The following is a 72,089-nucleotide window of genomic DNA, read 5'->3' on the forward strand; positions in this document are numbered from 1 at the left end:
TATTCTAATTTATTACTTTTGAAACCATAGAATTTAATTTATTATTATTTTAAAAACTAAGAGTTCATTTTTATACGTTTAAAATTTTATAATTTAATTTGTATCCAAAATTTCCTAAAATATTTTTTGTTTTAACATTAGTTTGATAGAAAATAATAATAAAAAGGGGTCCCATAAAATAACAATAATAATGAGGAGGGGGTCATTTTCTGCTCTTTTGATATTTTACGAGCATCAAGTTTGATTCTTGCGGGACAACAAGCTAGGCCCATTTACGTCGTCTTATTATGCTTCGAGGATAAGACTTGAAAAACAACTTTGAAATCTAAAATGCAGTGTTTTATTTTTTTGGTGAACAAAAGCAGTGTTCATTGTACCACGTGATAACTCCTTTTCAATATTAAAAAACAAAAACGTTTTCCATATTTATATAGGCAATCACGTTACATGCTCGTCGTTTTGCAGATTAAACTTTTATTTTCCCTTATGGGTTTTCTTTTCTTATGATATACTAATAATATTATCGATTGTTATCTCTAATATGAAATCCTAACTCATCCTTGTGGTTAGACATTGCAAAAACCGATGGGTTGGGTTCCGGTCAAGTCAATCGAGTTTGAGTTAAAAATTGGTCATTTTAAATGAACTAGAAACAGATTAGATCATTTGAGTTGCAGATTGTGTCGAATTGACCTATAATTTTCATATGAATTTTTTTAATATTTAAAAATGTATTTTTCATTTGGTAAATCATTTAACAAATTACTTAGTGTAAAATACATTATTTTGAATTTACCACTCATATCAAGAATGAACTCAACTCAACAAATTAATACTTATTCAATAATTATAAAATTATACATTTATCAACATTGCTAACCAAAATAAAATTTCACAAAGGAGTATAATCTACCATTTGAACATCTAATTAAAATAAGAGTCTAAATTTAATAAAAACCTAGTGTAAAAGCCTAATTTTATACCCTCCAATAAAATACTGACACATCAAATTTTTTCAAATAAAAGAATAAGCACTCACAAGTACTGACACTCCCACTAAAAAGTCGTTCACCCAAATATTTAAAATAAAAATATAAAAAAACCGACACCACTATCTGAAAGTTAAAACCCCAACCAAACTTCTTTCTCCTACATGCTGCCGGAAATGCCTCTGGACAGAAAAGTATCGTCAACTAAGTCGAACTCTGAAATAGATGGTCGGAACTGCCATAGACATGCTGAATCTTGAAGCTTTGGTATTAATCTTACAACCTTTCCTCAAAACAAAAGGATTACAACAAACAATAGGAGAAAAATTCTCTCTCCATGAGAAGAAAAGAGAATGACGTCTAACTTTTGCTATTCCTAAGCTTGGGTTGATTGACATTGATTTTTTTTTTTTCCTTTAAAAATCGATAAAATACCAAATCTAGAAGATCCAGCCTAGACCATTATGTGGTTCTGGCGTATTTTCTAGACTCTGACGTCGCCGATGAAGGCTTTTCGGTCTGGCAGCAACTCCAACAGCTTGTGGAGGAAGAAGGTTAGATTGGGACTTTTGGTTTTTTAATTAGATAACAGTGAGAGTGTGATTGTATGAGATAACACCTCATTTTTTATTTAAAAATATATAAAGTGGCATGATATTATTGGATGGATAAAAGTAGGGTTTTACTCCATACCATTATTGAATTTAATATCTTAAAACAAAAAAGCAAGTTCCGTTTATACACAATATCAACATTCCAAAATATAAAATATAATTACAAATGTCCTATTGAAATAGCTAATTTAAAAAAGAATATAAACATATAAGAAATTTTTAATCTTGAAAACTAATTTTATATTCTAATATTAACTGTAGTTGGTACTCTATTTCAATTTAAGAATATACATTCTCTAAAATATATATATATATACACATTAAAATTTGATTGTTTACTTATTTATACATGATATTTTTTAAGAATATTATGTTATTAAAAAACACATATTTTAGGAAATATCATTTTTTTTTTTGAAAAACAGTTTATTTTGGTCATGGATTGTTAAAAATAGGCCTAAACATCCATAATTTAAGCCAAGTTTCGTCGATATACTTTGGCTCACTCTTTTCACACTTATGAATGCTTCTTATACATGTTTATAATTTCAAATATATGTTTATAATTCTATTACAACCAAATTATCTTGTCATATACTTTTTATTTAATATCTAAAAAACTTTACTTATCACATTATTCAAGTAAGAGAATGCCTCAACCATTCATCTTTCAATTCATTTGCATGTAGATTAATAAATGTCTCAATTGTTTTCTTGAGGCCATTGTCATTTAAATGACGTTAAATATATACAATATTTGAACGACATTACTAAAAAATATGTAAACTATTGATATTTTTTTTAAAGCAAATAATAATAATGTGCATTATATTTGTCAATTGAATTTAAGTTGTACACTATAAAGCTTACAATAAATAATTAAACTAATAATGTCTTAATTTTATTATTTTTTACCAATTTTTTTTTAAAAAAATAACAATTTGAGTTGACTTGCAAAAAAGCAGGTTAGGTCATGGGTCAATCCGTTTTTTACTTTGGGTTAAAATATTCAGTATAGGTCAAGTATTTTTCTTTGGGTTTAGGTCGAGTTGGCGAATTTTGACCTGTTTTGCCATGTCTACTTGTGATTGCGGATCTAATGACGTTCCTGTTAAATTATTAACTCTCTCAAAAGATTAAATTATTGAAAAATGATAAATTTAATTATTTAACCACATAATTATAATATTTTTCCCTCGTGCATGGACTTAAACTCTCTTTTAATAAGTAATGCCCAACACGTGAGATTTTACATGGCATTAGATAATTCTAATATTTTCCCTAATTCCAGTGGAAGATTCCAAGTCCTTTTTTTCCCTTTACATGGCATTAGATAATTCTAATATTTTCCCTAATTCCAGTGGAAGATTCCAAGTCGTTTTTTTTTTTCCCTCTCTATTTTAGTTTGAGAAATGATATGTCTACAACATTTTTACAATATTTTTACAACAAATCCTAAGTGGCAAGTTGTTACTAGTTGTTATTGTTGGGGCAAAAAAGTAATCTTAACGTTAGTTTGAAATTTGGACCAATAATAACTAACCACCTGTGATTTATTATAAAAATGTTGTAAACGTAACATCTCTAAGTTAGTTTCTCCAAGGTGCTTACTGTTTTAAATAGTTAATTAAGATCTAATTTAATAGTGTACGGTGATCATACGGCCATGTGATGCTTACAAGATCTGGTGAGATACCGCCACCTAAGGTGCTGAGAATCCCAAAACCTGTGTGGAAGGCCCCTGCAGCTAGTGTTTAAAACAAATTTTGATGGTGCCATTTTTTAGGATTTGCATTGGAGTATTGGTGCGAAACTCGCAAGGAGAAATTATGGCCGCTCTGTTAGAGAAGATCCTTGTTAGAGAAGATCCTTACTCCACCTTTTGTTGTGATTTTGGACTCTCGTTGCTAGACGGGTTGTGCAATTTGTCAAAGGAGATTGGGTTACATTGTTCTAGTTTTGAGGGTGATTCAGAAATGTCCATTAACACTCTTAGACTTGGTGTTATGTTACAATCCTCTTTTGGTCATATTGTGAAAGACGTGCTGTCCTCTACTAACTCTTTAAAAAGTTTTTCTTTTTCTCATACTTATAAGCAAGGTAATGTATTAGCACTGTTGGAAATATATTTTGAAAATTGCTCAAATTAATTAACAAAAGTGTAAAACAAATACAATGATATCAATGCTATGAAATAAGAATGTAGAGAACAAAAACTTATCAATAGCCGAGCCACAAAATTAAATCCACTGTTCTTAAGAAGCGATTTCGCCCCCACTGTTAAGATATTTGGTGCAAATGGTTCGGGCGGTCACTCTCCAAGATACAACGGCAACCTTGTTAGTCTGCACTCACAAACAAAGCTTCAAACTTGTCATGGATGCCTAATATGAATTTTCAAGTATATGAGAGAGCGAAAGAATTAGATTTTGTTATCTATTGATCTTTTTGGAACAAGTCTTATATAGAAGAACTGACTTACATATAATAAGAAATTACCCACACTTTAGGCAATTAACTGGCTCCATTTGAATTTGCTTTCCATGGAAAAATCCCCAATTGCAACCGGTAGTTTATGAACGTTGAAGGATGTGATTTTTCCAAGAGTGAATAAGGAAAGAAAAGAATGATAGAGTTAAGGAGATTTTACAAACAAAAGAGGGCTTTAAGGGATTTCATCCCTTGATACCGTTGCTGCCAAAATCAAAGGTTTTAGGAAAGGAAATATAAGATATTAGGGGATTTATTTCTACTAGGTTATCACGTGCAAGTTATCACAAACAAAAGAGGGCTTTATCCAGCAGAGACAAAGTTCTAGAGGTCAAAATGACGAAGCCCTGTGTAAACACACAACAAAATGACTAGTATAATTTAGATTGAATGAAGGTGTTTGAATTGTTTATTTGCTCTGAACTTTAGGAGGTGTTATGCCTGGACAAATCAGCTGGTTTGCCCTATTAAACGCTAGTAATTGAGATTGATTTGTACATACTATAATCTGCAAGGAAGAAAGTCAAGTTTAATAAAATTATATCTTGTTTCGAGTGTATATGTCATCTTTCTTATTACAGGTGGGTTCCATAGATGCCCCATCCCCTCTCGCCCATGTGTGTGTGTTTGTTTCTCAAGAAAAAAATAAAAATAATAATAATAAGAACCCCACTAGAGAGCACTAGGTGGCAAAAATAAGCATATTGGAAAACCAATTACAAGAGCTCTAATTATTACATATTGGTGTGTATTTGGAGTATGTAAGTCATGTTAGTTGACTTATAACTGAAATTATGTTTTCAAAACACGAATTTCAAAGTTGAGTGCAATTAATTGTTATAACAACTATTAACGCAATTATAAACGTCCTTTCATAGAGGTAGAACGCTTTCTTGATAGATTGTAAGGTTGGAAAGTCAATCCTTTGCCAAACTGATTTCCCTTTTCCTTTGGAAACCCTATAGTCTTTATTATTTTCCAGCCTTTCCAAACCAAAACTTAACCCTAAATCCTCAAAACCCAAGCTGTCCAGACCTAACTCAGATTTGCTAAATCTAATTTTGCTTAGTCCCCCCTTGTCCTATGTCACGCTTGAAACCCTTTTAGATCATTTTACTGACAGAAATGCTTAGAACTTATTCACGGTCTTTCCAAACCACCTTCAAACAATTGAATATAAAAATATTTTGAAACAGAACAGACAGGTAATTCAAAGCTATATTTAAAGGAAACATAGTTTTAGACCAAGAATAGCAGCAAAATCATATAGAAATCAATAAATCAACCGAAAATTTATCTACAGTATTGCACTGAACAGCTTGTGTTGCTCCAAAGCAGATTATATACTAAGTTACTAACAGCATAGTTTGTAGAACGCCATAGGCCCATAAGCTATAAGCAAAACCAATGCTGACAAAAAAATGAACTAAATAAACAAGTTGTGGCGCTCAAATCTCATCCTACCAGCCAATTGGCAAACTATTTGTAGAAGCTGAGGTAGAAAAATAATAATGGTTGAAAGACTAACATAGATGAGGCAAAGAAATTATTAGTGCAATCCTTATTTGATAGAGTAACTGTGTAAACATTGAGCATGTAGTAAGCATTGCACCTTTATCTCGTAATTAGAAGTTCTCAAATTATGAATGTTTGTAGTGATTATTTAAAAGATTGGAGTATCCTGAATGTCATTTGGTTTCGCTTGATTTGCAGGCTTACCTTAACTCATCTTGGTTTCAAAATTGAAAGTCTTCATATAAGTTGGTTTAATGATAGTTTAATTTGGAAATTTTTATTTGCCTAGATTTGCTTAATGATAAGTACTTAACTATTTCCTTTACGTTTTTGCAGTTTGGTTGTGCAAGTTTGAACATATTGGAATTGGAGAATCACGTTTTAAACTGGTAGAAATTATTAAGGATGCACCGTAGGAAGCTATCTCTTACGTTTTGGACGACCTCTGGTACGTGATTTGTAGACAAAGCTCTTATCACTTTAATACTTTGTCAGGCTTATTGACAAAGCTTTATGCAACAGAATGGCAAAGTTCTAGAGTGAAAAATGACAAAGCCCTGTAAGCGATTTGTAAAAACTACAAAGCTAATGGATGAAGCTCGACTCACATATATCGTAGAAACAAAAATATAATACGTCATTGAGTTCAAGAAGAAACATCGTGAAACAATAACTAGAAATTTCTACAAAGGCAAGTGACTTTGGTTTAAGAAAAATTAATGCCATGATAAAGCTGTCACTTGGCTACAATTAATATATTACTAAGGACCTGTTAACAAGTGCTGCAATTGTTAATAAATCATTGTATGAAAGTCTTAACATCATTTTTATATAAAATATAAAAAATTGTCAAAAAAATTAATTGTTTTTTTCCTATAAAAAATTTAACAAAATATATCCTAAACCAATTTTCTTAAAGAGAAGAGTTATATGTCCACAACATTTTCACAACAAATCCTAAGAGGCAGATTTTAACAGGTTTTTAATTTGAATTCACTATTGAAATTATTTTTTTGCCTACCAGTAACAGCCTGTAACAACCTACCACCTAAAATTTGTTATAAAAGTGTTGTGGACGTAATATATATATATATATATATATATATTTTTAATACAAGATAGAATTTCTATTCTAGTTTAATCTAGTGTATATGCATGTGAAACTCCCTCCTAGAGACTTGAACTTCAGCCCTTGCCCACACCCTCCACAAGCATTTATACTTGTAGAGTAACCACAGCACCAAGGGTGCGCGGTGGTGGACGTAGCATTTCTATTCCTTAAAGCATTCATTAACTTTTCTTTATTATTAATAGCATTTACAATTTTTCTTTTGTAGTAGAAATAGCATTTACAGTTGTTATTGACATTATGATATTGTTCCCATGAAAAAAAAAAAGCATATTTGCATACATAAATAAATATATGAATTATACATTTTAAAAATTTTCATTATATTACACAAGCCTGTGATTAGTATAATTCTAATAGAGTAAAGAAAAGTAAAAAAAGCCTTTGGTACTTTTTTTTGTTAATTTTGTTGATATCCATTTTGGCTACATATTTTCTACAAGCCGATTCAACCAAGCTCAACCTCCTTGTGGGTTCAATTAATGTATTATATTTTATTTTATTCTTTAAGCATGACTCAAGTGAGGAAATGTGGTTTGGAAGGTATAGGTCGATTTCTTTCAAACCTTTTGTATGAGCCAGTCCATGCATGCTAACAAGTGGGCAAGGGATACTGGTAGCACCTTAGGCTCATAGAGGAAGTCTTGTACCTGAAATTTCCACCCAAAAAGAGCCTGTATGCTCTTGTTGACTTTGGCCCAACTTTTCTAGCTCTACACTCTTTTTGCCTAAAACACATAGCTGACCCTAATCGGCTAGGTTTGTCTGCTACAGCAACCAAATACAGACTCCAAAGGCCTGTTATGTCTAGGAAACATCAACGCATGAATTTAGGCCACTTCACTTCCTAAATTATGCAAAAAACAAGCCAACCCTCTTACCCAATTAAAACAAATCTGATTATAACCTCTTTGATTGAGACCTTGGGGCTCAAAGCCTCTTTTATCAACAAAAATCCAGTCACTTAGAGCACCCTAAACTCAATACAAAATGCCCCAATCAGATTCAAAATGAGAGAAGGACGTTTCAGCAACAAAGCTAAAACTTCATAGCAAAAGCCCATTCAAACAACAATGATTCTTAGAATTCCAAATCTTGGGGGTGGAAATATGGGTAAAAGAGAACCTTCCCTCTCTTTCTCATAACCTCTCTCAATTTCCTCTTCTCGCTGACTGTGGGTCGAAATTTCGGATCTATTGTATTTCTATGCATTTTTTAGTATTTTTTTATTGGTATTTTGATTTCTCTCTTGTTAAAGCATCATTGGCCTTTGTTTGCTAAACATTGTGAATTTTGGATTTGCCACTCTCCACAAATAATCACTTTTAAAGAACCCAATGAGAGATTTGGGCTGTTCTCTCATTTTTGGCTATTGTCGCAAAAATGTTCCCCAACAAACTTTTTTATTTTTGAGAAAAAACTTTATTTGTTAACTTAAATCTTGAAAAATATTTGGACCACGACAACAAATATTTCTCAACCAAACGGAAGTTATGGCATTTCAAAACTACAAAACTTTTAAAATACTTTAATACGGAGTGGGGTTACATATTTCATGATCACAACTCATTTACTCAAGCTAAAATGGCAAAATACCCTTTTCGTCGAAACTTTTCAGCAAAATGCCCCCTGTCTGAAACTATTTAAGGATATGCCCATGTTTTGAAACTCGATTTAAAAAAAAAATCAAGTTTCAATGAAAAACTCGATTTGGTAAAAATCGAGTTGTTTGAAAAATCTTGCGTGGAACTCGAGTTCCATGCAGGATTTTTTTTTTTTTTTTTAGTTTGATTGTCTATAAATCGATTTTCGCCAAATCGAGTTTTTCATTGAAACTCGATTTTTAGAAAATCGAGTTTAAAACAAGGGTATATCCCTAAATAGTTTCAGACAGGAGACATTTTGCTGAAAAGTTTCGTCGAAAGGGTATATCCCCATTTTGGTCCATTTAATCATATAGCCGCCTTCATAAAACTTCAATAATAATGTCCTTGTAATGAAGCTGGGGCCTCCGTTACCAAAACTATTTATTAAATCGACAATTGAGTTGTAAAGACGAAGAAGAAAAATAAATTAATGAAGAAGAGAGAGAGGAGCACCAATGAGAATCGAAGACTCAATTATTAGACAATTACCGATCCCGTTTCAGCTTAAGCAGCTTGTAAATTTCTTTAATTCCTTGACCGTACCGTAGAGGATAGAATTCTAGTACTTCAAAGAATTGAGAATAAAAACAAAATTCTTTTTCTAAAATGGACAAACTAGTTTGAATAATTGTCATATAAATAATCAGTATATATATCCAGCCAGCCACCTTTCCTATTATCAATAATCAACCTGTAGCTAGAGAGAGCCTATAGCATCTTATCTTCAACTAGAAGTCGGTCCCTCTCATTACCATCCTTGTTCTTTCAGTCTGCTGATTTGGACATTACTTTGTCTTCATTCTTTGGCCCATAGATTCACAATTTCGAATACTTTATTTCCACGATTACATAACCACCGCTATTTAAGATTAACTACTTAATTTATTAATTAGACTAGGACATAATTGCTTGCAAGACGAATAGTCATGCCTACCTTTCTTTCTTTTTTGATGAGATAGTCATGCCTGCTTAATAACCTTAAAACTATAACCTATAGAGTCGCTAAAAAGCCTTACCAATTGTTTTTTTTTTTCTTTTCTTTTCTTCTCACAAACCCAAAAATGGGAGATCTTCATGTTCGAAACCCCCTTACACAGCCAAGTCCCCCACCACCACTACTGCAACCAAAATCGAACATGCCCATGTTATATTATGGTCTTGTGGTTATTGGGACCGCAGCTCTTGTGTTAGCACTATACAACCTTATCATCATTAAGTGGTGCACACAGCGCAATAGCCAGAGACAACAGAGACCAAACCCTTTCTTAGAAATCTCAACAAGTAATCATGAGGGCTATGAAAACAACTTGAACAGGAACTTCTTGTTGTTGTCTAGTTTCAAGTACAAGAAAGAAAGTGGATTGGCACAAGATCAACAAGGTGGTGGTGGTGGTGGTGGTGGTGATGTTGTTGACTATGAATGTGCGGTTTGCTTGTCGGTTTTTGAGGAAGGCGAAGAAGTGAGGAAACTGCCACGGTGCAAGCACTCCTTTCATGCTTTGTGCATAGATATGTGGCTCTACTCTCACTCCGACTGTCCTCTTTGTAGGGCACCCGTGGGTTTAAGGTGTCAACGACATGTCGTGTATACACAGCAAGCCAGTTCTCGAGGTTTGGTGGATTCAAACACCACCGTTTGATTTTGATTTTAATTTATTTCTTCTTATAAATTTCTTTCTCCATGTTTGTTGATTGGGATGGGAAATTTGATAGCCTTGAGTGTATGGTGGGGGGTTGGTGTCTGTGGGCCTATTAGGAAGATAAGAATGTAAGAATATCTAGGAAGCAAATTGCATTAATGGGATATAAGATGTTTTGTATCATTTATGCCTGGATTAAGTTAGATGAACCAACCGTGGAGGTCCACTATGTACATATCACTCATAATTTTTTGTGCAAAGATCTTAGTTCCAATTAGCATTCTAATAGTACATTTGATTTAACTTTTATTTTTTTAGTTTATTTAGCATTTTTTTTTATATACAACTTTTTAAGGTTTCAATTATTTTAGGTTAAGCTAAGCATACTTTTATGTTTTATCCACTTGCAACAAATAAACAGAAAGCTAATCCGAACCTTTACAAGTTTCTAAACTTAAAACACTTTTTATTAGAAGTGTCTGTATCCGTATCATAATTGGGCTAAAACATGGTTTCTTAATTGGCTTAGACTAGGCCTATTCCGCAGCTAAGGAACTAAAAAAAGAAAATAAATATAAGGCTTATGCAAGATCATGTTGTATGCATGAACCTAAACAAGGAAATTGGAGGAGGATCTCCGAGGGGAACGGTGTCACCTAGTAGCATGAACAACTAGAGTTATCTGATCGAATAGAAGTTTCCCACTATAGGGTGCTGGTCCTCCCCATCGGAGAGCTTTATCAAGATTAATATTAAAAGCAGCAGCAATAAGAAGAAAGCACGGCTGCCCAGCAGTTATGGTACATAACCATCCATAAGGCAGAAAGATAAAGCTTGGACAAATATCATTAAATCATGCGATGTTGAATTGGCTGAAGCAATGGCTCTAAGATGGGCAGTAATGTTTGACAATCTAGAGGGAATGGAATAGATAGTAGAGTTCAATGCGGCTATCATGGTTGAAGCAGTCACAAACTCTCAAAAAAGGATGCAACAGTCACAAACTCTCAAAAAGGATGCAACGCCTCAATGGAGCATCTTAGTCTTCTGTTAAGAAAGTTAAAAGATGTGGCCGTGGATGCTCTTTTAATGTAATCTCACTTTTGGATCAATCTAAGTTTATTTTCAAGCAAGGGAGATAGAGCTTAATACACAGGCAAAGCTTAAGTTCAGTGCCTCCAATGCTGCAATGCAATGGATCCATTAGGATCATTACATGTGGTCAAAATTAGACACACGTCACCATCTTGTCATTTGTTTGGTTGGCTAGCTAAACATGGGTTAGTTCATAGATCTTTGGGCTTCTGACTACCAAGGAATAGAGACTTCACAAATAAAGCCAAGAGGATTGGCATTCCATTGCTGTCACTTTATATGCATATGGTTACAATTATTTACATTCCCAATGTGCCTATGAAATAGCACCGGGGCAAAGTGTATCATCTTAGACAAGTCCACTGCATTGGAACACTGAACCCTAGCCAAATCCCCTAATATACAGGGGAAGACATTCTATATGACTTCAAGAGCTTAGCAGTACTTGCAGTTGAAAAATAGTTACTCCACATAAAAAAACCTATTCTGCTAGCTAGTCTTGAAAATTCAAGGTTTTAAACCCTAAAGTCAATACCAATGGTCAATATATAAATTTTTATTCCTCGCTGTATCTTTTTTATGAGCAAAATCGGAAAGCAATAGTTATCCAATATCCCAAGTATCATGCAAATTTAGATATAATTTAAACATTCTGCAGAGGTTTGAACACCAATAGAATCACACCAGTGATCACCTCCGTGCCTGCACAGGCATATTTGGCCAATACTTCTCACATATCATTATTCATTCATTTCCTGATGTATAAAATTTACTAAGTATGATTTTATTCAAAACTCCACTGTGATTCAAACCATGAGTTGATATATTCTGGCACAATTTTCATAAATATCATACAGCCAAATGGACTTTCATTTTATACAGCAGATCTGAAGTTTATATTATACAAAATACTTCACTTACATTCTTCTTAAATTATCTAACCTTGCCTGTAACTCGCTATCTATTCCAGTGTCATCAGTACTAGCTGTTTCCACTTGTGGAACCTTAGTCTTGGTTGGCGGTGCAGCAACGGCAGATGATGGTGCATTAACAAGCTGTGCATCAAATTAAGACAGGTTAAGACATTGTAATTATGATCCAATAGTTTGATTTATACACACAAGGATAACAGCCTTGTTTGCAAAGTCAATCACGAGGACAAAGAAGGGGAAAACTGATAGAATTACCTCTTGATTAACGTCAATCCCAATCTCATCAAGAACTTGACTGACTAGTTCTTCTGTTTCTTCCTCTTCCTCATCCCCTTCCAAAGCATCATCAATAGCATCTCCCATCACTTCTGTTGTTAATTCCATTCTCTCATTCTGCCTCTCAAATTCTTGCATAATTTTCTGCAATGATGGTAAGTTCATCTGTCTATTCATCTGGCCCATTGCCTTTGTCACACCTTTCATTGCCTCCCCCATCGCTTGTGTTGATTTCAATGTCTAGAAGTAAATCCAAAGTTTAGAATTACAATGGGATAAACACAACATTCTGTCAACTCATGAGATCAAACAAGACCCAAACCATCAGGCTCAAAGTAAGACTGAGATACACATTACTATAGATATAGATATTTTAATATGATACATCCCTAGCAAGAAAATGTTGGTTTCATAGCCAACCAGAATTTTTCTTAGATGTTCTTTTTTTCTTTTTTTGATAGGCAAGTATAACTTAAACTCCCATACAGGACATATATCACTTCTTCTTCTTCTTTTTTTAATTATTTTTAAATTAGGTAGTTAGCTGTCCTCACTAGTGGTAACCGGAAAACCTCAAATAGTTATATAGCATAAGGCTAATAGTTCCCCCCTATAGAAAGTAAAAAAAAAACACAATTATCTTCTGCTACCATGTTTACAAAAGAATAAGAATACAACAGGCTCTCAGATATAGTAGACAAAGAAGTATAGACAAATAGAGGAAATACAAGCCATCAATATGAAACAATACAAGCATATCACAGAAAGCATAAAATGAAATACCTGAATTCTGAGGGATACACCCTGTAGTTGCGATTTAAGCTTATAGAATTTTTCAATCTGATGTCGCGTTCTAACAAGATCTTTCGCCATCACCTTCACAGCTCCCTGGAAGAAAATTACATCAAATTAAGGATAATTTTAGTGAGGTGGCCTCCAACCCTGTTTTATCGGCCTCCATTGAATGAAAAAAAAAAAAAAAACGTAAACCAGGTTCAATATCGGCCATAAATTAGGCAATTCTGGGACAGACAGATTTGTGACCAAAATATGTTCTCAATATTTCACAAATGGAAAAGCAATAATAAATTGGACCCACTTCTTTCTCAGAGTTAGATAAAATTAAAGGATAATACCCACAAATACATTAAGGAAAGCAAGTGGAAGATGAAAGTGGTGGTGAACTAGAAACATGAGATCCAATGAGTCCTAACACAAATGGCACTTCCTCCCCCAATAAGAACAGAGTGAAAGGTGAGGTTATGGGTTCAAAACCCAATAGGTGCATATGAAACTTACCAATCCAGGGAGAGAGAGATCATGTTTTAGAAGAAGATATGAACTTCTGCATTTGCTTGAAAGATCCAAAATACTCTTAAAGCTAGAAATTCACCTCCTTTTTTGTATTGAATTTTGTAGAAATTGATGACTAATCAGACAACAAAGCTCATTTTTCACGTCAAACAGACATCGCATTACTCCTGGGTTTTAGGACACTGATATGTCAATAAAAGACTCTTTTATCTTATAACCAGAGGGGGGGTGGGGGAGAGGGAGAATCCAACAATACACACTTAGAAAGAGATTATGAAAATTCATGTGACATACTGTTCACCTAGAGAAGCACCATATGTCATATTAATTTGTTGTTCCTTTTTTTACCCTCTGTCTTAAGTTAAGAATTAAGAGAAACACTTTATGAATATCTAAGACACTATAACAGCACCAGCATGCTTGAACATTCACCTCAACCAAAGGTGGAGCAATTAAAACTCAATATGACATCCATTCCACCATGAAAGCAAACTCAGAAATAACAGAAAATAAGGTAACAAAAGATTTAAAAAATCCTAATAAGCATAGACTTGTCAAGCCAATGTATATAAGATATTAACTCCGTAAAATGGAATTCTTGCACTGAGATTGCCTATGTCACAGTTGAGCAGTATTTGGATTCCTCATCTGCTTCACGGACCAGTATGGTAAAATAAGGAGTAGCTCAACCAGTACATATATGGAGATAAATAAAACTAGAGATGCTATTCGATGAAACAAGGAGTACACACAAGTAGTAGGAAACTATGACATACCATCTGCCCTTGCTTGGCACTTTTCTTTATCTCCATAATTAGTTTCTTCTCCTGTGCTTGTAGACCTTGTCTCTCCCGTTCGATTTCTCTAATAGATTTGTCCAGCATCCTCTTATTCTCCCGCAGAAGTTCTGAAGAGAAAAAAATTTGAAACCATGCATACTTGAGTCTACAAACGATATATCAGTTAAAACTAAAGCTAATCATAACTACAAACACAATGCACTGCTCCCAATTATACCTAGGCACATAAACAATAACCCAAAATGGAGCCATAGACTACACAACACAATTTTTGTGAGCCTGTACATGAATAGGACGCTTGCAATTCACAAAATTCTGAAATCCATTATCGGATAGAATAGGGCTCGTATACAATGATATTGTTATTACTTTGCAAACCATGCTCGTTATTAATAGATTGTGAGGTGTAGCAGTGAAGCAATCTTCTATATACTCGTCAAATAAATTACCTATGAGTTTGTTTAATCTTAATACACAACATAATACTTCAATAATCGATAATCACAATCGAAGAAATTATATTTTCTTTTTTCCAATCAAATTAAACATACCCAAATAAAAGACAATCACAATAAAATAGATAGATATATATATATATATATATATATATAATATATACACTTCAATTACCTTTAAATCTGTTTAATCTTCTCTTCAATCCAATCAAATTAAATAAATATGCTCCAAATAATGATAATCAAAATCAAACAAATTATACATTCAATTAACTATGATTTTGCTCAATTTTTTTTTCTCAATCAAATTAAATCCAGCTTGAACAATAGATTAATTTCACAATCCACCAATTCACTCGTTGAAAAAGCAGTCAAGCTTTTCAAAAACCTAACAACGATCGCAAAGTTGACTCCGAATCAAAATTAAAACATGTATCTAATTCCAAACTATCACAGACACGCAATTCTATATAAGATAACAATGAATTTGTACAATTTATCAAACTTATATTGTTTCTATAAATCATTTCATTAACAAACTAAAAAAAAAAAACCAAAAAAGAACAAGGTTCGAGGAAGAAACCTGCGGGAGTTTTTCGCTTTCCGAAAAGAAAACTCATGACGAGGATCGAAAACTAAACTGTGAATTTGAAGATTTTGGAGTTCGTGTTTTGTTGAATAATGTCTTTGAGAAGCAAATTCGATCTGATCTGATCTGATCTGATCCGATGCTTAGTTATAGAGGAAGAGAGAGAGGCCTTTTGATCGTCCAACGCTTTTACGCGGTTTACAGTCGTTGAGGTCGTTCACACGTGGTGAGCTGAAGTGGTAGGGCCCAATTTCTTCGTTTGCTTAATACAATAGGCTGTGGCGCTGTGCTATTCGTTTTTCACACGTAAAGCTGTGAGGGGATTGCTGTGTGCATGTGTGAAGGGAATGGATAGGCCGGTTGAGTCGGATTAACAGGATTTTTTGACCCAATCTATTATTGTGGGTTAAAAAGAATTCAACCTAACCCAATTTATTACATAAATCCAACCTAATCCAATTCACATGGTTGGATCGGATTGAACCCATGGGTTGGTCAATTTTTTTTATTACTATTATTATTAAATTGAGCAGAAAAAAATATATATCACACTTGCCACCTAAGTTGATAAATATACATTAATATATAAATTAATATTCCAACTCAGTTATAAAAAAAATATGTCTAACTATCCAACTGAGTTGATAAACAAAATATAAATAAACTAGTATCATAATTTACTTATAAACAAAATATACATGAGTTCCTAACTCAATTATAAACAAAATATATCTAAAATTTTAAAATTTTTTTATTAATTATATAATATATATTAAAAGAACTAATATGATTTTATATTATATATGATAGTAGGAACCAAGGAAGTGCTCTGGTTTTTTTATTTTTTTTAAATTATTAAATATATAATATATTTTAAACATATATATATATATATATATATATGAGTGGGTCGAGTCAAGTTTGGCGGGCTTGTAATTTTATGACCCAAACCCAACTTGGCCCGCTATTAAAAAAAAAAATTTGAAACCCAACCCAACCCGCTAAGCCTTAAAAACCGACCCAACCCGGTGGGTTGGGTTGAGTTGGGTCGGGTTTGGACGGTTTGCGGGTTTTCTGCACACCCCTAACTGTGAAGATGGTGGTGAATATAGTTTTGGAAAACAAAACAAAACAAAATAAAACACTTTATAATAGCGTTATTTATTTTAATGGATTTGTCACAATTTGCATACAATAAATACAAATTTGAGTATACAAATTTAAGTAGTGTAATTTTTTTCAAATTATAACAAATAATGTTATACCATATGTGATTTAAACCTAACTCATAAATATGTATATAAACACAAGTGTGTGCACGTATTTTTGAAGGCTAACGCTAAAAATTTAATGAAATATATTTGGTCCCATTTGAATAATGTTTTCCTAATCAAAAAGTTTCAAAACAAAAATGATTGTGTTGTTCTTAACTAACATAATTCTATGATATGCATGTGAAACACCTCCTATAGAATTAATCACTTGATGTATGATAATGCAAAAAATCAATAGTTGAGCTCTTCGTTGTAGCGGATGGACGATGCTGCGAATGGAGTCGTCTCTGTAGATGAGAATCCTGAAAAATAAACTGGGTGGAAGAGTAACACGCCGGTGTGGCGTTAGCCAAACTGCCTCCGATGCTTAAGTCAGTAAGGGAGTAAGATTCTAGAGAGTGATTTTGTAGAGTATTTGTGTGTACCTTTAACTTCTGTTGTCTTCTCTTTTACAGTTATGTGCCACATTAATGGGCAATGATGTTCTGCATTTATGCTCAACGGCTAATGCGTTACAAAATCTTTGTCTAGAAATCACAGCTCATTCTGTGATCGTTACTCTGTCCTTTATGTTTCGTCATCAATGTGCGTAATAAATGCATAACGTCTTCTCTGGGTGAATGACGATCTGCGTATAATGACAACCATAAATTTCAAGTTCATCAGCTGCTCCCTTCGTTCGTTTTCTCGTCTTTTAGATGAGATAAGAACAAATTCGTTTGATGCTTCATATTCTGTGTATTGCGCATTTATGATGACTTGATGTCTAAGTGGTTGGGCACCACGTGTACGGTTATGATGTGCTCAATGTGTGAACATGTCTCGATTTTCCCACGTGAGTTTTGGTTGCTTGTTTTGCATTTTTCCCTCCTTTTTCCTTTCTTCTGTATTTTTCCTTATTTAGTTTTATGTTCTAGGGTTTGTCTCTCCTCCAAGCTTCCTTTCTCTGTTCTACGTTTCCTGGTAAGTCCTTCACGCTTCTTCTTCTTTTCTGATTCTTCCATGGTAGATTATTCTGCTGTTAGAGCAAATTGTCCTTCGATAGCTTTCTTTTTCGCTCATTTAGATAGTTTACTTGAGTTCGTAGAGGGAAGTGTCTTGAGAGGGTCAGTTCCTTCGTAGGGAAGGACTATCCATATACTTTTTTCCTTTCTTCTTTGATTCCTTTAGTCTCCCATTCTGCTGAGGTAGCTAGGTTGCTGAAGATGTCTGAGGTAAGGTTTAGTGACCTAGGGACGGGGTTATCCTCGTCTAATGATCATGTGGTCTTGATGGCCACTTTTGTTTCCATCCCTTATAAAGCTTGGAACATCTCGTGTTCCCTTACGGGAAAAGACGAGTAGTGAATCAAGGATAGGTTCCAGTTCCCTGTCTCTGTAAAAGTTAGGATCCCGAGTGACGAAGAGAGGGCTTGTCACTCTTATGCCAATGATGTTTGTTTTAACGAGTCCGATTTTACTAGTGGCCTTCGTTTCCCTACTTATCCCTTCATTAAGGAACTTTTTTCTTATTTGCATCTCACTCCAGCACAACTAGTGCCTAACTCTTGGTGGATCCTTGTTTCTTCCATGGTGGTGTGGATGTTTGCCAATGATGGTGATGTCATTAGGAGGGACGAGTTTCTCCATTTTTATCGTCTGAGGAAATCTAAGGACTCCGGCTATTATGAGTTTAAACCATGGGATAAGGCTTCTAGGTTAATCCTTGATTACCCATCGTCTCTCCGAAACTGGAAGCCAAATTTCTTTTTTATCTCTAGAAGTGATTGGGAGTTCGTCCCGAGTGAGGACTTAGATGAAGCCCCCAAGTTTTTTCGTAGTTGGGGAGTTCCTGTGTCTGGTGTGTCTTTCTCATCTTTTCAATTGCTTTTCCCCCTTTTTTTTTATGAGTGACGATGATAGATGGCTTACTAGTACTCTTGTTTTGCAATTTCCCAGCATCCTCGTCTGAAGAAGAGCTGTCAGTGTCGCGCTGAGAAAGTAAAGGAGTATCTTGAGCCCGTCAAGGATTTTGACGAACTTGTTTCTCCTCAGTCCTTGTTTTTACACTTTTTAGGTCTGGAACCATCTACTAAGGTTCGGAAGAATTTGGAAGTTATGAGAAAGAGTACGTGTTTCTGCCTTCTTCTTTCTTTCTTTTTTCTTTTTCTTCTTCTTCTTCTTCTTCTCTCTCTCTCTCTCTCTCTTAACTGTTTGCCTCATCCTTTCAGGAATGACAACTAGATTTAGCAAGCAGAAATTAACTGAGGCCCAAGAGAAGAAGGCTAAGGGTGGCACTGTTAGTGATCTCTTGTCCAAGAAGAAGACTGGTGACGTTTCTAAGAAAGACCCAGTGACGACAATTCCTCCTGCTCATTCGCCTGCTAAGCACCCTGCCTCCCCTACTTCGTCACTGAAGATGATTGCCTTTGGTGGAGAGGAGATTAGGAAAAAGAAAAAGGTTGGTGGTAAATCTTTCCTTCCTAACTTCTGGGATGACGCTGACGCAGCAGCTTTGAAGGCCCATGAGGCACTTTCTGTGGATGATCTGAGCCCTTTGATGGCAAAGTCATCCAGTGAGGTGATGTCGTCTCACATCCAAAAGCTTGTGCAGGTATGTGTCTTTGGTTATCTCTACTTCTTCCTTTTCCTTTGCTTTACTTCTGTTGAGAGAAAATTTCTTTGTAGGCTTTGGGGGAGTCCCTATTCGTCTCCGGGAAGCTCTTGGATTTAGAAAATAAGGTGACCATGTCTGAGCCTTTGGTCAAGTCTTTATCTGCTGAGAATGAGACACTTAAGAATAAGGTTGCTATTTTTACTGCCGAAGCTAAGAATGACAAGGAGCGCATGGCAACCTTAGAGAAGAGCCTACAAGTGGAGAAGGACTTCTGCAAGCTGAAGGACAAGCAGATTGGTGACCTAAAGCTAAAGCTGTAAAACATTGGGGCCATTGTTGTCAAATCATGAATTGTATCATGAATCAATTTTTGATTTTTTTGTATCGTGTATCGTAAAATATACAAACACCTAATAAAATTATAAAATAATTATAGATATACATATATAAAAGGTATATTCATTATAATTCAAAATATATTCAACTAATGACCAATTTAACAAAGCTAACTAAATAAATCAAATTAACTTATGTTTATAACATGCACATTCAAATTGATTAAACTCAGAAGTAATGCATGATATATGAACCAAAATAATAATATCGTTTCATCATCTTGGCTAATCAACTCCGTCTAAGTCAATGTTATCATCATGTTCAGCATCTTGCAAAATTATTCTTTCATAGACATTTTCTTTATTATTATCAACATTTACTCTCTTTTTTTTGCTTTTTTTATTCTAATAATTTTTTCTTTATATTTTTTCTTGGCATTCTAGCTTTTTAGACTCACAATAATAATAACAAAATAAAAAAAATAATTATATTTTTATTTAATACATTATTAATAGCATAGAAAATAAATTTGCATATATAAAAGTGAGTGTTATGAGTATAGTCTAAATTTTGTAGGAGAAAGAGAAGGGAGGAAAAAAAACTCATGGACTTGCTATTTCATTAGACTCAATTAAATTTCCCAATAATTTTTTGTTAACAAAGTCTAACAACTTGTTTAAATCAAATAAAATCACAAATTTTAACAAAAAAACTCATTTTAAACCCACATGTCTATATATCGTACGATTCACCAATACGATACGATTCATACAATACACACCTATGTATTGGACAATTCATGAGCACTTATGATATACCCTTACAATACGAAAATTTTTGTACACGATACGTATCGCGTATTGTATGATACTGACAACTATGGTTGGGGCCACGGCAGTACAGGATTTTATAGACTTTGACAAGTACTTTGATGAATTGTGAAGTACCACGTGGAGGGCTTTAATCTTCTCCTGAAGTGGATGGCAAAGCACCACCCTGGCTTGGACCTTTCTAGATTGGTCATGGACAATGTCGAGAAAGAGCTCATGTCCTCTGAGGCTACAGCGGAGAACGTGACGGAGGAAGCCATAGACGTTGCTAAAGGAATGAAAGAGGCCACTGTTATAACCCCTGCAGACCCTGTCCCTAATGAACAGTAATCTTTTATTTTTTTTCTTTTCAATTTTTTTTTTTTTTTCATTTCTTTGCAAGGAAAGAACAATATTTCTCTTTGGGCCCGTTGTTTTGGGCAATTAAACAATTCGTTGTTTTGGGCAACTAAACAATTCCTTTGACGATGATAGATAAGTTTATGGATTTCCTGCTTTTAGCTGTAGTAAACAACTCTTTTGTGCTTGGACAACATTTTATGACAATGTTAGTTGTGTTGAGACCAAGGTTTTGAAATCCGGATTGGACCGGACGGTCCAATCGAAAAAATCGGGAATCGGACTAAAATTCGGTTTTTTAAACACAGAGAATCGAACAAATCGGGGTTCAACCAGAAAAACCGGACGAACCGTATGCTGGTTTAACCGGTCATGGAATAGAGAAAAGTTAAAGAAAAATGCGGCTGCAAGGATTCAAACCTGAGCTCTCACACACCTTGTAACAGGGAAGTTTATACCGTACCGTACCGACCGGTACCACCGGTATTTACCGTACCAACACTTAAACCGGTACCCAAACATGGTTGTTTCTTACCGCTCCAAATACCGGGGCATACTGGATTGTACCGGCCATAACGGGAAATATATCAGATTCCGGCCGAAAAATAAAAATCGGCCAGGATTAAAAAAAAATAAAACCAAAATAAACGATGCCAGTGGATAAGAATAAAAAACCAGATAGCTCAGATCCTCACTGTCGCCATGATGTTCTAGTAGTGACTCTATTTTTCCGTTCATCCTTTCACCAAGTTCTTCTAATCTTCTTCTTCTTCACGTAGAGTCCTAAAAGCCAGACTTCTTCCCTCTTTTCTATTTCTTACTTTATCTTATAGTTTTATGGATGGTGGACTTAAGTAATAGCTTTTTAAATTTTATTTTTTTGAGGACATGTGTAGCTTTTATGGCCTTTAAACTTGAAGTTTGGGCAGTGTGCCTTTGATAGGACACTAACCCACGTTAACTTGATAATTCAAAGTTGTAAAAACTTTTATTTTTTTAATTAAAATCTTTTTAAAACCTTAGAAGTTTCCAGCGGCAGGTAGAAAAAGACATTAATTATTATTATTATTATTATTATCAACTAAATAGTAAATAGTAAATACATCAATGGCCTAATATTACTAATTAGCTCACACTTTAACTAAAGCTTAACATATTAAGTGAATTATTTATTTCTAAATTTAAATTTTTTTTACAAATTATAGGGATTTAACTTAACATATATAAATATATCAAATTAGCGGTAATCTCGAAACGGTACACCAGTATTAATTGGTACCGAAATATTTCGTTTTCATGACCAAAACAAAACACTCTCCAGAACGATATTGACTTCCTTTCCTTGTAAGCAAGACTGAAGCCATGACCTGATGACCAACAGACCAAGTGCTCTTCTTGGGAGCTAATATGCAATATTATTAAATTTATAATAAATTTACATGATTTATAGTTTCTAAACTTCTATGTCATCTTTATCAACATATTAAATATTACTAAATTAACTTTTTATTTAAGAATAATACCTATGCAATTTATGAATTTATTTTAAAAGTCATTTTTAGTTAATTGAAATGATTTCTCTGAAAGGATAATTATAAAATTTCTTTTTATGCTTATTTATGTTGAACTATTTTTTATTAACCTTATAATGTACTATTTTATGTATTTTATTTCAATTTTTAAGATATTTTTAGTAAATTTTGTTAATATTTACAAATTTAATATATTTATTTATATTTAAATAATTATTAAATTAATCATGATGTCATCACGGTTTGATCCCAGTTCAACCTTGGTTCGACCTTAAAAACCTTGAACCTCTCCTTTTTACGGTTCAATGAACGGTCTAAGTTTCAAAACCTTGGTTGAGACAACCTTTATGTTTAGCTTGCATTTGAGCAACTCTATCGTACTTAGCTTGTATATGAACAACTTTTTACCTTCGATTGTGTTGGAATGATTTTTTTTATTGAGTCATATTCGAATGATAGTCTTAGTTGTGTTTGAACAACTTGGTACTTTTTAGCTGTGTTTAAACAGCTTTTTATTGAGTCATGTTTGAATGACAATCTTAGTTGTGTTTGAACAACTTAGTATTTTTTAGCTATGTTTGAATAGCTTTTTCTTGAGTCATGTTTGAATGACGATCTTAGTCGTGTTTGAACAACTTAGTATTTTTTAGCTGTATTTGAACAGCTTTTTTTTTTCCCCCTGTCATGTTTAAATGACAATCTTCGTTGTGTTTGAACACATTAGTATTTTTTAGTTGTGTTTAGCTGTGTTTAAACAGTTTTTTATTGAGTTATGTTTGAATGACGATGTTAGTTGTATTTGAATAGCTTAGTATTTTTTAGCTGTGTTGGAACAGTTTTTTCTCGAGTCATGTTTGAATGACAATCTTAGTTGTATTTGAACAACTTAGTACATTTTAGCTGTGTTTAAATAGCTTCTTATTGAGTCATGTGTTAGCTGTGTTTGAACAACTTAGTATTTTCTAGCTGTGTTTGAACATCTTTTTATTGAGTCATGTTTGAATGACGATGTTGTGTTTTACTCCTGACTTAGAGTCGTGGTATTGGAGTGTCTTTTAGGTTAACTATTTTTTGTTTTGTCTTGAATGACACTTATATTGGTTGTGTTTAAACAACTCTGATTTAGTCGACTTTGGTAGTTGTGTATCAACAACTTTGATGGCTATGATGCCGTTGGCTGTGCATGAATAGCTTTTGATTTGAAATTTCAATGATGGAGGTCCTTGAGACGTCTCTCAAGGACGACTCCTAAACGTTGCACACATTTTGATAGTGATAGATCATGGATAATCATTGATAAATACGTATTGCACATGACAGATCATGGATAATCATTGATGAATACGCATGGATAATGCTTTCATGTATTATTGATCTTATGAATGACGAGAGTGATGGTTGTCACCCATACTGATATGAAGATTAGGCAACTTGAAATGTAAAGCATTTCTTACTGATAGGATTTCTTCAAGTGTTCTATGTTCCATGGTCGAGGCAGTTTCTGGCCGTCTAGGGACTTCGGGTAGTATGAGCCTTATTTGGAATGACAGATTACCTCGTAGGGCCCTTCCCATGCTAGTCCCAGTTTTTCTTGGGATGGGTATTTTGTTGCCTGAGACACCTTCCTAAGGACGAGGTCTCCTGTGTTGAACCCTCTCACCTTAACCTTTCTGTTATAGTATCTGGTCATTGCTTCCTTATGCTTGGCCATTTCCTTCATAGCTTCTTCTCTGACTTCAATTAGGTCCAAATTGTTGTTAAGCTCCTGCTAATTCTTCTAGTCTTCATATGTTTTGACTCGATAGCAAGTCAATCCTACTTCCATTGGTATGACAGCCTCAATGCCAAATGTCAGTCTGAATGGTGTTTCTCCTGTTGGAACTCTTGTGGTCATCCTATATGCCCAAAGGACATTTTGTAGTTCTTCAAGCCATGCCCCCTTTGCCCCCTCAAGCCTAGTTTTGATAATTTTGAGCAAACTTTTGTTTGTCACTTTTGTTTGTCACTTCTGTTTAGCCGTTGGCCTGAGGGTGTCTTGGAGAAAAATAGTGATTCTTGACTCCTAGGTCTTGGCTAAATTTTTGAAACTTAGGGTTGTCAAACTGCTTTCCATAGTCTGATATTATGACATGTGGGACTCCAAACCTGCAAATGATGTTTTTCCACACAAAGCTTGTGACTTTAGCCTATGTTATCATCTTCACTGGCTCTGCTTCTACCCATTTTGTGAAGTAATCAATTGTGACAATTAGAAATCTGAGTTGTTTCTTCCCTAGAGGGAATGGACCCATAATATCAATGCCCCATTGGGTGAAGGGCCATGGTGAGGAAATGGGTGTCATTGTCTCTCCTGGTCTCGTCTGGACATTTGCGAAGCGTTGACACTTATCGCATGCTCTGACGATGTTGTATGCATCTTTCTGTAGGGTTGGCCAGTAATATCCTGCTCTGAGCACCTTTCCTGCTAAGAATCTTGCCCCAACATGGTTTACACAAGTTCCCTCATGTATCTTGCGGAGCACATAATCTGCTTCTTCTGAACTAGCGCATCTTAGTTATGGGAGCAAATATCCTCGTCTGTATAGCTTGTCGTCAATAATGACAAAGCGAGCTGCTCTGATCTACATCTTCCTTGCTTCTATTTTATCTTCTGGGAGCCATCCTTCTTTCAAGTAACAAACGATGGGAGCCATCCACTCGTTTTGTTCTTTTATCGTCAAGACTTGTTCACCTTTTGTGCTTGGCTGGCCCCTTATCTCTACACATAGTTCAGAGGTTGCATTGTAATCGTTTGATGAGGCCAATCTTGCTAGAAAATCAACTTCTTCATTTTTGGCTCGAGGTATTTGCACAAAGTTTAAACTATCAAAGTGATGTGAGAGACATTGGACGATCTTTAAATACTTCTGCATCCTTTCTTCTTTGGCTTCATAATCTCCCTTCACTTGTCCTATTATTAGCTGAGAATCAGCTTGGACAATGAGACTCTTTGCTCCTATCAACAATGCCTCGTACTCTGCCTCGTTGTTTGTTGCTAGGAACTGCAATCTGATTGCATATTTCAATGTTTCTCCTTCTTGAGGTATAAGAACTACTCCTACTCCTCCAACTTTCTTCGTGGCTGACCTATCTGTTTGGACCGTCCATATTTCCATAGGGGATTCTTTTTCCTTACATGGGTAAGTGAATTTTGCAATGAAGTCCGCCAGTACCTGGGCTTTGATTGCTACTCGAGGCCGATATTCGATGTCAAATTGGCCCAATTCAATTGCCCATTGAATAAGTCGTCCCGCTGCATCTATCTTGTTCATCGTCTTTCTTATGGGCTAGTTTGTCATGACGACGATAGGGTGTGCTTGGAATTAAGGACAGAGTTTTCTAGAGGCGACCAATAATGAGAAAGCTATCTTTTCCATCCTTAGGTAACTTGCTTCTGCTCCTTGAAATGCCTGATTGGTATAGTAAACTGGCTTTTGGATGCTCCCTTCTTCTCTAGTCAATGCCGAACTTACTACAGTGTTGGATACTGCTAAGTAGAGGTACAGCTTTTCTCCCATCACCGAGGGGCTTAGTAGAGGTGGCTTCGTCAGGTACTCCTTTAACTTGGCTAGGGCTTCCTTGCATTCATCAATCCACTGAAAAACTCTTTTCAATACCTTAAAGAATGGCATGCACTTGTCTGTTGCCCTAGAGACGAATCTGTTTAGGGCTGCAACCTTTCTTGTCAAGCTTTGCACCTCTTTCACTGTCTTTGGTGATTTGAATTCAATTATTGCTTTTACTTTATTTGGATTTACCTCTATACCTTGTTGGGACACCATGACTCCCAAGAATTTTCTTGAAGCAACAGCAAAAACGCATTTTGCAAGGTTTAACTTCATATTGTACTTTCTTGGTGTGCTGAAGGTCTCTTTTAAATCGTCCAAGTGGTTGGCTTTGTCCTTACTTTTCACCAGCATATCATCCACGTACACCTCCACATTCCTCCTGATTTGGTGAGAAAACATACGGTTCACCAATCTTTGGTAGTTGGCTCCTGCGTTCTTCAGTCCAAAGGGCATAACCTTGTAGCAGTATAACCCTTGGCTGGTGACAAACGAGGTCTTCTTTTGATCATCTTCGTTCATAAGAATTTGGCTGTATCTAGCGAATGCATCCATAAAACTCAAGAGCTTATGTCCAGCAATTGAATCTACCAGTTGGTCAATTCGTGTCAAGGGGAAGTTATCTTTTAGGCAGGCCTTATTTAGGTCTGTGAAATCAACGTACATTCTCCACTTACCATTGCTCTTCTTTACCATGACCACGTTTACTAGCCAATCTGGATAGAAGACTTCCCTGAAGAAATCAGCTTCGAGAATGTACTTTCTTGAGAATCAATATATAAGAACTGATCTCCTCGGATTGTGCTGAGGACAGTTTTCTTTAGAATAAACCAGTCTAGCTTCATTTTCTTGTCATCAAAATCTACTTTACTTGTTGTCTAATTCATTAAAGCCCAGTTTTCCAACCTACTCTCTACAAATTCATTATATTGGGCTTTTTGGGCCTAAGTTCATTTATACTTTGGGCTAGGGACTTAAATCTGGTCCTTACAATAGTCATAAATAATAAAGATCAAACTAAAGATAGACGAACCAACAAATAATTAAACACACAATAAATGATGAGTAGCATGAACTCACTAATGAACAGGAAATTATTGTGTAGTCCAGAACTACAAGGTTAGCTTGCTGACCTTGTAATCCCAGCCAATAAATACATGACACCTCACTAAAAAAATGCTTACATAGACTTTCATGCCACATCAACTCAATAACCCCTACCCATCTTAACATGCATCTGTTAACTCCGTTTGAGTAAATTCAAAATTTAGATTGGGAATTTCATCCAAAAAAAAAAAAAAGATTGGGAATAAGTGGGGCTGTGAAACTTTTCAGTATAGAATTCAAAACTTAAAAATTTTCAATCTTCATTTTCCTAAAATATTCATTCTACATCAAAGATTCAAAATACCTCTATCCAAGACTACAAGAGCCTACTTGTGATTGCCTTCCTTGGAGTGAAATCCAACCCAAATTTTAGCCAATCCCTCCGTAATTATGGCTTCGACCATTGCATCGTCGAAGAGGTCTTCAAGGACAACACCGTTCGAAGCTCTACCTCTAGATCCCTACCGCTTTTTCTCTCCTCAAAATCCTAATTTTCATGTTTATTTACCAGATTCATCTTATATGTGTGTATATATGATTGTTACTTTTTTTGATTGATGGTTTTCTTGTTCTTTTTCCTTGTGAATTACCAAACAAAAAGAACGGCCAAGAAGTCATCTCTTTTAAAGTCCACATCACTAAATCCTAAATGGGAAACAATCGGTGGTACAGTTGGTCAGGGTAGCATTATTCCAAGATTTATGTGGTATTTTGTTCCAAATTGTATGGTGTTATCATTTTTCTTTTTTAACTTTTGAATTCACACAAACGGAGTTAACAGACGTTAAAGATGAGAGAGATTATTGAGTTGATGTGGCATGAAAGCCTATGTAAGCATTTTTTTTAATGAAGTGTCATGTATTTATTGGTTGGGACTACAAGGTCAGCTGCTAACCTTGTAGTACGGGATTACACAATTTTCCCCAATGAATGGCTATAAATACCATCATAAAAATAACAGACGTTCACTCCATAATGGGAAGCCCATCATGTTAGCTCTCTCCCTTGTAGGAGTCTCTCTCTCTCTTCACTGGTAAGAGATTTCTCTCCTCTCCTTTTTCTGGTAGAGCCTTTTCCTCCCCTTTGTGGGGCATCTCAACCCCAGTTTCACCGTTCTACCTCACCATGGAACAAGAAGTTATGAATAGTCTTCAACATCTCAGCCTCACTAAAGAAGAAGAAACGGTAATACCCATCTCAGATCATAGCAGAGCAAATCTCCTAGAGGAATGCTCTCTTAGCCTTTTTGGAAGCCTTCTCACGGACAGAAAGCAAAACACAAGAGCCCTAAAGAGCACACTTAGGGCAGCTTGGAAAATGGGTTCAGATCTAAGAATTATTGAAGTGGGAAACAATACTTTTCAATTCAAGTTTGGCTCTCGTTATCAGATGGAATGGGTGGAAAATTATGGACCTTGGAATTTTGAAAATAATTTGCTACTTCTCTGCAGATGGAAAAAAGGCCTCACATCTGAAAACATAATTTTTACCCACTCCCCATTTTGGGTTCAACTTTGGGGCTTACCTTTTGAGCTCTTGACTGAAGTGGTTGGTCGGGACATAGGAAATAGCATGGGGCGTTTTATTGAGATAGACAAGCGTGCTAACCAATCTAACCAGGCGAGGTTTATGCGTATAAGGGTTGAACTTCCAGTTGACAAACCTCTACGGAGAGGAGGTAACATTGTGGGTTTGGAAGGAGATAAATATTGGGTCAACTTCAAATATGAAAGGCTCCCAACATTCTGCTTCTTCTGTGGTAAGATGGGTCATGATATAAAGCACTGTAATGCTTGCTTGGATGGGCAGAATGTCACGCATCAATATGGAGAATGGTTAAGGGCGAATGGCTCTGCTAAGGGCGGAAACAATGGACCAAAGAGCTTTTCTTTCAACAGTCACAATACCGGTAGTGATAATCAAGGCAATGCAAAAGGCCAAACTCTTGAGAATGAGCTCCAAAATACTCCGGCATCGGATGGTAGAGAAAGCACTAGCCATGGCAGCATGCAAGATTCAAAAAATTTGAAATCTTCTGGCATGTCCGATCAGGTATGGGGAGGTGATGTGTTGGGCAACTCAGAGTGTCAGAGAGCAAAAAGTGGGATCAGATTTGACATTTTAAAGACAGAGGAGCGGGTCCAGAGGCAAGAAGTGGTCTCACTTGATAGAGAGCCTACACCATCCCCTATGGAAGTCTCTGGAATGCGGGAAAGTGAGGGTGAAGTGTTATCCAAAATGGGCCAAAATGCTCAGAAAAGTGTGAGTGACGTGTTATCCAAAATGGGCCAAAATACTCTAAAGACTAATGATCATCCTGAGGTTACAAGCCCACACAAGCCTTTAAAAATGGCCCATGCTTTTGAAGATAATAAAGAGCAACGGTCTGATCAGGGGATTATAAAAGCCCAAGGAGGAAGAGGCAGAATAAAAAAGCTGGCTAGAGAGCTCGGTCCAACTCAAGGTAAGGATTCTGAAGCCAAAAATCTTATAATAGGAACTAAATGCCTAGGGTCCCAAATTTTCTCTGAGTGTGATGAGAAGGTAGCTAGAAAAAAGAAATGTGATGGTGTTGGAAATTCCAGTGATGAATTTGTATCGGCAGTGGTTATTGTGTAGCACCGCCGGGAGCCATGAATTCGTTAGGATGGAACTGTCGGGGGCTTGGGAATCCCCGGTCAGTTCGAGCGTTGCACGATCTTGTGCGACAATGCGCTCCCAAAATAGTTTTCTTATCGGAAACTAAATTAAGAACTAAGCGTATGGAAAGAATTAGAGATAGGATTGGATTTGCAAATGGGTTGTTTGTTCCGAGTCATGGTCGTAGTGGAGGTTTGGCGCTTCTGTGGACAAGGGCGACTGATGTGGAAATCAAGAGTTTTGGTCGTCACCATATTGATGCGATTATAACAGAGGCAAACTCAAATTTCAAATGGAGAATTACTGGATTTTATGGCCATCCCCAGGCTCATTTAAGGCAGTTCTCTTAGGACTTGCTGGCTTTTCTGAAAGACCAGTACCAACTTCCATGGATTTGTTTTGGAGACTTTAATGAAATTTTATCCATGGAGGAAAAATCAGGTGGGTTGTTGCGTCCCCAAAGCCAAATGGAGAAGTTCAGAAATGTAGTTAACTACTGTGGTTTTAAAGACTTAGGCTATGTTGGGCCGGATTTTACATGGTGTAACATGCAAGAAGGGGCTGGTAGAATGTACCTAAGGCTGGACAAAGCGTTTGCCATAAACGATTGGATCAATAAATTCGGGGAAGTCAGAGTCCACCACCTTGCTGATTCTACATCCGATCATTGTGCTCTAGTTTTATCCGACCCAAAAGCTCCCAAACTTCCACGTTCTCGTAGATTTCATTTTGAGACGATGTGGACAAAGAGGGAGGATTGTAAGGAGGTTATTAAAGCAGCTTGGTGTTCTGGAAATGTTTTGAATACACCGAACGGGATTGCCTCTACTTTATCGGCTTGTGCTGCTGACCTTAAAGTTTGGAGTTCAACTGCTTTTGGGCAAATCTCAAAGGTAATTCAGGAAAAAAGGAAAAAGCTTAGTGGCTTGATTCAGCTTGATAAGGATGGGTCTTTGGGTGAAGAGATAAACCAGGTAAGAAAGGAAATCAATGATCTCCTTGATAGTGAGGAAATTTTGGGGGCAACGTGCGAAAGCTCACTGGCTCTGTGAGGGAGATAAAAATACCAAATTTTTCCACGCAAGGGCTTCTGATAGGCGAAAGCAGAATACAATTCTGGGTATTTGGGATAAAAATGGAAGCTGGTGTGGGGATCAGAACAGTATTGCCAGGGCTGCCGTCTCCTATTTTGAAGAGATATACTCCACTTCCCACCCGAGCCAATCAGAAGCCGTTATTGCTCCCATCCCTTCCCTGGTATCTCCTGAGATGAATGCAAAACTTTCTCGAGCCTTTCCCAGAGAAGAAGTGGTTGTTGCTCTAAAGCAGCTTCACCCCTCTAAATCGCCTGGCCCCGATGGTATGTCCGCTCTTTTTTTTCAAAAACATTGGAGTATAGTTGGTGCTAATGTTACAAATATGGTTTTAAATGTTCTTAATTTTGGCATGCCTTTATCTGATATTAATAAAACCAATATTGCTCTAGTGCCAAAAACAAATAATCCCCAAAGAATGACTGACTTTAGGCCAATAAGTCTATGTAATGTGGTATATAAGCTTGTCTTAAAAACTCTAGCTAACCGTCTTAAAACTATTCTTCCTTATATTATTTCAGAAAATCAAAGTGCATTCATAGCTGATAGACTTATCACTGATAATGTATTGGTGGCATATGAGATCATGCATTTTTTGAAGCATAAGAAAGGGGGGAATGATAGTTTTATGGCTGAAAAGATAGACATGAGTAAAGCTTTTGATAAAGTGGAATGGGCATTTATTGAAAAAGTCATGAGGAGGATGGGATTTAATGAGAATTGGATCATGCTAGTGATGAAGTATATTTCTTCTGTGTCTTACTCAATCATTATAAATGGCACAACGTATGGACACATCATCCCTAGTAGGGGACTCAGACAAGGCGACCCGCTATCTCTGTATCTATTCCTATTGTGTGCAGAGGGCTTCTCTGCCCTTATCAATGATGCAGCAAGGAACAACCAACTCAATGGCATATCTATTTGTAGAGGGGCTCCAAAAGTCTCTCATCTCTTCTTCGCAGACGATAGCCTCCTTTTCTGTAAGGCTAATGGCAATGAGTGCAACAAGCTGAAGGAAATCCTTGATTTGTATGAGTCAACTTCAGGGCAGAAAATCAACACTGACAAATCCTCCATATTTTTCAGCCCAAATACCTCCCAGGAACTCAAAGATGAGGTTCTAAGCATTCTTGGGCCAATGCAAGACTCGAGTCATACTAAGTACCTTGGCCTTCCCTCTATCATTGGTAGATCAAAGAAGGTTGTCTTTGCGGAGATTAAGGATAAAGTTTGCAAGAAACTAGCTGGCTGGAAGAGTAAATTGCTCTCTTTGGGAGGAAAGGAAATTCTTATCAAGGCTGTGGCCCAAGCAGTTCCCACTTACACGATGAGTTGCTTCCAACTCCCAAAAAGTCTTTGTGATGACCTTGAAAAAATGATGCAGAGTTTTTGGTGGGGGCAGAAGCATCAAGAGCCCAAAATGGCCTGGGTTGGATGGAAAACAATGTGCAAGCCGAAGTCACAAGGGGGCATGGGATTTAGAAATTTACAGGCCTTTAATCTTGCTTTGCTAGCAAAACAAGCTTGGAGAATCCTCTCAAATCCGAACACCCTTGTTGCCCGCATCATTAAGGCAAAGTATTTCCCATTTTGTGACATCCTCCATGCAAATTTAGGCAGCAGCCCCTCTTACACTTGGCGGAGTATTTTCAATAGCCTAAAGGTCTTACATAATGGAACAAGATGGAGAGTTGGAAATGGGCGCCTTATCCACATTTGGGGAGACAAATGGCTCCCAACCCCCTCAACATACAAGGTCATTTCCCCCCCTCGCCCCATTGAGGACTACCCAATGGTTTCCTCCCTCATTGATCCGATGACTAGATGGTGGAAAGCTGAAACGATCCGAGCCCTTTTCTTTCCTTTTGAGGCTAATGTAATTTTGAAAATTCCTCTATGTCACAATTTACCGGAGGACAAACTCATTTGGATGGGTAACAAAAGGGGTGATTTTACAGTTAAGAGTGCCTACTTTATTGCATCTAAAATCCTAAACACAATGGAAGATGGAGAATGCTCTTCCGGTGACCCAATGGCTCGGATTTGGAAGAAAGTTTGGTCTCTGAAACTCCCAACAAAGATTAAGATCTTCTCTTGGCGTGCTTGTGTTAATGGCCTTCCTGTGCTATCCAAGTTGGCTACAAAAGGTATTCAAATGTCTTGCATCTGCCCAATTTGTGATGAGGAGCCTGAAAGCCTTACCCATGCCTTAATCTCTTATGACTTAGCTCTCTCGATTTGGTCACTCTGGCAAGATTGTCCAATTGAGAAGTTGCTGAATGTGAAAGATTTCAATGATCTTGTGCTCCACTTCTGCTCTCCATTGCTAGACAAGCACCTGGATTTTTTGTTTGCCATTGCCTGGTCAATTTGGCACAACAGGAACAAGATCATCCATAATGAAAGTGGTCTGCCCCCTGGTCTGATCTGGGATTTTGCTAAGAACATCGTCAAGGAGTTTAAAGAAGCTTCCACATGGGATTATACACCTTTGCAGCCTCCTCTTCACAACTGGGCTGCTCCTCCATTGGGCTTTGCTAAAGTTAATGTGGATGGTGCTTGTTCCATTGATGGCAGTGGCATCTCAAGTGTTGGACTGATCATCCGGGATGAATCTGGTTGGGTTATTGCTGCTCTTGGTAAGGCTCTGCCTTTGCATTTCCCAGCTGAGTGGACCGAATTTATTGCTTTGGAACAGGGAATTCTTTTGGCTCAAGAGCTGAACCTTACTCATGTTATATTTGAATCAGATGCTTCCTCAGTCATCTCAACTGTTTCTCAAGGGAAGACTGGTGGCTCAATGGGTCACTTTGTTCAAAGCATCCAGTCTGCAAGTTCTTATTTTTTCTTCTGCTTATTCCAACATGTGTAAAGGGATTACAACAGGGCTGCTCATGAGCTAGCCCAAGTTGCCAAGTGTAATCAAGTTTCTAATCTTTGGAAGGGTGTTATCCCTCCTTTTTTAGTTGATCTATTCTAGTCACGCCTTAGATAATTTCTGTTAGCTGATGACCTCTGTTGTACTCCTTTTCTTTGTGAATGAAATACCAGTTTCCTCTCAAAAAAAAAAAAAAAAAAAGAATTCACACAAACGGAGTTAACAGACGTTAAAGATGAGAGAGATTATTGAGTTGATGTGGCATGAAAGCCTATGTAAGCATTTTTTTTTTTAATGAAGTGTCATGTATTTATTGGTTGGGACTACAAGGTCAGCAAGCTGACCTTGTAGTACGGGATTACACAATTTTCCCCATCGAATGGCTATAAATACCATCATAAAAATAACAGACGTTCACTCCATAAAGACAAAATTCAATGCTCCAACGGGAGGAAAAGAGAAGATAGTATAAGACCAAATCTCCACCTGAAGAGAAAAAGGTATGCGACTCAAGTAGAATAACTATTTTATTGCTTTCTTAGTACAATCTAGTATTTGAACCACCAATTTCTAACTTTGTCATCTAAGAGCCCTTGGCTAGCACCACACCAATGTCTAGATTCCACATTTCTTTCTAATTTAAAACTACAAGTTATTTGAGAGATATTATGATCGTCTATCTACCTAGACAAACAACTAACTAACAATATTTCACGTCATCACTTCTCATTTATACAATTTTTGGACAAATTATAGATCCGATGCATGAGAATGCAAGAGGGTTTTAGGTGAGTTTAGTTATACTTTCGTTAAAAACGAGATTTGTTGAGTTTGATGGAAATGCTCCAACTACATGTATTACGTGTATACAATAAAATTTCATTTACTAGACTCTAATAACTCAAGGTTAAATAGTATTTGATTTGTTTTTGGGGGGGGGGGGGGGTGGACAGATCCAACGTAAGCCCAATATCGAAATCTCTTTCCATATGACTGTCTAAAGCCCACTAACATATTGCACGTCTCATATTGGCGCGGCTAGAAACAATTTAGTCATCTCGTCAGCAACGATTTCAGAGCTCCATGAATTATTTTTCCAAAAACAAAGCCCATATAATGACTCAAAAAACCTAGGTTTTGTTCGTAGTGCAAATTCACAATATGGTCCTTGTTTTGAGCTCAAAAGGACTAGCCCAAGACCGACAAACTAAATTGACATAATCGGCTCAAAATTGATTTTTTTTTTTTTTTTTTTTTGAGTTTAAAGCTTAAGTCCCGTGTCTAGTTAATGATATGTCATTGGACGACAGTGTACAAGGGTATTAGTAACTTCATTTTTACGTTGTATAAATCTAAAATTGAAGGAAAACAAAACCCGGATCTGTAGGATACCGTGAGCTCTGGGTTCTAGCCCCGGTAATTACCTAGCAAAAAAAAAAAAAAAAAAAAAAAAAAAAAATCATTCTTTCTTTTTTGTTTTTGATAAATGAGATTTTTTGTGAGTAGATGTTTTGTTATAAAATTAATCAATGAATGAGATTAATTTTATAACAAAAACCTATTAAAAAAAAAAAAAAAAGAAACCAAGTACAAACATATTAGAAACCATATCAACCTTTGGCTGCAACCAAAACTAAAACACACACATTTGATCAAAACCAGGAAATGTAATTATCTAAAATTGAAGGGTATTGGTAACTTCATTTTTACGTAGTATAAACCTAAAATTGAAGGAAAACAAATCATTCTTTCTTTTTTGTTTTTTTGATAAATGAGATTTTTTTTAATAGATGTTTTTTTATAAAATTAATCAATGAATGAGATTAATTTTGTAACAAAACACCTATTCAAAAAAAAGAAAAAAGAAACCAAGTACAAAAGGAAATGTAAAAATTATCTACAACCCACATAGCACTCTATTCTGCATTTTCCTATATCTGCTTAATCCTTATACTTGCTTATTACATCCTAGTCCTACTTTATTGCATTCAGAAATAGCCTCTTCAAACTTGATCTAAATCCAGTGTCAGCTCAATGGCATAAGCAATTGATGCAATCGCCTAAGTCCCTAAGTAAAAAAAAAGCTCCTAAATTTTAACAGATAGTGTTATTTCTATCATTGTAATAGTATTAATTAAGCTCAAATATTAACCAATAAATAAAATAATATTTTTTTATCAAATGAAATACAAAAAAAAAAGAGAAAAATGTCACGTCCACAATATTTTTCACAACACTTTATTACAAATCCTAAGTAGCAAGTTGTTATTGATGGCAAAAAAATAATTTTAGTAGTGGATTCAAATTAAAACGAGTAACAACTTAATACCTAAGATTTGTTATGAAAAAAATTGTGAATGTAGCACTTCTCAAAAAAAAAAAAAACAATACACAAAAAAAAATCATAATATTTTTCACAATAATTGAGTTGATAAATTTTTACTAATTCTCATCTAGGTCCATCACTGACATCACTGTTTTACCTACTGCTATCAATCCAGAGTAAAAAGTTTTATCAAATTTTTTTATACTTTTAGACTTTTAAAAAAAAAATTATATATGATTCATATTAATTAATAATAATTTTATATTTAAAATAAAATAATCAATTTTAGTCTGAAGTCTCCAAGTAAATCGAGCCACCCCTGTCTAGATCCCATGCCGCATTGCAAGGCATGAATCTAGGTGAATTCCCAAAATTACAGATCCCCTGCCCCTACGCATTTCGTCTCTCTACTTTATCAATAGGACGCTAGCTGATAGCTAAGCACCAACTTCCGGATCTTTCTAGTGAAGGAGTATTAAAAAAAAAAAAAAAAAGTGATATCTATTATTCTCTCTCTCTCTCATGTACTTTTTTTTTTATAATTTTTTTTAGCTAAAAACAGTTTTATCTCATATCAAAAGGAAAGTTAGAAGATAGGTTTTCTTTAAATAATTGTTTTTTTTTCTTTAAGACATTATATTCTCAAACATTAAAAAAAAAAACATAAAATTATTTTCACATAGAGTTTTCAATCAAATCAAAGAGACCAAAAATACGCTATAATTTATATAGCATGATCACTTGTTAACAATAAGGCAAAAGATATATCAATTACTCTTAACATTATTTCATTCATCAAATTTGGTTACTTCTACATATCAAAGATATAATAATGATATTTTTTAGAGAGTTTGAGATTGTTTCAATTTATGGTTTTTGCTTCTAATGTTAGCTCTTTTATTATAAGATGAAAACACTAATAAGTTTTTTGGGTGTATGTTAGCTCTTCTATCATCAGACCAAGACATCAATTAATTTTTTGGTGTAAGTAGAGATTGAACTTCAAATCTCTTATTCAATCATCAAAGACTTTACCGATTGAGTTAATTAAAACTCACAGATATAATAATAATTTTAAACGAACTATTTTTTTTAATTGGATCAGCATTGTTGTGAAAATATATATAAAAATAAATAAATAAAATAAAAAAGGAAAGAAACATGGAGATTTGTTTAATTGAATAAATTCGAATTGGGTGGGGAATAAAGGTAGAATGAGGAAGGTGGTGAAATTTGGTCAGACAAAGACGCATTAGTTAAAAAGATCCCCACAGTGCTCACGCGCGAAACAAAATAAAAAAAAATATTAGAAAAAAGAGGTCCGTCCGGTCTAGTCCAGTCCTGGATTCTGTCTTTCTTTTATTACGGACGGTCCCTTCCTCTCATCTCATCTCATCAGTGTCAATAACTATCAATTTGTGAAAAAGCTGCGGTGATTTTTTTCTGCAAGCCAATTTCACCTCACCTCTCCTCTCCTGATCACTGATCTGACAGCTCAGAACAGGAGCAACACCAGCGCACGTGGGGGCTTTTCCTTTTCGAAAGCTAATATTAGAGTTAGAGACTACCAGTACAGAGACAGCCCCAGGTGGTCACGTGCGCTTCAGCTTCTGCCTCTCTTTCTTCTCACGCTTCAACATTTTCATTTTTTTATTTTAAGGTAAAAAGACACCATATTTATCATAATAGACAATAAAAAACAATGATTTTGTTTTTGTTCACATAATTCACTCCGGAAGATATATGTTATCTTTTTATTAGGGAGCGTTTATTAGTGAGCGAAACATTTTCTTTTAAGTAAGAGCATTCATAATAAGAATGTTAAAATTAAAAAAACGCTATTTTTTAGCAACTTATTTCAAAAACACATGTTACAATAAGAGTATTATTGTTAAAAATTTTGACAACAGATGGATGTTTGGTAAAGATATTTAAAAAACAGTTTTTATTATTTAAATAACACAACATATATTCCCATAATACTTTTTTAATCACACATATTTCCAAAAAAAAAAGGTCCAAAGTTAAAATAAAATTTAAAAAAAAAACGATTTTAATGTGTTGATAATTGTGGTTATTGTTTATTGTGTTGGATATATTCTTTTATTATATTTATATTTTTTATATTATTTTAATGTGTTCAATGCTAAAATAAAACCTTTGGTGTGCGTTTGGATAGCAAACGTGTCTAGTGCTTGCGTCCAAACCTGGGTCCCGTGCACTGTTCATTGGACTCATAAACCTTCTTTTTAAGCAAAATTTTCATTAAAAATGGGTCTCACAATACTATTCACACATTTAAAAATTATTTTGCTACAGTATTTTCAGTTTTTAGTAATAAGCGGTATTCAAACAGACCCTTAATGTTAGATGTATTATAAAGTGAGATGTTAAAATAAATAAAGTAGTGTTTTAAGTTACTAAAAGCTATATATTTTTTAGCAACTTTGTTGTGAATGCTTTAATGTAGTTACTATAAGACTTATGTTGTTAAGACAAGTTATTAAAAGAAAGCAAAGAACTTCAATGAACTAGAACTTTCAAATGAAGTTAAGTGTCGTTTGTACTTAGTAAATTAGATGTTTTTGAAAAATCTTGATAACACATGGTATTAGCCCAAACTTCAGGGATTATATTGTATTTTACCACATATATCTTATAAATAGTGATACAGTCTATTGTGATTGGATGAACATTATTTTTATCAAACTTATTTAAAAAACATCACATATATTATTTTTATTATGCACCAATCACAATATATCACATACATCCCTGTGAAAAATATTTTGTTTTATGACTTATTGTTTAAGTTTAAGGATGACTTTTAAATTAGTATTTCAACTTTCTATACCACTTTTTTTTTTTCAAGTTAAGGATGACTTTTAAATCAATATTTTTAACTTTCAAAATTTATAATTTATACGATCCATTACCAGTTTATCACAATGATATTAATGTGTTTCTTCCATTATAATTCATCACAATTTTGCGGTAAAACCCCTAAAAATAACGTCATTTTTCTTTATCTTTTTTTCCCCTAAAACAATGTTGTTTTGTATGGGTTAGTAACAAGCTTCTAATCAAAATTGACGAAAAGAACAGATTAATATTATTGTCATATTCATTGGTGTAAGTGTAAATGGCAAGTTTTCATGATTAAGAAACCAATTTAGAAACAACATGTTTGATGTAAATACTATTTTTACCTAATTTTTATCATTACTAAATTCTACTATCACCTCAATTGTCAGTTTTAGGAACCAGAGCACGTGCAAAACCCATGCTTTCACCTATATAAGATAATATGATTCAATCAACATCATAACAAATAACAAGTAGCCAATGTGCTAAAACATAATGACTTAGCTGCTTTAATGAAAATGAGACCCTGATCTCCCTTCCATCACCACCGAATTAGACTCTAAAACGTTTCAATTTGAAAAGGGATTCCACCTCGTTTACAAAAATCATTATCATTGTCATTATCTGAAAATTCAAGAATGGGCCCATTTGGTAGTTAGGTTCATAATTTGCATTTGGTATGACAGGTTGCCATTACTTGGTGATGAGACTTGCAGTTTGTAACAACACTGAACAAACATGCATCGTCGTATTCCAACATATACACGGAGAGCGATCGAACGCATTAGCTAGATTACTGGTACGCGGTCCTTAGCTCTGGCCTCAGAGTAATGCGTATATAATTGCACCACATGCACTTGTTTTACAACTTATAAATCTACAATGTATGTGCTTGAAGATTTGTGCATGGTTGGTAAGAAACATGTCCCACCAGTTCTTACTGGCAATAGGTATGGTGGGATCAATACGGGTGTTTTCAATTTCCTATTTTATCATCTATTTGAGGGTATTAGTCTAAAAAAAACTATTAGATTTTGCATTGTGAAGACATTCAAATAGAATAGCAGTCATTTTCTATAAGATTCATCCACTCACCTTCTTCGTTCACTTAGTAAAGAATCATTATCATTTGCTCACCTAGACAGTATCCCTAGAAGGTGTACAAAACGAATCTAATGTCTTAAGTCTTTTCTTTATGCTTTTTTCTATGATACATACATATTGATAACCGTATTTCTTTCTCTCTCAATCTTCGATATTTTGATTGACTAGATAATTGAGGGAAGGTATTCAAGTCAACCATGATGGCCAATGGTGTCCCAAATCATCCCTAGAATATATACTTGGTCACAAACCTTTAATTTTCTCCTTTGGTGGAAAAGTTAGTTTAGATTTTTGCCATCATGTCTGATCCGGCCACATTTTTGACTTCTGAGATTCCTTATGTGAGACCCTACTTGTCGGCCAAATGTCAAATATTGTTCATTTGGATTTTATGGTGATTGTGATACTAAGATAATTGATATGGTGCCATTTTATCATAGCTGAAGTTTGAAGCATAATGTTAAGCAAGTGAATCATTGTTCAGTTATAATTAAAAAGGAAGAAGTTGATATGAAGCTAAGTTTTGTGATTGCTTCTGATATGTATGGTTCAGAATTTGCATTGCTAAATGACAATGGATAAACTTTAGATTGGGAGGAGAGGGGAGGGGAAGTCCTGTCTCTTTGGCCTCTAAACTTGCTTGCAGTGCTCATATTTACCAGATTTCGGAAGAAATTAACTTCATATTCTACAAGAATAAATGTCAAGATTTACCAAACTAGTTTGAACATCAATATGCATTAGTTGTTTCTATGTGTATGGTTTTGTGATGTTTTTCATTTTAGTGACCTTTGGCTTGCAAAAGCCTTGCATTGACGCTCACTGTTTCTTCATCCTTTATTTTCCAATAATACTCATTCAAACAACAAAAAAAGGAAAGGAAAAAGTTGGTACATTGCAATCATTTTTAATTCTATGATTTCAAAGTGGGACTAAATTACTAGTGAAGCTGATGCCATGTGCTGAGCCAGTGAAAAAGTAAGTGCTTTTAGTTTAACTTTCTCCAATCTCATGAGAAAGACATCTGTTAGCTTTTCCTTTTTCACTTTAAAATTCATCTTTGTCTATTGCTTTGACAATTAAGCCTGTGAATTTGACACTCAACTTTTGAATGCCTCCATTACTATTCACATTGCTCTCAGAAACTAGTCAGTTTCTTCCCAAAAATAAAAATAATAATAAATCTTCCAAAACAAAACTTATAAAACTACTAAGGAATTCTAACACACTGTAAAAAAGAACTAATTAACACTTCAAAGTTGATATAATTCCCCAAAACATTAATTTACATTGATGACATGACAATGAATTACAAAATGAATCCATTAGCAATGGCATGATTTGTTACCAAACTAGTAGTTTCATACACAGGAAGCTCCTCTCTATACCTGCCAATCCCAACAAGGTGATCAAGCTCAAATAAATCTGAGCTCGAATAGCTCTCAGCATCTTCATCCTCCTCCTCCTCATCATCATCATCAATAACTCTCTCATTCTCATGAAAACCTCGCAAATGAAATGCACTTGTAGTTGTTGTACCCTCCTTAACCGAGCAAGTATTGGTAATTTTTCTAAGTGTTGAAATTGGCATTAGACTTGGATCCTCTTCATAAATACATTTATGCCCACATGGTTGAGAATCCTCACCAACAATCACACCAACTGGATAAAATCTCACAGACCTTTTGATACCATTGCTCAATTTTGGTCTTGAAGCTGGGTTTTTGCTCAAGCAAGACCTCGAATATGAAGAAGCTGAAGAAGAGCAAGCAGATTTGGATTTATTAGGCTCCAAGTTCACATCTTTCGCAGCTCCGACGTAACACATTTTGGCTTTCTTTACATTATCAGAATTGAAAATCGAATTGAGAAAGCTAGCAATGCGACCCCCTGGTGAAATTGGCTGCTTCACTTTCTTTAACTCGCCGTAGATTTTCAATGCCTTTGATTTCGTCTTTGTAAGACCACCCTCATTACTCTTTGGCTTGGACTGCTTCTCTGAACTCCTATAATCCGTGTTCATTTGCTTCTTTGAGCTCTGCAATTTCGGTTTCGCTTTGTGTTTGTAGGTTGACTCTGTTTCAGAGGATGAGAACACTGCAGTGCCAGAGCTAGACTCTGAGGAACTTGAAGCTGAATTCAACAGCACAGAGCTGTGAATGCTTTGCTTCTCCATCCAATCTTCGATCATGACCGTTCTTCGGAGATTCAACACCTCTTTCTCTTGATCTATCACCCAAGTGGCACGCTTGGAGCTAGAATTGCTCTGTTTTTTGAAAGTGGTTGAGTCGTTGAAATGGGGTTCATTGGGATTGGATTCGTCAATAGAACGGTAAATTGAGTCTAGGAGAGTAGAAGAGAAAGATGGGGTTCTTCTACTTTGGGGGAATGTGTCTTCTCGAAGTGTTTTTTCCCTTCTATACATGGTTTTTGGGTGTGAATTGTGGTAAATCATAGAGGGTAGGTACTAGAATAGAAGGTTACAGAGGAAACAGAGTACTTATAAGGACAAAGGAGAGGACAAGAGTGAGGATTTTAAGTGTTAGTTTAGTTAGTTTAAGGGTGGAGAAGAGCTGTAGTGTTTGCTTTAAGAACGTCAAAAGCTGCAAGAGACATTAATAGAATGCAAGTAGATCATGTGAAAGAACAATGAAAGGGAATGGAAATGTGCTTTTTAGTTATTGAAAACATGTTTTATGCTGTGTTTGTGTTTTTGTGTACGGGTTTGAGTAAGCATAGGTGAGAAAGAGAAATACCAAAGACTGTAGCTGGGGAGAGAGAGAAAGAGAGACAGGCAAATCACACGCTTGGATTTGGACTACGAAAAAGCAGAGAGAGAGAGAGAGTGTGTGTTATGAGTGTTTTTTAAGGAACAAGACGTCCGCGCGTGTGGGTTCTCCTTTCGAAGCACTGCCAAAGGACCAGAAGTGGAAGAAAGTTTAAGGCCAGAATGGTAATGTCCTTGTAATAATGCTATTTGTATTTTTTGAAAATATAAGTAGATAAATAGGTGTATAAAAATACAAATAATATTATTTAAAAATTAAAAATTGTTATTTAAAATGTCATACCAAACGGTTCCTAGATATTTTATAGAATAATAGCATTCACATTGACTTTATAAAGAAACACATTTTTTACACTATTTTACTAACTTATTTAACAATATATTTAACATTTGAGTTCTTATTTTTACCTACAAACTAATAAAATAATATAAACTTCCTAATAAAATAAATATAAAATTATAAAACCTTTAGTTACCAATCTTAAGGCTACCACTCCACTCAATATTATTTTATGTGAATTTTAACAAATCTACTATTAAATTATATTTTCTTCTTATATTCTTCATATTTGTAAAAATTTTAGAAGATCAAATATCAATAGTTATATTATTAATCAAATGTTAAAATTACAAATTTTTGTAGTATAAAAATATGCACTAAAAATAAGTTTATGAATCGAATAGTAAATAATATCTAATTGACACGAAATTTGATATGTGTGTTGTAGGGTCACAATTCGGGATCCAGGCCCAACAGTTATGGGATTCTGGCCCAAGGAGCCCTAGACAATGAATTTGTAGAGAGTGGGTTACAGAACTAGGCCCTAACGATGTGTGTACTAGTTAACTTTGGGCTATACAACAATCGAAAATAAGAAAATCTTCTTCATGTCCATTAGATATACGGTCCAAGGAGAAGTATGGGGTGTATTTATGTCTCTGATCAAAGGCTATAGTTCTTCTCCTCTTCTTCTGTTCTAAGTTCCTCTTTTTTTCGGTCCCTCTTCATGGGGACTCCCCTCTCTTATATAACCCCCTTGAAGTCATCAAAACTTTACAATTGTTGATCATCTGGACCTTCACTTGAGTGCCCGTCCCATCAGACATCTCCCCCATCTTTCTGTGAGTTGTAGTAACTAAGGCAACACTGTTCGTAAGTCCTCTCCACATTAATACAGCCAGAAAACTAGTTGTCATGCATTTAATGTGACAACTGTAGTCTCTCCATTGACATCCTACACTTTCCTCCCTCTTACGGACTTGTAGGACTCATCCCTGCTACTAATACTCGTTGGAGTGAATCTTTATTGCTAGCAGGGTGCATGTTTGAGCTATATTTGGTACGTCCGAGGATACATTCCTCCTTGGACCACCTTTTAAACAAGTTTGGGCCCATAAGAATTAGGCCAGGAGCCCTTTTGGTACCCACACCTTCTCCTCGGACGTGGTCGAATTTTATATGGAGCCCAAGGCCCATTGTATGTTCTGGGGACTTTACCCCTAAATGTGTTAACAACATTATAAAAAAAAAAAAAAAAAAAAAATCAGCGGTTAAATTTTCAAAGTATGTAGTCATGTCAATTTTTTTTATTAGGAGTTGCAATTAATTTTGTAGCCTAAACTATAACTAAGTTTGTAGCCGAATTTTGTTCTCAAAAAAATTATATATATCACATCTACAATATTTTTACAACAAGTGATGTCAATAGTGAGCCTATAATTTAGAAACGAAAATAACTTGAGAATGTCACACAAAAAAAAATTAAACTAGTAATAACCACTTAGAATTTGTTGTGAACATATCATTACTCTATTTTATTTTGAGAAAGTCACACAAAAATATCGACAATTGTTGATGTCGTAGCAGTAAGTAAAAAAAGTAATGTTAGCGATGAGCTTAAATGAAAACCAGTAAAAGCATGTCAACTCAACTGCTATGAAAATATTGTGAAATTTTTCTATGTATGTATGTAACACTATTCTTTTATTTTCCCACAAGTTAATGCCAAACACAATTCAAATTTTTCTTTAAAAAACTATTCAATTTGTCCCCAAATCACAAACTGCATTTAGTATTGTTTGTCCCCAAAACTAATTTGTGGCCAAGTTAATTGTCACAATGCAATCTCACAAAAACTGTATTGTGGTTATTATGTGCACAATGGAGTGCCTTTGTAGTAAATAGTAGATGAATAACAACCAAAGATGGAAAATTAAGCAGAAAAATACTTTGTTGAGCAAGAGAATTTTCAAACAATATTAAGTGTAGTTTGTGTTAAAGGGGTAAATTGCATATTTTTGAAAAAATCGGGTAGTGCCTAGTAGTAGCCCTAACCTCCCAAATCTTCAAGTTGGTTTTTGTATTTTACCTTATTATTTAACATTGTATTTGGAAAACAAAAGGGGAGGCAAACGAAAGAAAAAGGGGGAGAGAAGACAAAAGCAAAGGTAAGAAAAAGGAAAGTGAAAGAAAATGGCTTATTAAAGCATTTACGTCAGTCTGTCCAAAAATTTTCGTCTATTTTAACATATGAACCTACTTTTTCTATTTTACACAGTCACTTTTCAAAAACACTCATATCATATTATCTATTATACACTTTATTTATTTAAATAATATTTATTTATTTATTTATTAATATCTCTCTCTTTCATTCATTTAAGTCACTCTTATCTCAATGCTCATTCTCTCTCTAAACTCCACATCTCAAACGTCTCTCCTACCTAATTCTCTACCTATCTCATACCCCAAACCCAAACACATACACACATGGATCAAGGTGATATCGATAGCAAAGACAATAATAGCAAATCCAATGGTAGATCCAGCGACAAATTTGGTGATAATAGTCGTAAATTCAACAACAGATTCGTCCATTTTTACATTGGGTTTGGTTTTGGCTTAATTTGATTTTGGTTTCAATTGATTTTAAGTTCCTTTTGGGATGGGTTTTCTAATGGATTTGGGTTGATTTTGAGTTGGATTTGGGTTGATTTTGGTTTTCCTGTAGGTGGTGCTGGGTTGTAGTGGTGGCGGTGGTTGGATGGTGCTATGTTTCAGGTGGATTAGGTTGACTTGAGTTGAGTTTGGGATGGATTTGAGTTTATTTTGAGTTGATTTTGGTTTTCCGATGGGTGATGTTGGGTTACAATGGTGGTGGTTGGGTTGATGGTTGTGTTCTTTCAAGAGTTGTGAACATGAGGAAGAGAGAGAATCTAACAACAGTATCTAGTAAAGGTGGCAAAATTTGACACCACTCACGGACTCGACACGACTAACCCATTCATAAACAGGCCATAGGGTGAGGCTAAATGGGTTCGGTTCATATTCAGGTCGACACGGCTATCCCGTTTAATAAATGAGTTATGTTCATGGTCAACATGCAAACCCATTCGACCCATTTACCTTATAAAGTTATTAGCTTTTGTTATTATTACTTAATTTATGGTTGTATTTATATGTTTATTACTATATTTATGGTTGTAATTGTATTTTAAATTTAGATATATGGGAATTGATAACAAGTTATTTAGGTTAGGTATGACTTGTGGGTTCTAGTTAGCTCAACTGTTAAAGTCTCTGATGGTTGAATAAGAGATCTGGGATTCAATCTCACTTACACCAAAAACCGATTGGTGTCTTGATCTGATGATAAAGAACTATCATTAGAAGCAGACGTCATAGGTTGAAATTCTCTATAAAAATAAAAATAAAAAATAAAGGTTAGGTATGACCTATTAATCAAACAGGTTATTAAACAGACCTTTACATGACTTGTTAATTAAAAGGGTTAAACGTGCCTTGTTGAGTTGACTTGTTTAATAAATAGATCATATTAGGATTGAGAATTCTTGACAAGTTTACTAAATAGGTCGGATTTGAATCAACCCATATAGCCGAATACTCATGGCTTGACACGACGCAAACTAACCTGCGAACATGAATTGCCAACCCTAGTGGTGAGAGAGGAAAAAAGAATAAATTAAAGTATACACAATCACAGTAATTGTGTATATATACATGGTTAATGTAGCAAATGTGTAAATTTGCACATTTATGCACCCACTAATATGGGTAGTTTTGGAGCAAATTTGTACAAATTACATAACTTTTTTATATTTTAGAAGCACCAGTGTGAATGCTCTTAACAAGACACGCCCATAAAACTCTTTCTTTTCTCTCCTTTTCCTCACAAATTGGAAAGGAAAGATAATGGTGGGCGAGAGACTAAAATAAATCCCTCAGTTTCCTTTTCTCTACCACTGTCTATCACAACCAAATAATTTTTTTTTTTTTTTTGAGAAAATAGTTGACAAATAAGACATTTATCCCATTGTCATATCAACTCAACCAAATAATTGATTTGCTTTCCTTTGTCTCAAATTCTTCCATTTCCCTTTTTATTAACCTCAAATCATACAGTGTAACATCACAATTTTGATTGATATGATATGACAATGGGATAATAAGTGTCTTATTTGTCAACTAAACTTATAGTGGATTCTCACCCAAAAAAAAAAAAAAAAAAAAAAAAAACTAAACTAAACTAAACTAATAGTGATGGATTACTTAAATTTTTATTAATTACAAAGCTAAAAAGCCTAAAATAATACTAGTAAAAAAAAGTTAAAATAATGAGAAACGATATATTTTTATAGCAAATTAAATTTTAAATAGCAAGTTATTACTTGTTGTTATTAGTTTTGGGGGGGGGGGGGGGAATTCAACAATGCGTTCAAATTACAATTAATAACAACTTATCACCTAGAATAATAACAGACACATTGACACCAATCTCAATAATTACTCTCAGTTACAACTTGCAAAGACATAGATGATATTCTACTCTTATCAATTACAAGAGAGAAAAGATATAAAAAAAATTAGTCATGACTTTATGGACTTTTATGGTTTGAGACTTTTTATTTTTAATATTTTTAATTATTACTAGCTTCATTACACCCGCATAACGTACGGTTTTTTTTTTGGGGGGGGGGGTGTTTAGTGTTATAATTTTCCAATTATTCTAATTTGAGATTTACATATTTGTCCAATAATATTACGCATTTGCAAACTATTAATACAGCCAAAAATTTCATGAGACCTACTACAAAAAATGAACACCAAAATAGAGTTCAAATGATAAGTTGAAGCTCACAAACTACTGGGAAGAGTTTTTGTTTGTGAGAAGTTCAGCAATTGTTTGGCGAAGCTGTGGGCTTTGCATGATGGGCTTATGATGTGCATTAACCGAAACCTTGAGGCAGTTCAAGTTGAATTAGATGCTAGAGCATTTATTGATGTCATATCTAATCTCAGCCTCTCCAACCTTTTTGTTCATTCTTTGGTGGATGCTTGTAAGCTTTTGGCTTCTCAAATTCCTCGAATACATTTTAAACACTGCTATTGTGAAGCCGATAGATGTGTGGATAGGCTTGCTAGAATGGGAGGAATGCAAGGAACCGCTTTAATTTTCTATGATAGTCCTCCTGAGGACTTGTTCAGTTTTATTGATTTTGATTTATCCAGTCTGTACTTAACCAAGCTTTGTCCTGCGAACCTGATTGTGCCTTAGCTTCTTTTAATATTATCTCTTTTTGACCCAAAAAAAAAAAAAAAAAAATTCAGCTATTGAGAGGTTTTTTTTTTTTTTTGGTAGTGGGTGGGGAGTGTTTTATCATTATCAATGTGGGGAGTGTTTTCTGTTTGTAGTGGGTGGGAAGATATTTTAAGTGGTTGAGTGTTTTAGTTAAAAGTACGTAAGGGGCTGTTTGGTTTTTAAAAAACTATTATTAATCACTCTTCACTCAATTTTCATCACTTATCACTGAAAATACCACAACTTCTTAAAGTTGCATGTTTGGCACTTTTTTCCAATTTTGATAACTCAAAAAATTTTACTTTTTGTGGGACTCATGGATTGACTTGGTGAAACTTTTACTTCTTCTTTTTTTCTTTTTCTTTTTTTTCCTTCAACCCCCAATACCCAAACTCACCGAACCCAGTGAAAAGGAATTGAAAAAAAAAAGGAAAAAAAAAAGAGAGAGAGAGAAATAGAGAAACCAAGCCCAGACCTAACGTTATTAAAAAAAAAAAAAAAAAACTCATTAGTTTTTGGGAAGAACATGACTGTTAATAATCAAGACAAACCCAACCGGCCAACATTCATAATCAATCTTAACACAGAAAATTCTAACACATTCAACATAGGAACCTCTAGTAAATCAAACCCATAAATCCAAGAAATAGACCCATAAACCCATAACCAAAGAACTTGAACCTAGATCAAAGAACTCTTTCCCAAAAAATTTCTTTCAAACCAAACACTAAAAAAATTCACATCTAAAATGCCAATGCATCATAAAATTTTCTTTCCACCCAAAACCATATATTTTCTTATAAAACAACACACGCACACAAATCCAGCCAATTCAACTCATAATAATAATAACAAACCCAACCAAACTCATAAATTTTTCTTGAATAATCATCAACATTTTCCCCATAAAATCAAGATTTTCTTTCAAACTAAATACTAAAAAACTCACATTTAACAAACAAACATAAACACAAACCTAGCCAACAAACTTAAACACAAACCCAAAAATTTTCTTTCCACCCAAACCCAAACCTAGAAATTTTCTCTCTACCCAAACACAGAAAAATCTAGCCACCACCTCCACCGATCAAACCCAACCAACAAACATAAACACAAACCTAACCAACAAACTTAAACACAAACCCAGAAATTTTCTTTCCACCCAAACCCAAACCTAGAAAGTTTCTCTTTACCCAAACACAGAAAAATCCAGCCACCACCTCCACTGATCAAACCCAACCAACAAACATAAACACAAACCCAACCAACAAACTTAAACACAAACCCATAAATTTTCTTCCCACCCAAACCCCTCAAGTTATGGCGTTGACTTGAGAACGGTCTTGTCATGGAAAAGCTCAAGGTTGTCATCACCCTTTCCGAGAGAGTGAGATCGAGAGGTAGATATAGAGGTTTGGAGAGATTTGATGGGGACTGGGGAATAGCTTAGAGAGAGGAGAAGAGAAATTTTTTTCTTTTTTTGATAAATGGAGAAGAGAAATTGGTTTATAAAGATTTGTTTGGTTTTAGTTAGGAATTGTAATTGGAAGAAAGAGATGGTCTGAACATGTTTCCAACCAGATTGGGGAAAAAACATGTTTTTTCAAATATTTTGTTTTTCAACTTTGTTCAAGATACTTTTTAGATCATAATTTTCGTGATTTTTAGGTTTTAATTTTGTTTCTAAATTTATACGCTGATGTGGCATTTTTTAATACCAAAATAAAACTTTTTATTATTATTTTAATGTTTTTAAATGATTTTTAATTCTCTCCGTCAGCCACCTCAGTTTTCCCCATTAGTTGGCTAACAATAAGGACTTAAATATTATGCGTTAATTAGTTTAAAGACTAAAAATGGTAAAAATAAAATGTATATACCAAAATGGAAAAAGTGCAAAATGTATGGACTAAAAGTGCATTAACACCACAAAAAAAAAAAAAAAAAAAAAAAAGGCCTAGACCCAGCGTGAAAGGAAAAAAAGAAAAAAAAGACCAGACCGGATTTGACTACTCTCTAACTGTGGATCCCTCAAATATGTGTGTATTTACTAAAATGTCATCATAACTCTGTTTCCATAACTTAAAAACACCTAAAAGTTGTTTTCAGTTTTTATAACTCACCACTCAAAAATCAAAGAATTAAGTGATGGAAACAAAAACTGAAAACAAATCCGAACAAACCAAACAGCTGTGGGATCTACCAGCTTTGAGTTATAGATGATGAAAACAGAGTGATAGATGATGGAAAACACTAAATCCAAATAGCCCCTAAGTAACTTCCGTGTAGTGGTATTTAAACGTGGGGTAGGTTGTGTACATGGGTAGTATGATTTTTTTTTTTTTTTTTAATTTTAGAAATTAGTATGAATTTATTTAGGGGAAAGTTTTTACTTAGTAGGTTTTTTGTTTTTAAAATTTGTAAATTTACTATTTTAAACCCATGGAATAATGATAAATTAATTAATTAGGGGTATTTTTGACCGTGAAAAAGACAGTAACTATCTTTCTGAATTCTCTTAATATATAGAGAAAAGATATATTTTTGAGATCTATGGATTTTTTTAAAAAATATAGATAAATAAAATAAAATTTCACTGGTCTATGTAGAATTAGAAATGCCAAATTAAGCAGTATGATGAGTGGAAATAACAAAAGTATATATCCCTTATAGATAATTCTTTTTTTTTTTAAATACAAGATAGATTTTTTTTTAATATAAAATAGAAATTCTATTTTAACCTAATCTAAGTGTATATGTGTGTGAAGCTCCCTTTCAGAGACTTGAACCCCGATCCTTACCCCTCACGCCTCACAAACATTTATTCTTATGAAGTAACTATTACAACAAAAGTGTGTAGTGGTCCTTATAGATAATTCCAAATGTTAATGTTGTAGATTCTGTATCACTACTTCCTAGTTCCAAGGAAGTTATTGCTTTACAGCTGCTTGGTATCAATACTATCAGAAAATTACTTCCCCGTTACAAAATGATGCAATGGTGGGTAAGTATGGGTTAATGTAGGTCCAATGGTCCAAGCCCATACAGGGTTCAACGTTCATTACAACTCAGGAAAGAGCATGTTCCTTAATTATTAGGATCTAATTGGGCTTATAGTTCGGTCTAACAGGGGCCTTAGGACTCTCTTCCTTTCTGGGCTTGGTCCATGCTCCCCCAATGCCACTTTCTAGCAAAGCGAGGCTGATAATAAAGTCCTCTATCGGTCCATCTGCTCAATTTCTCCCCACACCCACCCCGCACACAACCTTTTTTTTTTTAACACGGTGCTTACTAAATCTTTTAGCAGTCTAAGAAGACTGTAGCAGACTGTACTTAGCTCTGTGAGGTAGTTTGGTAATCATCTCAACCAATCGCAATTTTTTTTTTTTCATTTGTGAGCTAAATAAATCAAGCTTAATCTTACTTTCTACCAAGTTAATTTATTTCCATTTTTAAAAAATAAATAAAAATAAATAATTTACCAAATGCTTTACCAGTGTATTGATTGCCGAACTCAATTCATTTTCAGCCCTATCCAAATGGGTTAAATATGATACAAGCCCATGGCCAAGCTTGCATTTAGGGGATAAAAATGGGGTGTAGAGGACCTTAGATCATGGGTGCCACATCCCCTCTTCAAGACAGAAAAAAGTGGGATGGGAGGAGGGCAGGTTAGGTTTGAGGTGAGTTAGAATTGTTTCATTAATCCTAATGAGATGGTTTAACGTTGACAAAATAAAGATGAAACGTTAAGGGAAAGAAAAACAGTGAGAGTAGTAAAAGATGAGAGCTAATTGTTTGTTTTGGAGACGAAATAATACACACACATATACGTTCAAGGCGGGATAGGGCAAGCAAAAATTGTCTCCATCCCATCACCTCTTTGAGGTAGGAAAAATCCGTGAAAAACAAGGCAGGTCAAGTGGGACAGGGCATTTTTGCCATTGCTTGGGATTGGAATTTTCCTAATCCAAGTGAGGCATCTTATGAAATGAGCATCTTGCTTACGGGTAAGGCATAAAGTATAAACTATGAACTCAACTGCACATGGATGGGGAGCATAGTTGGTTGAGTACTTGGAGTAAAACAACAGGTGCTTAGGGGAAAAGGAAAAAAAAATGCTTTCAAATGAATCCAAATGGAGGGAAAGATTTCAACTTCCCTTTTGGCGACCAAAAGAGATGAGATGAGCATAATAGAATAGACAAATGGACAACAGCATCTTCGCCTTTCAGTGTCCATCCATCATTGTCCTCATTAGCTTCACCAAGATTTGGAAAAAGGAATTGGTGAAAGTGATGAACTAGATTTGAATTTTGACCCAGTCACAACACAAGCAACTCCCAGCTCATGGGAGACGAGGAAGAATTGCAACAAAATTCGGTGCAAATATGGAAACTATTTGTTTACAAGTGTTTTTACCTTTTAGTCATTCGCTTGCTCATAAGGCAAAATATGCGAACTAATAACTAATAAGACCAACTTGGAAAAGGGGCGGAGTGTATTTTTTCATACCACTTGAAACTTGGTGTAAAATCATAACAATAAAATCCAGAAATAATTTACTCAAAAAGAAGTGAACATATTTTTTTCATTGATATTGACTTATCGATTATAAATTTTACCACCCACATCCCATGAGAATATTTGACGCAATCAAGGGGAAAAAGAAAAGAAAGAAAGAAAAAATCATAAGCGTGACTCACTTACAAATGTTGTGTGCAGCCCCCAAAACATCAAGTGGTGCTAGAAGCACCTGTTTGCATACCTAATTATCTATAGACGAGACTTTTTACTAGTGTGGCAAAATAAATGAAAAAACACTCTAATAAGCAACACCTCCACACCCTGGAAAGCACCAAGCAGGCGCCCTGTTTGCTCAATCACAAGTATTGTTCATGTATCCTCGCACGGTTCTCTTCCCACCACAATCTAGCATGCATCTCCCCAAATTTTTCCCGGCTGCATGATGCAAATTTGACAAGAATATTCAAGAGCATTCAAGTCAATACAGTTTCATATCATAATGACAAATAAAATAGGGAAAAAAGAACTACTTTTGTAGCCTCAGTTTTTTGTAAAGACTAAATTACAATAGGAAACGAAAAATATTAGTGGAGGCAGCATAATTGAGAGCAATGATAATGATGTTATAGTGCTTTGATAGCTGATAATTGTGTTCATGATGTTTGAAATTCAAGTTATAATTGGCAATTTGTGGAACTTAAATTAAAGCCTTGATAAGTTAATATCATGCTTGGAGATTATGTCCAAGTCTAATAAAATCCATAGAAGACCCAGTTCTAGGGCATTACAATGGATGTAAACTTTAGGAACTTCGCTTTGATGGGCCACAATGCCCAAAGCAGATCATTTGTGGTCTGGCAACCCCAAGTTTATGAGAGGTACAAGTTATGAGTATGGAAGGCAAGTATACATGGCTAGATTTTGACCCCTTTTGGGGCATCGGTTATGACCCACCAATTTTTGTATTTGCACTTTTGGCTTGGAACATTGTAAGCATATGACCTACAGATTGCTAAGGGATGGAAATACCAGATGCACATTTAACTACTCTGCACTCTATCAGATAGTTGCAAGAATATCAAGACTTTAAACTGGGCCACATCGTATGTTCCTAGGGGACTTTCAATCTGTCCTAAGAGTTTTCAAGAAGCTCACCTGAATCTGACTCGTCTGAGCTCCCTTTTTCCACCTGGCAATGCTCTAATTGTGATATAAACCCCTGGTTCATCTTGTTCAACCCACTCAGTCTCAAGATCACTAGCATTGCTTATGGACAGCTCCCCTGAGCGATCTGCCTCTCTAGAAGAGCTACTTCTTATTGAAGCATCCATTGATGAAGTCTCTGTCTTGGCACCACTGATGCTGGAAAGTTTAGGGGTTGAGGCGAGACCACCTGAATCATAATAATGTCGGGATTGCATCGAATGTTGTTCAAGTGAATCTGAGGATGAGTACCCCATTCCCAACCCTGTCGGACGATACAAGTTACGTGGTAAGCGTTCTCTTGTCAGTGGGGGTGTTACAGGGCTATCTTCTGCAGATTCCATCTTTAAGCTTTGCTATAGGAGACAAGAATTACATCATTAGTGCAAAACAAAATTGACCTAAAGAAAAAAAAAAAAAAAAAAAAATTAGAGTAGGCTAAAATTCATAAATTCATCTTTTCTGGGCCAGGGCCATGTATGAGAAAATTTGATTCTATGAAAAAGGTTTATTGCTCTAGTATATCTATGTTTGTGGTCAAATGGAAAAACGTTTCAACCAATTGATGCAAATTAGATAATGATATCCAATGTCAATACGCTTAAATTTTAGCAGTATAATGTGCATCCATAATGTTCTTGATTATCCTTGATGATATATCTAGCACTTAATTAGGTTCATAGCTGACCTCATCTTCAGATCTTGGCGGGGTAGGAAGTGGGAAAGCTTGGCGGTTGAATCTCTGGACATTGTACAGTTCCATAACCCGGTCATAGTTCTCCGCCCACCACCTTTGTGCTTGCCATTTGTTAAACATGTCTCGACTAATCATAGAAAATAACCACAATTCAAAATTCTAGAATTATGAAAAAAACTGTACAAGAATTGAGCAACAGTGGCCATGGCACATGGAAAGTGTCATTCATTTTTATACAGTACGGATCAGTTTTGTTGATTTATAGAGAAAGTAATGCAAGTTTGTTTTTTATTTCCACTTTCACGTAATAATACTCTCACATCTTACAAACATGTAATCAAGTTTCTTACCTACTATAATTAGTCCGCATGCCTAATGCTTAAAAAAGCCTTGAACCAAGTCCATAATATTAAATAATTGTTGGTTATAGTCTTAAAGGAACTGTTGTCAATAATGTTAGGCCACTAAACTGGTTCACACTTAAATTTTTTTGACAAAAGGAACTCAAGAATAATTAAAAGCAAAGACTGAAAAATTGATGCAAGTAATAAAGTAGTTCTTTATGGTGAGAGACATTGACCTTACGTTAGGGGGTGTCATACTATTAAAAAAAAAAAAAAAAAAAAACAGGTGGGGTCCACAGTCAATCAATTCTTACTACATTGCAAAACCAACCAAAGCATATAACATCATTAAGATGGCTTAATTGGTATCAAATTCATGTTAAAGTCAATCCATGGAGTATTAATGATAAAGAAACTATTAACCCAAAGTAAATACGCCATCCACTGAGTCTGAGGGTGCACTGATGAGTCAAATATCTCATGAAGGAAGGACAAACAATTCAAACCCCCACTCCATTTTTTGTCTCCTAGATGAAAAGAGAGCAAAGGGACCATGACTTAAAAGCTTATGTAACACTGCCATTGTTAGTAGCCAACATATTCTTATTAGAACCTCATGTTTTTGTCTTCTACTATGTAGGAGTAGTTTTGGCCTTTTGGGAGTGGTGGATGAAGAAGTGGGTAATTCCAAGGTCTTAATAAGTTGTAATAACACCACATCAACAACAACATGAAATGACAAAAGAATGGTCAGGATAAAGACAAAGCCACGGAGAATCAGGAAGGCGTGAAGGAATTTGAAAAAGAAAGGGAAGTGGCTTCTCCCGACATCACGACAATACTCAGTGAAAAAGGTAGCCAACACAATCAAATTTGCCCCACCACCACTAAAACTAGTCACAATGACTTCTACTTTTGGACTTTCTCCCTGATTGCTTTTCTTAAGGGCGTGAAAATTACTGTCAAAGTGTTTCCCGGGCCCCCACCTAAATTCTTCGTATGAACAGAGCCTTCTAAGGTGGTGTTTGGATCCTCCAAAATTTGTGTGTGTTCACATTTTGAAGAAGACAAAAAACAAAAGGGAACAAATCAGGCTGTCAATCCCCATAGTAGGACAAACATTCGAGCTTTCATGCCACATTGCCAGTTTGCCCACAACTTAAATCTTATAAATCCAAAAAATGTATTTTTTGTTTTTTGACAATTCGATACTTAAGGAAGGACAATCTAAATTCTTTTGAAAACATAAAAAAAAAAATTTCAACTAATTAAACTTAAAAAACTCTTGACAGGAAAAAAAAAAAAAAAAAAATCTTTAGCAATTATATTATCTAAAAAATATTAAAATAACTCATCTTATCGAGCTTATGGAAACCACATAACCTCTAATTGCATTTTAAATAGCAATAAGCTCCAATTCAACTCACAATTCCTCCTCTCACAACATTATGCGGATGAAATTGTGGACTCAAAACCAATTATAACATAACTGTAACTTGCCAAAAAAAAGAAAAACCCCAAAATGCCTAGATGATAAAAATAAAACCCTTCCGCTTTTATTTCTTTATTAAAAGTTTGGTAATTAAGATGTACTTAAAAAAAAAAAAAAAAAAAGAGGGAAGATTGAACAAAAATAGTCTATAAAAACAAGAAAAAAAAAAAAAAAACTATTAAGAGATTAAAGAATGGCTTGCTCTTTGGCACTACATAACCAAAGTTTAAACCAAAGATTTTATTAATAGTTGCTCTAAGAGCATTTGTTAGTGAATTAATTTAAGAAAGTTTTTATAGAAAAAAAACAATTAATTTTTTAATAACTTTTTATATTTTTCATAAAATTTCTATTTTTCGTAAGACTGGTATAAAAATTTTCTTAAAATTATTTATTAACAAATATTCTAAACATGCTTTTTAACGAAACCCTTAAACAAAATATTCTACAAAAAGAATTCATTTCCATAAAGCCAACCAAAAAAAAAAAAAAAGCATCCAAACATCTCCTACTTTTAACTAAACAGAATGATTGAGTTACTAAATATTAAAATTTTAAAAAAATATATCTACTAAAACACCCCAAGTCTGACGTGTACACCCACCAAGAGGACCACTTATATTTCTCTATTTGTTATTATCAATCACTAGTCACACTACAGAGTTGGCAAATACCATGATGATGGCACAACAGTAAATTACACGCTAAAATAAGGATCGCTGTCCGATCAGAATCAATCAACAAAATACCAAATGACATTGATTAAATTAAAAAAATCATGACCGTTCAAACTTTTAGAAAACAATGTTGGTGTTAGTGGGACCTACCTGAAGCGAATCCTCTTGAGATCGTTCCCGCCACGCGGGAGCGAGACGAAGGTGATGAGCACGCCGGGCTCCACCTGAGCCACCCACTCCTTCGGCTCGCTCTCCTCCACGAACAACACCACCGGTTCGACTCGGCGCCCACTCGCCGAACTCGGCGTCCCTTCTCCGCTCGAGCTCGATATCCCTTTCAGCCTCGCCTCCATCTCCTTCCCCCAAACCCTCGTCCCCGAGTTCGAGCTCCCCGTCCTCTTGTACGACCACCGGAACTTCTCCGATTCCGCGTCCGACTCGCCCATCACCCTCAGTCGACTCTGTGCCTGACTCGCCGCCGTCGTCGAAGTCGGTGGCCCCGTGCACGGGCTACAGTTCCTGTACGCCCCTGACGCCTTCAACGCCATGTCCTTAAGCTGTGAAAACACAAACAAAAAAAATGACGGAATTGCCCCTCGCAATCAGAGCCAGTTACTGAAATTGCCTAGGGTTAAGCACTTTACACAGTTACCTGAGAAGTGAGGGATTTGATAGCTTGAGTTTTGGTGCCGGGAGTGTTGGTGGAGTCGGATTCTTCTGGTTGACTCAGTGAGTCATCCCCGAGTTTCTTAGGACGAGCTATACACGTCAGCATTCTTTCTCTGCGATTCATAAAACAGAATTCACATTCGGATCAGAATTCTCTACATTGCAGAAAGAAAGAAACGGTGCGTACAAACAGTAAAGTTAGTAAATATTACAGGGAAAAAAAAAACCTGAGGAGCGGTTAGTCTGTTTTGTTTGTTTGGGTTTATGCAATAAGAGCTCAGCTTTAAATGCTACCTGAAATGACGCTATCAGAGATTCTCTGAAGTCTGAACAGATTAAAATTAATAATAATAATGGAAGGGAATTACTATTAATTTTTTTTTTTTTTTTTTGTTCAAAATAAAAAAATGGTCGGAGTTAGTGGTTTGAGAATTTTTAGTTACAGAGATTTTTGCTTTTTGTGGGAAGTGTTTGGTTTTGCTTTGAGGAATGGTGGTAATGGCTGGGCTATAATGGTAAGCTTTGGGTGTGTGTTTTCATTTCAGTGACTGTTTTGTCTCTGTGTGTGACGCGCTACCGGGTGTTTACTGGCTATCAGGTGTACGGAATGGGTGTTCGTTGGCATCGTGGGAACGGGCTAGAACGGTGGTGGGGGATTGAGAAGAAAAATGCTAGTCCGAGGCATGTTGTTGAATACTCTGAATGTTGATGACAGTTTGGAGTGGCTGAAGATTATAAAATGGAAAATTGGATACGGCCCACTGGGCCATAACGTGGGCTTTTTTGGTTTGCCTCTTTTTGGCTGATATGATTATGGAACAAATTACTGTACAGAATCTTCTGTTTCAATTTAATGAATTTGTTTAGCCTAATTGTAAATTATATTTACTGTGCTTAATTTCAATGTATTTTGTATTTTTAGTGTGGAACAATCAATAGGAGCATAGCTACTTGATAGAGATAACCGTTTGTGTGTTTAGAATAGAGAAAGGGAAAAGGATAGTAGAGAGAAAGGGGAAAGAATAGGAGAGAGAAAGGTGATCGGTATATACTAAAATTTAGTAGATTATAATTATCTTTTATTCTTGTCTTCTCTACCCTACTCTACTCTCATTTTCCTTCATTCAAATATAAGGTAAAGTGTTCGATGATTTACCAAATATATATTTTAGCACCAAGTACTCTGCCCATAGGAGTCTTCCCCACAAATCACAACGAACAGACATGCATGTGTGCCAATACCCAAATACAACAACATCACAACTATGGCATGTGAATATGCCTCACGATGGCATTGTACAGTAGTATCGAGTGCCGACGTTTTGTATGCATGAAACATTGCCCATTGCCAACAAAACTTAAATATTTACCACCTCTTTCCTTTTCTTGATAAAGTTGAGAAAATGTTATAATAAAGAATTGACTTGCTTGTGTCATGGTTTTTTAACCTCTTTTTTTTTTTTTTTTTTCACAAAAAAATACGAGTGACTTTGTGTGTGAACTTTCTACAAGTGTTCAAGTTGTGCAAACTTTCTACAAGTGTTCAAGCTTGAGCATTAGCATTGGGGTGTATAAACCCCCAATTGCTATTTTACTAACCAAGACACTAAAAGAGGACTTTACCCGGGTGTGATCATCTAAACTTTTTTGCTAATTGTGAACAGTAAGGTTGTATATATACAACTCTACAGTTCATGGGTTGTAAAAATAAAAACACATATTTTAATGAAGTGAGAGAGAGGGGAAAAGAGGGGAGAAAAGATGGAAGAGAAGAGAGAGAATTGATTTGTTTATATTATTTTAATGAATTGCATATAAAAATAGGAACTTGAATGTTGGATGGATTGTAAAATAAGATGGTAAAAAATAAATAAAGTAAGTTTTGAGGATGTATAATAGACATTTTTTTACATCCTCGGAATTAATACTTAATCTCCACCTCAGATACCACTAGGGTTGGTAAATGCTGTGGTAGTAAGTGCCTTGTCCTTTTACTAATATTTCTATCCTTGTCCAATGTACTACAAAAGTCCACAGCACTAAATCTTATTGGTTTTATAGTAGTTTGCTTTAGATGAGTAGGCTCTTCGTCTTCTTTCCTCATTCTTTTTTTTTTTTTAACAAATAATTTATATATTTTTTTTTATTCTCGCCCAAATAGCTTGTCGTTGAAATTATATATTATTAATATTTAATGAGACTAACACGAACCAAATTTGGGGTTATGCATACCCGTGAAAAAAGCATTGCGATCTATTAGATATTGAAAGAGCTAATCCTACTTGCAATTATCATTTTTCCAATATTCCAAGGTATCGCACACTATTGCAATGTCTTTAAAAACTAAATGAAGAAACAAGACAAAAGACAATCTTAAGGAACCAGAGAAGGCTTTACTTGTTTGACGACAGCATTAAGATTTTGTTTGCATATTATTGGCAAAGGTTATGTCAATAATTTAGTAAGATACTATATAAGATGGTCTTTCACCAAGAATTATAGTGTTCAATCAAATGCCAGTTTGGATTTGCTTGAGTCTTGAGAGTTGTGTCATCTTATGCTTGCCCCACTAAAATGAGACTATAAAAGTGAATGAAAGGTTTATGTTAGTTTATTTCAAAGTGCAAATCATGCAATGTTATGCGATTATTAAGTATTCTACCAACTGCTGAGTCATACACTGATTAGTATTTTTTATATAACGAATTTGGCATAACCTAATTATATGATATCAAAATCTATAGAAAAAGAATCCCTTAATTACTTTTCTTCTATTTGATGAGCAATATATGAATTTTATAAAATGGGTACCAGACAAGAGAACCCTTCTAGTCTATGGACCTACCAACATAAGTCTTAAAAAGAATATATAATAGGTTGGAGTAAAAGTAGACATTGCAATGGAACCCAATGTTATAAAATGTGCAACAAAGTTTGCAGTATAAAGTATTTGGCTAGTTCCCCCTTTTTTAAATATTTGTCTAGTCTTTTTAAAGAATCAGAGGTACAAACAATAACATTATTATCCAAAGCATTTTCCTAAATAAATGTGAATTAACTAATAATGGGTTGGGCCCTAACTATGAGGAACAGGGCTGGCCATAATCCCAATCGTGTTGCAATATTACATTGTCTTTGTCTATGGTCCAAACCCAAATTTATGATAATCCATAGATGTGCTAAACCCACCCCACATGTTACCTTCATCTTTTTTTCTTTTTAATTTGAAACCCACCATATTGGTTTTTCAAGTGAAGAAAACAAATGAACCAATAGTTGGTTGGCCTCCAATCTTGAAGATCATGGTTGACCACAATTGTATCACCTTTGGGGCTGGATCTGGATCCTCTTCATTTCCCTTTGAAATGGAGAGTGTCCAGTTCACGGACATGATCATTTTGAAAACTATCAAGGGTCAAAAACATGCCACGTCAATTAAAATGTAAATACACACTTAACTGGGGTTAAACACTTAAATTAGAGGGTTGTTTAACTTAACCGGACAAATTCTACTAGAAAACAAAAACAAAAACAACAAAACAAAACAAAAAAAAAAAACCTTTTAGTAGGGAAAACTGAAACAGAGGTATATCCGTGCACGTTCAAAGCTTCACAGATTTTAACCAAAAAAAAAAAAGCTTCACAGAAGGTTCAAAGAACAAGTTTAGAGCACATCTTTGTTTCTATCTTGCCAAAACAAAGGTATATCTGTAAAACTTGTTTATGCTTATCTTATTTGATGTTTGATCATTTTTCTGCATTTATATTGTTGTCTTGGTGAGTTTATATTGTTGTTTTGGTGGCTTGATGCAATTTAGAGTCTATCTGGATTTTTATTTTATTTTTTTGAGATAAAGATTGAATCTTTATAATGGCTGGATGATTCTTGGAGTCCATCTCATTTTTCTGCATTTATATTGTTGTCTTGGTGAATTTATATTTTTGTTTTGGTGGCTCGATGCAAGTTAGAGTCTATCTGGATTTTTATTTTAATTTTTTGAGATAAAGATTGAATCTTTATGATGGCTGGATGATTCTTGGAGTCCATCTCATTTTTCTGCATTTATATTGTTGTTTTGATGGCTGGATGCAAGTTAGAGTCTATTTGAACTTTTATTTTTAATTTTTTGATATAAAGATTGAATCTTTTTTTTTTTTTTTTGAGATAAAGATTGAATCTTTATTAGTATATAACATATTTGATTGCCTGGTCTATCCACACCAATGGTCCCTATTCTGCTTGGTCTATTTCTCATTTGATTGTTGACATTCAAGACTTGGCTATGTCTTTTGTTTCTTGCAATTTTAGTTGGATTAGTAGATGCCGTAACTCTACTACTCATTTAGCAGCCAAATTTTCCCTTGCTTCCAATGATTCTTTCATTTTTACTCTGGCTACTCTTTCATTTTTACTCTGTCTCATTTTTTTTACATCATCTCTGTTTTGAAAACAAATGATAAGTGAAAGTTATAATAAATTTATGGTCAATTTTTTCTAGGGATAATGATGGGAATACATGTTCCTTCTAATGTGTCCATGGAATCTACCCCATTTAAAGGGATGGAGTTTGAAGTAGATGAGATTACATATGATTTTTATAATGAATATGGTAGAAAGGCTAGTTTTAGTATTAGAAAAGAGTATGTAAATAAATGTAAAAAGACTGGAGTGGTTACTTCAAGGAGATTTGTGTGTGCGAAGGAGGGAGTTCGAGACAAAGACAAAAGAGATCAGAATATAAAGAATCCATGAGTAGAAACAAGATGTGGTTGTGAAGCACGTTTGGTTATTGTACTTAATCGAGATAGTAAAAAATATGAGGTGAATGAATTTATTGCTGAGCATAACCACTATATCCACCTCCCATCAACTGTGCACATGATGCCATCACAACGGAAAGTGGCTGCAACTTATGCTATTGAAATTGATTTGTCACATGAATCAGGATTAAGATTAAAGATATCTTATGAGCTTTTTAGTAAGCAAGTTGGTGGATATGATAATCTTAATTTTACCAAGCAAGATCATAAAAATTATTTATGCACTAAGCGACAAAGAGACATGGAGCATGGGGAAGCCGCTAGCTTGGGAAGATATTTCAGTTGTCAACTTAAGGAAAATCCTTCATATTATTTTGCTACTCAATTGGACTGTAAAGAGTTGATTACTAATATCTTTTGGGCCGATGCAAGAATGATCATTGATTATAGCCACTTCGGTGATGTAATAACGTTTGATACAACGTATAGTACAAATAGAGATGCAAGGCCACTTGGAGTATTTTTGGGTCTCAATCACCATAGAGAAACTGTTGTATTTGGAGTTGCACTTTTATATGATGAAACGATTGAATCTTTTGTATGGTTATTTGAGACCTTCTTAGAAGCAATATTTGAAAAGAAGCCAATCACTATTTTCACAGATCAAGATGCAACAATATCAGCTGAAATAAAAGTAATCATGTCTAAGACATATCATGCATTGTGTAGTTGACATATGTGGTAGAATGCTGAGAAACACTTGGATCATTTACTCAAAAATGAGTCTCAATTTAACGATGATTTCTTAGCATGTATCTATGAGTATGATGGTGAAGATTAGTTTCTTACAGCTTGGAATGAAATGCTGGATAAGTACGATGTTCGTGAAAATAAATGGCTAATTGATCTATTTAAATTGAAGGAAAAATGGGCCCAAGCATATGTTAAGAGAACTTTCACTGCAGGAATGAAGACAATCCAGCTTAATGAGTGTTTCAATGCTGACTTGAAGGATTGCTTGTGTACTGATCTCAATATAGTAGAGTTTTTCACTCATTTTAAAAGAGTTGTCAATCAAAAGCAGGATAAGGAGTTAGAAGCATAATACAACTGTGATGCCCCAATTTGATTGATTGTGTGATGTGTGTGGGTGTGTGATGAGTCCTACATCGGGTATTTACTAGGTAGATCTGAGCTTTATTAACAACTACAAGGAGTCTCAATTGTGACTAGTCCTTTTGAGGTATAACGCAGATCTGGTTAGCGCTTTTTCTTAGGTCGTCACATATGGTATTAGAGCTTAAGTTATGATCTTGTAGACTTTATGCTAGGTTTTGATTTAGAATGAAATCTGCGCCCTAGGCATTACAATTCTAGTTATTGTTTATGAAGGTTATTAGGTCATAGATAGTGTTCATTTGATGACTTGATGAGAAGTGTAAGTGAGGTTCCATCATATGATGATTTGTTAGGTCATATTTGAAGGATTTGATATTTATGTCTATGTGGTTATGCATACGTGACTTATAAACACAAAAGTGAGGATTTTAATTGATATACTTCTATGATCTTATACTAGGTATTAAGTGGGTGTATTTTATTCTTGAAAATTTTGTAATTGATCAGGTTGGTTATTAAAACTTCTTCTTCTTATTAAAAGGAAAAGAGAGTGAGAAAAGAACAAGCAAAGGAAATCTTCCTGTTGTTTTATGACTGATCTTTTGAAAACTCATTTGATAGTTTTGCCTAATATAGTCGACCTACCTAAGGTTAGTTTGATCTGTAGGAGATTCTCATAGGTTTAATTATTGAATGATAGTTTTCTATATGCCCTATTCAGAATTTGGAGTGCTTTGGGGAATTGGAAATTGCAGAACTTTATTTAGGGATTAAGGTTTGATGCTAAAGCTATGATTCCTTGATTTTAGTTTATATGGAGTAAGGAAATTAACGGAAAGTTCGTAGTGTGAAGGAAAATCAATTTGTGGTTATTGTAGTTCACATTATATTATATGTTATTATAAAAATTCTAAGGGTGTTTAGAGAATTCAGTAATATATCGGTGGACTTCCTTGGATTCTAATGTTAAGGACCGACTTTCTTTGGATCATTGTTCTTGTTAGGGTTGACCTACATGGATTACCATAGCTTTATTTATGTGTGAGGTAGTCCCTAAATGTTTTTGAGACATGTTTTGTTACTTAGAAGTTTGAGGTCCGCAATTTCTTTTCTATGGACTTGGAGGTTTGTTTAATATCCTTGGGAATAAGTTTTGATGCCAGAAATGTAATTCTTTGAATTTAATTGATAAGAGTTAATGGATTGGCTCAATAGAAAATGAAGTGGATAGAACACAAGTACGTGGTAGTATTGAATTGGACTAGTGAACCATATTTTTGATTGGATATTAAAGGAGTTGGGATGGCTAGAAAGTTTATTTTGAAAGACTATTACAATTTGAATTATAGTCAATTGTTGTACCTTTTGTTTTATATTGGTAGATGGTTAGTTATTATAAATTGCAGTGTACTCTTAAGTTCTAGACTGCTAGGACTATTATTTGCAAGGTAGAAAAAAAAAAGATTAAAAGGAAGGGTATTTAAGTAAATCTCTTGTGGGGTCAATTTTATAATTTATAATTATAAGGGAGTTTTTAGAAAATAAAGTTGAAACCCTACCTATATATAAGCTTATTAAGCCAATGTATATGGAGAGATATTTTGAGAGAGGAGACTACCCAAAAGACTGAAGTAGAGATCGATTGACTACACCTTTGAGGTAAGAGCCTAAGAATCTCTTTCTTGTCAAATCTAAGCTTTATTTAGAATTAGAGTATTTTTTTATGCGGATATTTTGGCCAGTAGTGAAACTATGTAATTATTCAAGAGTTTTAATGATGCATACGAAGAAAAGTTTGGATTTATTTTTGGTAAACTAGACACTATTACTGCAAATTCTTCTATGTTCAGTAACTTAATCTTTATTTATGCCTTTTGTTGCGTTGAACGGAGATGGAATTTGCAGATTTTTAGACTTCATGAGATAAGTTTCGGCACAGCCCTTTATTAAAGGAATAGTACCAAATTAATGGAGTTAAGGTCTGATAAGTAAAAAATAAAAATAAAAAATTTGTGTATCCGTAAAAGCCCAAGTGCTTTGATATAGATGATATAGTCATGTGTCTAGTTTTGTCCTTATCTCAAAAGTGAACTAAGGGTGGTAGGTGACAGAAAGTAAAGGAAAATATATATCATGAATATGTGGATTTTTTTGTGAGTTAATAATGAGAAATTATTAGTTTTTTTAGTAGTTTCTCTTCTGGCCGGGTACCGTTATAAGTTCTTCTTAAATATTTGATTATTGAGTAAATGGTATTTGTAAAATTGTTTTAGGTGAAATCTAAGGATTTTTAGAGGAAGTGAAAAAATCCTTTTGGAATAGCTTTTGGAGGTAAGTAACATTATCCTAATTAGGGTTTATTTTGCTTATATTAATGTATTTTTAACTTGAAAATTGTTTATATTTGTGAGAATTTTTATTTCTATTGTATTACTGATTTCAAGTAAAGGATTATTACAAATATATTTTAATACTGAGTATATGATTTTTATATACATGCTTGAATAAGATATATTTTTGTTAGAAAATATGATTTCATATATATGATTATGAACAATCTGACTATGAATTTATTCTGATACCCAGCCAATGAGGGTTATTCATTGACACTCTGATACCCAAACCAATGGGGGTTTATTCATTGGTATTCTGATACCCAAACCAATGGAAGTTATTCATTGGTACTCTGATACCCAAACCAATGGGGGTTATTCATTGGTACTTTAATGCCCAGTCATGGGAATATAGTGTGACCATAGTTATAAGATTGTTAAGAATATGAATTATGTTTGAATATTTGAACTATTTTGAGTCCTTAAAACTACATATGTGAATTTGGAAATGTTTGAGTATTTGAACTATTTTGAGTCATTAAAACTGCTTATGTATTTTTGGAACCTATTGCAAGTTATAGCTTTTGATATATGGAAAACTGACTATTTTCTAAACCATTTATGATATATTTGTAAGATTAAAATATGTCATATATGTGCAACTTATTATTTTAAGACCATGAAACTTCTTTAGTTATTTTGGAAACACATATTACATCTTATCCTTTACAGATTTATTACTTGATAGAACTTATTAAGATTTTGGTTAATTATTGAGTTGTCAACTCACCCCTTTTTCCCTTTCAGTTTCAGATTGTAAAGAATAGCAAGTTTTGAGAGTTTTGATGTTGTGTTGTGAGCAGGAAAAGAAGCTTAGTGTTTTTGGGATTTGATGGTCTTCTAATGGTTTTATATTTATTGGCCAATTGGTATTAGGGTGAATTGCAAATTACACCCCTGAAGTTTGGGGTTAGTTGGATTTTACATCCCAACATTTCAAAAACTTGATTTTACACCCTGAAGTTTTGTTCCGTTAGCAATTTACCTCTCATGGTTAGTTTCTGCTGTTAACTGACACATCACCATGCTGACATGTATTATTTTTGCCAAATCAATCCCAAAACTACGTAGTTTTAGTGATGACTAAGTTAAAAGTTGTCATAATCAAAACTAGTTGTTTCATGCCTAAACTTAAAATACAAACCTCTAGCCTAAACATCACCGTTCAGGCCAAACTCTAAAACAAAAAGCAAAGAACCACGGAGAAAGACCTCCGAGGATCTGACCTCCTTAACCCATACCCCATGAACCCAAACCTCCCAAACCCGTACAGAGGAGGGTTACACTGCTCTGCACAGAACTATAAACTAGGACAATAGTTCAATGCCTGAGAGAAGTAGGACACCAGTGGATTGCATCATTGTCTATGCATATCCCAAGAAACAGTAGCATGTTGAAGGACCGTAGAAAACTGCAAACTTCCTTTTTATGGACACATCACATATACAGTATATTTCAAACATTCATAAAAATGCAAATTGAGATTCCCCATTAAAGTTACATAGGTAGAAACAATAGGCAAACTAAAACAATTCTCATCAATTACACAGCCATTAGTATGCTTACCGAATTCATTTACTCATTATTTGAAAATTCAAATGCAGATAAATCTCCCCAAGTCTTATATTCGCTTCAAATAGAAGTTTCTGACAAACATTAAGACAAAAGGTAAGCAAACAGCATACTTCATTCATTTTTCTTGCTTAGAGTCAAGAAGTAATTAAGGGTGCATTAAGGCTTGAGAGGTCAGATCCTCAGAGGTCTTCTCCGTGGTTCTTAGTTTTTTTTGTTTTAAAGTTTGGCCTAAATGGTGATGTTTAGGCTAGAGATTTGTATTTTATGTTTAGGCATGAAACTACGTAGTTTTGATTGTGCTAGCTTTTAACTGGGTCATCAATGAAACTACGTAATTTTGGGTTTAATTTGTCAAAAATAAAACAAGTCAGCATGGTGACGTGTCAATTAACGGTAGAAACTAACCGTGGGGGGTGAATTGCTAACGGAACCAAACTTTAGGGTGTAAAATCAAGTTTCTAAAACATTGGGGTGTAAAATCCAATCAACCCTAAACTTTAGGGGTGTAATTTGCAATTTACCCTTGGCATTATGTACATGAGGTTTGGATATTGTTTCTATTAAATTATTGGAGATCTATTCATAAAGGAATTTGTAGGGTCACGTCTTTCAGCCCAAGCCCAAGATGTATGGGATCTTGGACCAGCAAGCCCGGTACAATAAATTTATAGAGAATGGGTCGAAGAGCTAGGCTTTAGTGTATGGACAACAGTTAACATGGTGTTTGTCACAGTCAAGCGAGGATGAACTAGGTTTATCAAAGAGGGTTGGTCCTCGACACGGTCCGAGGAGCTTTTTCTGGTGCCTCTTGAGTGATAGGGGGTTCAGCCCCCCTTTTCTACTTCCCTTCACCCTCTTTTATAGTAGTTTCATTCCTCATGAATTGGGTTCCTAGTGCTGATACTTGTCCCATCAGCCTTTCTTCCAAGTTGTTGGGAGTGGTTGTAAAGACAGAAAAGCATGGCTATGTTAGGTACAAGGCACTGAATGCAATAATGGCAGCTTTTCCCTTAGACATTTCTATTTTCTCCGTTGTCCTTTTCTGTTTTAGTATTTTTCCTGTTCCATGGAGTGACCCGGAGTACCTCTCTCAGTGATAAGTCGTTCCCTTTGTCCTCGGCCAGGTAGGGATTCTTCCCATGGCCGAGGAGGGGTTCTTCCCTAGACTGGGCCCTTGGTCCAATGTAGATATTGACATAGGCTTCCTGATCTTTTACTCCCCACAAAATTGTTGAGGTATTTTGGATTTATTTGATTTAATTTTTGAGGATAAATTTTAGTTACTAAAAAGACCCTGCACACTTGTAGGGTGCTTACTTTATAAGCGTGTGGCAGTTGTCACGTGCTTATCTTTATAATTGGGTTCGGGGCGTGACAACAACTCCAGACATAAATTTCCAAGATTGAAGCTCAAAAGCTCTCCTATGCTTAACAAAGTAGCAACAGTGTACACGCCTACGTTATTTGATTTATTTCAAACAGAAGTTGAAGAGGTAATGGCACTTTCCATCCTAGAACGCAATGTGAGTCAAACACATAGTTATGTGGTTGGAGTTTTCAATCAATATGGAAAATATGAAGTCATGTGGAATCCATTAGATGAGACTCTATCTTGTAGTTGCAGAAAGCTTGAGTCATTTGGTATTTTATGTAGGCATGGTTTGAAAGTTCTTGATGTATTGGATATCAAGTTGATTCCTTATAGATATATCATAAAGAGGTCGAGAAGAGATGCAAAATATGGAGGTGGAAAAAATTGCACAACACATAACATTAAGTCGGATACTCGACTAGAATATGTAGATCCGTATCGAGATTTATGTCCAAAATATATTCAATTGGTGAATGAGGCATGTGAAACTAATGAAGGCCATAATATTCTAAGCTTAGCAATTGTAGATTTGAAAAAAAAAAAAAAAACAAACAAACAAACTTTGTGATCTTAGGAAGTGCAAAGCTAATGTAGAAGAAGACATCATTAGGCCTTCCACCGATTTTGCAAACAAAGAAAATCAATTATGTGTTTTGATTACGATTGTACCAAAAGGGATAAAAAAAATGGAGATTTATCGTAATAAAAAACATAGGACGAAATCATGGATAGAAAAGATGCCGAAACCAAAGGAAGACACATCAAAGAAGCAAACAAAGAAAAGAAAAGTGCAAGAGGTAATCTTCTAAATTATCCTTATTTTCACCATTCTATTTTATTTTTACACATTAATATAGTATACTATTATTATTGCTAAACTAATACAATTTTTACAGGAAATATATGCACATGACATCATGACACAAAAGAAAACTAAGGATATCTCTTCTAGAAATATTACTAGTTTTACACAACTTTTAATGGTAAAGATATTTACAATTATATATTTTACTTTGATATTAATAATAGTTTAGATGCATGATTTGATAATTTTAATGCTAAGCTTGCGATATGTGTAATGTGTTATTGGTTTTTTTGTAGTTGGCTTCTACAAGTTCTGCATCACATCAGGGAGGCTCATCAGCAAGTGTTGCATTAGCATCACATAAAAGAGTATATCAAGTGTTGTAGGCTCCAACGACAAAATTAATGGTGTGGGAGGTCTCTTGACTCAAGGAAGTGTTGCAAGTGGAGGTCCCTTGACTCAAGAAAGTGTTACAAGTGGATGGAATGAGATGGTTCATAAAGTCAAGCCATTTTTCTAGTTTAGGATCATGTTTTCTAATCTATGACACATGTTGAGATTAAGTGCTCTTGTTTTGTAATTTTCCTAGTTTAGGATTGGAGTTTTGATGGTCCAAAACTTAGTCACATTTGGTCACATTCAAATGTTCAAACTTAGTCACATTTGTGACCAATTATTCTAGTTTTGTAATTTTCTTACTTTAAGATTGAAGTTATGATGATCCATAAATTTCCTTTTTCTACCAACTGACAATGATATGCATGTCTAATGTATCTTTGCATGGTGTTAATTTCTGCATAATTATTTGTTGCTGTAGAAATTTTTATGTTTTTCTGCATAATTACTGGTAGTGTTTCTACATAATTACTATTTGTAATTTCTACGTAATTACTGTTTCTGCACAATTACTATTTATGTTTCTGTACAATTACTGTTTGTAATTTATGCATAATTATTGTTTCTGCATAATTATTGTTTGTGTTTCTACATAGTTGTTTTTTGCAGAAGGTTTGATGTATTAGAAGTGGATTAGTTTCCCCCTTTGCTGTAGATAGTGTTCAATTTTTGTCTAGGCAGGAGTTGTTGTTTTTATATGTAAGTGTTACTGTTTGGGGAAAAAAATTATATAAATAAACCAAGCTTTTAGCATATGTTTCTAAGGCAAGTACCCAATGCCATCAGTGAATATAATGTATTTTGCAATAAAACAATCTAGTTGCCATCCTGCTTTATTGCAATCTAGTTGCCATCAGTGAATATAATGTATATTGCAATCTATTTTGCAATAAAGCACTATTTAAATTTCTAAGGCAAGTACACATGTGCAAAGCAGTTTAAGGCCAAAATGCAAATCACTTAGTTTTTGGTTAAATGCAAATCACTTGGTTTTTGGTTAAATGCACATTCATGTGAACTCTGTGTACTTGCATTGCAAATTGGTAAGGGAACCAGTTAATCACTTTCTTTTACATTGCTCAGCTAATCTGTGTATTTGGGTTGCACCCCTATAAGTTACTTGGCATTACAATCAAAATTCAATCCAACAAAGTAGACAATAAGAGAATTTAATAATAAAAAAATGAACAAATTTTATTAAAATGTACACTTTGATCACATAACAAGAATTCTATTGAAATAAACACTTTGATTATAATAACATGAAACTTCTACAATTGGTGTGCTTATTGTTTGACTATACATTCCACCTCTTGCTTCTTGATTATACATTCTATCCAAAGTCTACAATTTTCAATCTTAGCTTGATCACTTCGACTTGCCTCGTGTTAAATAACTTGCCCCATCTCTTGGTATGAATGTATGATGCTTCTTTGTTATGTAAGTTCTTTTGGTATCAAAGCTTTGGGATGTATCATAGCTCCAAAGGCCCTTCCAAATTACTGATAATTAGGATCAATGAAACCTACAAGAAATATTAACAAATCTCAATCCTTCAGAATTATAGAGAAACCGATAACAAAACCTGTCCAAAAAATTATGCAGACTTTTCAAATGGATAACCAAAAGGCCAATACAAGAACCAATCTACAAAAAGAG

General features: G+C 34.7%; 6 protein-coding genes across 7 annotated transcripts; 3 read left to right on the forward strand and 3 right to left on the reverse strand.

Annotated features, from left to right (window-relative positions):
- Window positions 1-9,053: 9,053 nt before the first annotated feature.
- Window positions 9,054-10,314, forward strand: LOC115978126 (RING-H2 finger protein ATL46-like). The gene has a single exon (XM_031100149.1). The coding sequence runs from the start codon at window positions 9,445-9,447 to the stop codon at window positions 10,021-10,023; it is 579 nt and encodes a 192-aa protein (XP_030956009.1). The 5' UTR covers window positions 9,054-9,444; the 3' UTR covers window positions 10,024-10,314.
- A 1,565-nt stretch (window positions 10,315-11,879) lies between these two features.
- On the reverse strand, window positions 11,880-15,712 carry LOC115976037 (vacuolar protein sorting-associated protein 2 homolog 1). Its single transcript, XM_031097111.1, has 5 exons — window positions 15,479-15,712; window positions 14,417-14,547; window positions 13,110-13,214; window positions 12,306-12,566; window positions 11,880-12,173 (listed from the first exon to the last, which is right to left on the reverse strand). Exons 1-5 carry the CDS (start codon window positions 15,513-15,515, stop codon window positions 12,036-12,038), a joined length of 672 nt encoding a protein of 223 aa, XP_030952971.1. The 5' UTR covers window positions 15,516-15,712; the 3' UTR covers window positions 11,880-12,035.
- A 14,455-nt stretch (window positions 15,713-30,167) lies between these two features.
- On the forward strand, window positions 30,168-33,711 carry LOC115967872. The gene is made up of 2 exons (XM_031087026.1): window positions 30,168-30,716; window positions 30,901-33,711. The coding sequence occupies exons 1-2, from the start codon at window positions 30,168-30,170 to the stop codon at window positions 33,709-33,711; spliced, it is 3,360 nt and encodes a 1,119-aa protein (XP_030942886.1).
- Window positions 33,712-41,215: 7,504 nt separating this feature from the next.
- LOC115978211 (protein BIG GRAIN 1-like A) lies at window positions 41,216-42,815 on the reverse strand. The gene has a single exon (XM_031100229.1). The coding sequence runs from the start codon at window positions 42,465-42,467 to the stop codon at window positions 41,322-41,324; it is 1,146 nt and encodes a 381-aa protein (XP_030956089.1). The 5' UTR covers window positions 42,468-42,815; the 3' UTR covers window positions 41,216-41,321.
- A 10,146-nt stretch (window positions 42,816-52,961) lies between these two features.
- LOC115976038 (protein Brevis radix-like 4) lies at window positions 52,962-58,384 on the reverse strand. 2 transcript variants are annotated; one of them, XM_031097112.1, is made up of 6 exons: window positions 58,237-58,384; window positions 57,993-58,122; window positions 57,491-57,897; window positions 54,819-54,954; window positions 54,083-54,486; window positions 52,962-53,362 (listed from the first exon to the last, which is right to left on the reverse strand). In XM_031097112.1, the coding sequence occupies exons 2-6, from the start codon at window positions 58,113-58,115 to the stop codon at window positions 53,284-53,286; spliced, it is 1,149 nt and encodes a 382-aa protein (XP_030952972.1). In that variant the 5' UTR covers window positions 58,116-58,122; window positions 58,237-58,384; the 3' UTR covers window positions 52,962-53,283. The 2 variants fall into 2 exon arrangements, with proteins under 2 accessions (XP_030952972.1, XP_030952973.1); XM_031097113.1 differs by having other exon boundaries at window positions 58,304-58,366.
- A 4,507-nt stretch (window positions 58,385-62,891) lies between these two features.
- LOC115967882 (protein FAR1-RELATED SEQUENCE 5-like) lies at window positions 62,892-63,875 on the forward strand. The gene is made up of 2 exons (XM_031087036.1): window positions 62,892-63,464; window positions 63,612-63,875. The coding sequence occupies exons 1-2, from the start codon at window positions 62,892-62,894 to the stop codon at window positions 63,873-63,875; spliced, it is 837 nt and encodes a 278-aa protein (XP_030942896.1).
- The last annotated feature ends 8,214 nt before the right edge of the window (window positions 63,876-72,089 follow it).

The sequence above is a fragment of the Quercus lobata genome, chromosome 2 (assembly GCF_001633185.2).
Source record: "Quercus lobata isolate SW786 chromosome 2, ValleyOak3.0 Primary Assembly, whole genome shotgun sequence".
Lineage (NCBI taxonomy): Eukaryota > Viridiplantae > Streptophyta > Magnoliopsida > Fagales > Fagaceae > Quercus > Quercus lobata.

Bases quoted from the DNA above. Each gene is read 5' to 3' on its own strand.
- LOC115967882 (XM_031087036.1), top strand. From the start codon at position 62,892: ATGCCATCACAACGGAAAGTGGCTGCAACTTATGCTATTGAAATTGAT. The intron at 63,465-63,611 runs GTAATCATGTCT...GGTGAAGATTAG, and splicing joins CAATATCAGCTGAAATAAAA to TTTCTTACAGCTTGGAATGA.
- LOC115978126 (XM_031100149.1), top strand. From the start codon at position 9,445: ATGGGAGATCTTCATGTTCGAAACCCCCTTACACAGCCAAGTCCCCCA.
- LOC115978211 (XM_031100229.1), bottom strand. From the start codon at position 42,467: ATGATTTACCACAATTCACACCCAAAAACCATGTATAGAAGGGAAAAA.
- LOC115967872 (XM_031087026.1), top strand. From the start codon at position 30,168: ATGGAGGAAAAATCAGGTGGGTTGTTGCGTCCCCAAAGCCAAATGGAG. The intron at 30,717-30,900 runs GTAAGAAAGGAA...TGTGGGGATCAG, and splicing joins TGGGTGAAGAGATAAACCAG to AACAGTATTGCCAGGGCTGC.
- LOC115976037 (XM_031097111.1), bottom strand. From the start codon at position 15,515: ATGAGTTTTCTTTTCGGAAAGCGAAAAACTCCCGCAG. The intron at 14,548-15,478 runs GTTTCTTCCTCG...TTTTCTCTTCAG, and splicing joins AAAGCGAAAAACTCCCGCAG to AACTTCTGCGGGAGAATAAG. The intron at 13,215-14,416 runs GTATGTCATAGT...ATTTTCTTCCAG, and splicing joins GTGCCAAGCAAGGGCAGATG to GGAGCTGTGAAGGTGATGGC.
- LOC115976038 (XM_031097112.1), bottom strand. From the start codon at position 58,115: ATGCTGACGTGTATAGCTCGTCCTAAGAAACTCGGGGATGACTCACTG. The intron at 54,487-54,818 runs GTCAGCTATGAA...TGTCTCCTATAG, and splicing joins CGCCAAGATCTGAAGATGAG to CAAAGCTTAAAGATGGAATC. The intron at 53,363-54,082 runs GTGAGCTTCTTG...TGCATCATGCAG, and splicing joins CTCAGACGAGTCAGATTCAG to CCGGGAAAAATTTGGGGAGA.